At 43.0% G+C, this 62,142-nt stretch overlaps 1 protein-coding gene across 2 annotated transcripts; it reads left to right on the forward strand.

Annotated features, from left to right (window-relative positions):
• The first annotated feature begins 19,752 nt into the window (after nucleotides 1-19,752).
• On the forward strand, nucleotides 19,753-53,019 carry FHA2 (SMAD/FHA domain-containing protein). Of its 2 annotated transcripts, XM_086527333.1 has the most exons (4): nucleotides 19,754-20,001; nucleotides 20,137-20,903; nucleotides 21,006-21,160; nucleotides 52,753-53,019. In XM_086527333.1, the coding sequence occupies exons 2-4, from the start codon at nucleotides 20,165-20,167 to the stop codon at nucleotides 52,957-52,959; spliced, it is 1,101 nt and encodes a 366-aa protein (XP_086383459.1). In that variant the 5' UTR covers nucleotides 19,754-20,001; nucleotides 20,137-20,164; the 3' UTR covers nucleotides 52,960-53,019. The 2 variants fall into 2 exon arrangements, with proteins under 2 accessions (XP_086383461.1, XP_086383459.1); XM_086527335.1 differs by lacking the exon at nucleotides 52,753-53,019 and adding an exon at nucleotides 21,243-21,290 and having other exon boundaries at nucleotides 19,753-20,903.
• The last annotated feature ends 9,123 nt before the right edge of the window (nucleotides 53,020-62,142 follow it).

Here is a 62,142-nt window from a genome sequence, read left to right on the forward strand (position 1 = left end):
GCCACTGAAGCCAAAGACAAAGTACTCACCGAATGGCGAAGCTTGAAGCTCTCTCCCTACAAATCCATTCACAAATATGTAGACAAGTTTTGGGATTTACAACTAAAAGCCATTGTCTTCAAGAAGTTGGATTTTGGAGAGCAAAAGCAACAATTTTGTGCGGGCTTAACTGAAGAAATGGCGGAGTATGTCAACTCCCAAAGGCCACGCACCATATTGGCGATTATACATCATACTATGGTGGCCTCTTGAATCAATTTCCAAACGGGGGCTAAAAGAAATTCTAAGAACATGGAAAACAAGGGTTCCAATGAGCCTAAGGGGAAGGACAATGTCCAAAAGTCTCCTAAGGGCAACTCCAACAAAGCTAAAGAGAAGGGAGTTTATAAAGGCAAAAATAAACTCTCTCCTGAAGAGCTTGCCCGTTATCGCAAGGATAACCGTTGTTTCAAGTGCGGTGAGCAAGGGCATGCGTACCGCGCTTGTCCCCAAAAGAACACCCACCATGAACCTCCTAGGGCTACCTTGGTTGAAATCCAAGAGGAGGAAATTCACCACAAAGGATATCCTCTATGCCATGCTTGGGGAAAGGTAAGAGAACATGATGCTTTTATTCTCTTTGACCCTGGTTCTACTCACAATTTTATATCTATAGAGTTGGCCATCAAGCTAGGCATACAAGCCTACGAGATGGGAGATGTCCTACCCGCAGACGGTGCTTTCAAGGGGCAAGAAGCTTCGATCACTCCCTTAATCGGGAAATTGAGGTTCCATGTCCAAGCTATGTGAACAAAGAGGACTTCTTTATCTCTCCTCTCAAGCATGTGGATGTAATCCTAGGGGCACCATGGTTTGATCGCACGGCTGCCAATGTTAAATTCCCTGAAACGAGAATCTCCTTTAAGTTCAGGGAAAAAGATATATATATAGATGTTAATGAAATGGGTAACACTATACCCATTGTACATACAAAAGCTTTCAACAAGTCAATAAAGAGCTCTATTTCCGTGTACACGATTTTTGTTAAAGATTCTCAAAATGAACCTAATGTTTTAGCAAAAGAAAATATACACAATCAAAAGGAATTAGAGTTATCCAATTTTCTCAAGGGGTTTTAGGATGTCTCTATTGACGACATCCCTTGTGAGCTACCTCCTAAACGAGGTAATGATGACCATGCAATTGAACTTCTTCCAGGAAGTTCACCGCCTAACAAACCTCCTTATAGAGTTTCTCAAGCTCAACAAGAGGAGATTATGTGGCAAGTGCATGAGTTAGTCGAGAAGGGCATGGTTAGGCCTACCTCATCTCCATTTTGTTCTCTTGTGCTACTAGTACAAAAGAAAGACATCACATATCGTATGTGTGTTGACTATAGAGCATTAAATAGGATCACTATCAAGAATAGGTTTCCCGTTCCACGGGTAGAAGACCTATTTGAGAAGCTACAAGGGTCCCCTACTTCAGTAGGATTGACCTAAAAAGTGGCTATCATCAAATAAGGATAGTTGATCAAGACATTGTAAAGACCGCATTTCGCACTACGTTTGGTCTTTACGAATACATTGTCATGCCTTTTGGCTTGACCAATGCACCAGCCACATTCAAACACTTGATGGAGAAGCTATTCAGGCCTCACCGAACCTTTACTGGGGTGTTCTTTGATGATTATCATCATCTACTCTAATTCATTAGATGAACAGAAGCAACACTTGCAGGTAATATTTCAAGTTCTAAGAGAGAATAAACTTTATGTTAATCGAAAGAAAAGTGAATTTTTCTTACAACAGATTCAGTATTTAGGTCACATTATCTCTCAAGATGTCATCCAAATGGATCCATCAAAGTTAGAGGTAATAAAAGGATGGCCTAAACCAAGGAATCTTCGTGAATTAAGAAGCTTTATAGGTATGTACGCATACTATAGACGCTTCATAGAAAAGTTCTCACTAATAGCAGGACCATTACATGACCTAACAAAGAAAAACGTTAGGTACACATGGTCTGCCAAGGAGAACAATGCTTTCGAAAAGCTTAAAGAAAAGCTTATCTCTCAACCTGTGCTTACACTACCGGATCTCTCAAAGCCATTTGAGGTCCAATGTGATGCTTGTGGTGATTGCCTTGGAGCTGTTTTGCTTCAAGAAGGGCACGCCATAGGCTATGAAAGTCGAAGGCTCGACCCTGTTGAGCAAGCTCTAGGCATATATGAAAAGGAACTCCTCGTAGTTCAACATGCCTTAGACTCATGGAAGCACTATTTATTGGGGACTCCTTTCATTATGCGAAACGGATCACCAAAGTCTTAAGTAGTTCATGACGCAGACCAAGCTCTCCGACAAACAAATGAGGTGGGCAAACTTTCTTTCGCAATTTCATTTTCATATTGCTCACATTGTTGGCAAGCATAAGTAAGTAGCCGATGCACTCTCAAGACAGCCGAGAGTGAATGCGGTTTCCATAGCAACTCACAACGATCTATATTCTATGATAGATGAGTATGCTATTGATCCCGATTTAAGAGATGTGATTTCAGCCATTGCACTAGGGAAGAAAGAGGAACCATTTACTTTACAAGATGGTTATCTTCTCTATGTCAATAGACTATGTGTTACTAGCTCACTACGTGAGAAAGTAATGTATGAATCTCATGCTCCTCCTTATGCAGGGCATAGAGGGATTCAGTCTACCCTAAAGGGGATTGAAACATATTTCTATTGGCCTACCATGAAAGAAAACATACAAGAGTATGTTTCTAAATGTGTGGTATGCCAAAAGACGAAGTTTGATAGAGGGAAGAAACATGGATTGCTTCAACCTTTGCCAATCCTAATTCACCGTGGGAGAGCATATCCATGGATTTTATCTTTGGATTGCCTAAGTCTATCCATGGGAATACGGGAATATGGACGATAATAGAAGGTTCAGTAAACAAGCTCACTTTATACCTGTCAAAAAGACTATCAAAGCCCATCAAATGGCAACCCTTTTCATTTCACAAATCTTCAAGTACCATGGCTTGCCAATGTCCATAGTGTTGGATAGAGATCCTAGAATGACCAATAATTTTTGGAAGGGTCTCTTTGAGAATTTAGGAACAAGGCTAAATTTATCTTCGGCCTATCACCCGCAAACGGATGGCCAAAGTGAAATAGCTAACCTAACAATTCTCGATCTACTTAAAGCCTATGTAACGAAAGTAGATCAAAGATCCCAATGGGAGAAGTACTTACCCTTAGTGGAGTATGCCTACAATAACACTGTACATTCTTCCACGGGAAAAGCACCTTTTGAGGTAATTGAGGGAAGATCAAAAAGTCCCTTGCTACTTAAGGTACGCGGAAAGATCTTCGCTACAGATGAGTATAGCTGAGACCTACAAAAATCTTTCCAAAAGATTAAGGATGCTATCTCTATCTCACAGCAAAGGCAAAAGGCTGCTGCTACAAGCACAGAAGAGCCCAAGCCTTTAAAGAAAATGATTGGGTCTTACTCAAATTTCCCAAGGCTCGATTAAGGCACACGACGGGCAAGAATCCTACGGGACACCAAAAGTACTATGCTAAGTTCGCAAAAAGGTACTATGGTCCCTTCTAAATTCTTAGGCCAATCAATGAGATGGCCTATCAACTCAAGTTGCCCAACCATTGGCTCATACACAATGATTTCCATGTGAGCCTACTAAAGCCTTACAAAGGAGAGCCACCTCAAGAACCAACTATTGAATACCCACCGGAGATCGAGGACCAAGAAGAGGTTGCAGCCCATATCCTTTTGAAGATGCTAGATGGATGTAAGGCATACAATTAAAGGATAACCTAAACCTTGTCAATGCTTACAATGCTTCCTTAGAGTAAGCAAATGTATAAATGTTAAAAATGAACAAAGTTTTTGTCTTATAAGACTCTCTTTTTCTTTATTGTGCACAAAAATGAAGTAGTATGCATGCTTAGATCAAGTTTGCGGAGACGACGTCTCCCAAAGACCAAGTAGAGCTTGTCACTCTGCTATGGAAGATTGATAGGACTAATGTGCAGACATGCTTGCGGCAGCTTAGGCTCTCAAGCGCCAAATGGACTAGTCATCCATTCAGGAACGATGTCGTAGGGTAACATAGGGATCCTCTACCCGCTAGGAAAAAGGACTAATGAATATGCTTTATCTTCTCTATCCCATAGTCGAGGACGACTATGATTTCAAGAGAGAGGTAATGTCATAATAATCAATATCTAATTCTCCTAAATGATTTTCTCATGTTAAACTGATCATTTAATATGAGGAAGTGACAGGGGAGAAAAAGCTAGAATATTGGTTAAGCTAGCAGACCGGCCACAGTAGGGATCCAAAGGAGGGAAAATAGGGATCCAAAAGGGGGGCCATCTGTAAAAGAGCAATGTGCACCGATGGGCTTAAAAGACCCTAAGGTTCAGCCCATTAAGACTTCCAAAAATCTACGGTTCCAAAATTCAAAGGTTCTGTCCAAAGGTCAAAAGCCTAGGGAAATTGCTTTGTGTGTGTCCCAAAAAGTCTTCAACCATCCCTACATAGGAGGGGGCGAGCCCTAGAAGTAGGAGATGAGAGAGAAACTCTCTCTCTCTCTCCCACACACACACAAGCTCCCTTTACACAAAGGGAATGAGGGACACATGTCAGCTCCCTAGCCCAGATGCCCACAAGGTGTACTCCGTTCCTATTGGATGGCCTTGGAGGTGGACTAATAAGAATTAAGCTAGAGTTAATCTAGTTTAATTAATTTAAAAACACTTAATAAAAGAACCAATAAGAATAAATTTCTCTAGAAGACTATTGGACAGTCTCCCAAGGGGTCCAATGAGCATTCAACAGCCCAATAGCTAGCCTGATTCCTATTGGCCAGGAGGCAAAGGGGTCCAATGAGAGTTTAGTTGAATTAAGTAATTACCTAAAGCTCTCACAAAAGGGGAAAGGGGGACACGTGTTAGAAGACTATCACTTATGCTGCTTAATTTCCATTGGCTAGGCCTGGGAGGTCCAATGAGGTGTGAGGATGAGCAAATAGCAAGAGGGGTCGACCAAGAGAGAGAGGGGGCTGCTTTTTGCAAGGCATTATCACACACACACTCACACAATCTCAGGTGTGAAGCAAAGAAGATTCTCTCTCCTTCTCAAGCTTTAATGGAAAGCTTACCACCTACTCCAAGCTTGTGAGAAGGGAGGCCTACACCAACAACCCTTGGCTTTGTGATGCAAATCCAACCAAGAGCCAAGATTCAATGCATGCTCATCTCCTTTGCCATGCTAATTACTAAGCTAAGCTATGCTAATACGAGTGATTATGTGAGGAGATGTACATCTTTCTCGTAAGAATACTCCTTCTTCCTCTCAATTTACTCTCATACCCCGCTAACTCTCACCATCTTCGAAGGTGTGTGAGGTCTTGGATCTGAGATCAAGAGGGAATTGATGTTGCGTTTGATAAGCGTTTTTGCTTAGTGCATGAAGTTTCTTATCTTCATTGCACTAGCTAGTATTGAAGGAACACAAAGAATTGTATTGTAAAATGTCTCTCTTGATGGGAGAAACCATAATACAAAGCATTTGGAGGGGGGACCGGCTCCATGCAAATCCGGTCCTCAACTGTTGTCAATTGCTGAATTTCTCTCTCTTTTGAAGTATTGTTCATGCTATCTAACTAGGTGTTATACTTTTTGTTGCTCTCTCTACCCAAGCACTCTTGTTATTCTCATTAGGAAGCTATTCTAATGAAATGCTCACTATGTTCGTGCTATTTTCCGCTACACACAAATTACTAGACCATTAAATGTTACATGCTATGCTATATAAGACTTGCCGAATGCTGCTCACATGCATCGAGGTGTTCAATGAGCTAGAGCAAGCACGCGCCCCTTGTATGTCTGTTACCATATAAATGTGGTAGTGATGTGTGTGAACACACTAGGACTGCCGGGGCATTTTTTCCCTCTTTAGGAGGTTTTTTCCCCCGAGCATTCTATACGCCCATCACTCTAGGGCTATCTATCTTTCCATTGCACACTAAGTAACACACTCTCTATTGTGTGCCTTGAGCTTCCTTCGTCTTCTCCGAGCTGTGTGCGTTTCTCTGCAACCCTAATTCCAACAATTGGTATCAGAGCAGGTCACGTCCTCTCGGGCTTAGTCACCAGCTGCTCCAGCACACACCTGCTCACTTTCTCTGATTTCAGTGAGCTTTGGCGAGCGTTCGCAAGTCGACAAATATTTTGGGAAAGCTCAAAAAGCTTGGTCTGCTTAGAATTTTCATTTGGGCTCATTTCAGCCTCCGTTTCCACTACATGCAGTAATGCACATGCTATTTCGTCATTTTGTGCAGAATTTCTGTCAGGTGCCATTTTCTGCATAACAGGTGCCTTATAGTCTTCTACGGTTTGTGCTATGTAGCACAGGTTGTTCCCGCTCCGTTTCTCCTATTTTCGGGCAGTTTTCACATCAAGTGCAGCATTTACCATGGCTGACAACAATAACACAAATGTGTTCAAGCTGTTTGCTGTTGAGGACATGTTGGATGGGGACAACTACCCTATGTGGGCTTATATGATGCAACATGTTCTTGTGTCAAAGGGTGTCTGGAACATTCTGTGAAAGGAGACTGTGTTGCTGATGTTGATGCAGAATGGGCTTTTAGCGCAGAGTGCACTTACAATCCTGCTGTCCATGATGCATGCTTGTCAGTTGCTGCAGATTCACATGTGTGGTATTTTGACAGTGGTGCTACAAAGCACATTACCTCACATCGTGAATTGTTTACCTCTCTCGAGTATGTCCCTCATGGGAATTCAGTCACTTGTGCCAATAACGCCTCTTATCCAGTTCAGGGAGTTGGAAAGATTGTGCTCACTGCTGCTAATGGCAGTTCCTTCACACTTGTACGTGGGATCAAGAAGAATCTCTTGTCTGTATCCGCACTTGCTAGACTTGGACTTGTAGTCAAATTTGTGCATGACAGATGTACAGTTCATGATCTCAGTTTTGGTGATGAAATTGTTGCATCTGGGCTTTTGTGCCGTGGGCTGTATAAGCTCACTTTGTATGACAAGTGTGGACAAAATTTTACAAATGTTGTTGCAGATTCAAGGGCTATTTCAGATGCAAAACTTTGGCATGCACGTTTTGGTCATCTGAATTTTGCCAGTTTGCTGCGTTTGCAGAAATCTGATATGGTTGCTTCTTTGCCGCCTCTTGAAGCACCTGTCAAACATGTTTGTGAAGGCTGTATTTTGGGTAAGATGCAGCGTTCTAAATTTCCAAAGGATGGTTCAGTTCGGGCCACATGCAGGTTGCAGCTTGTGCATAGTGATGTTTGTGGGCCCATGCAAACTCCGTCCTTGGGCAATTACCTGTACTTCATGACTTTCATTGATGACTACTCCAGGCATGCATGGGTATTTCCAATTAAAGCGAAGTCCGAAGTTTTTATGTGCTTCAAACAATTTCTGGCTGTGGCTGAAAATGTCTCGAAATGTACTATGCGCACCCTCCGTTCCGATCGAGGGGGGGAGTATATGTTTCATGAATTTAATGCATTTCTGGTACAGTGCCTTATATGCCTAAGCAAAATGGTGTTTCTGAGAGGAAAAACGGGTCACTGACGGAAATGGCACGATGTATGGTCAAAAGTCAAGCTTTACCGCATTCTTTTTGGCTTGAGGCCATCATGTGTGCCACTTATGTACTTAACAAGTGTCCTACGAAAGCTTTGCAGTCTATTACTCCATATGAAGCATGGCATGATAGAAAACCTTCTACTGAGCACATGCGTGTTTTTGGCTGTTTGGCATATGCTTAGATGCCACAAGTGCAGCGTAGAAAATTGGATGATAAGGCTGTCAAATGTATTTTTGTTGGTTATAGTGCTGAAAGCAAAGGTTACAAGTTGTATCATCCGCAAACAAAACGTATTCTGGTTTCTCGGGATGTAGTGTTTGTGGAAGATTCTGTTCAGCCCTTGCTGTCATGTACTAGAGATAGGAATGTAAGCTCACAGGACATTTATGACACTTTGTTGCCTCTTTTCAGTGGTGGAAATACGAATGTAAGTTCCAATGAGGCAAATGTTCAGCCTATGGGGGTTTCTGAAAATGTTTTAGATCAGCCTATTACTGATGCAGATGTACATGATGTACTTGATGAGGAAAGGGCTGAAAATGAGCAGGCTAGAGGTATGCCAAAATGGTTGGTGCACACTTTGTGTGACAGTAAATTGGATGCACCTTTGTCTAGTCGTACTCGTTCAGGCTCTCGCCATGCATCTTATGCATCAGATTGTTATGCTTTGGCTGTGTCTAGCTTACATGATGTTGAGGAGCCTCTGACTTTTGATGAAGCACAGAATTCAGAAAATTGGATGGCTGCCATGCAATAGAATATGATGCACTTATAGAAAATGACACATGGACTTTATGTGATTTGCCTCCTGGCAAAAAGGCCATTGGTACGAACTGGGTTTACAAGTTGAAACGCAAGCCGGATGGTGAGATTTATCGCCATAAGACTCGACTTGTTGCAAAGGGTTATGAACAACAAAAAGGCATAGATTATGAAGAGACTTTTGCTCCCACTTGTCGTATGACTATTGTGCATTGGTAGCTCATTTTGGTTGGGATGTACATCAATCAGACATTGTTACTGCTTTCTTGAATGGTGACATATTTGAGGAAGTTTATGTAACGCAGCCTCACGGTTTTGTCATAAAAGGACAAGAGGACAAAGTGTGCAAATGTAACAAGGCTTTGTATGGGTTGAAGCAATCTCCTCGTGCTTGGTATGAGAAAGCTGACACTCATTTGGTCAAACAAGGCTTTCGTAACAGTCCAACAGAAAGCACATTGTATGTAAAGCGTGAGGGTGATGTATTTCTCATTGTGGTTCTTTATGTTGGTGATTTGCTGATCACTCGACCAAATGAGAGACATATTGCTGAATTTAAGGCTAATTTGAATGCTACTTTCAAGATGAAAGATTTGGGGCTGTTGCATCATTACTTGGGTATACAGTTTAAGCAGTGTGATGGTGGTTTGCCTTGTGTAAGAAACGTCACATAGAGACATTGCTATGTAAGTTTGGACTTGAGGATTGCAAACCTATTGCCACTCCCATGGAAACAGGTTTGAAGTTGAGTCTACATGATGTTGACGATCCTGCTGATGTCACTCTTTACCAAAGTGCTATTGGCTGCCTCATTTATGTATGCAATACGAAGCCGGATATTCAGTTTGCAGTCTCACAGGTCAGCAGATTTATGCATAGCCCAGGGTCTAAGCATTGGCAGGCTGTCAAGAGGATTTTCCGCTACCTTAGTGGCACTTTACATCTTGGCTTGTTTTATCCCAAGGGGGGATCATTGCCGCCAGACTTACATGCTTTTTTGGACTCAGATTGGGCTGGTTGTTTTGACATGCGAGTGTCCACAAGTGGTTTTTGTTTCATGCTTGGCAGTTCATGTATATCATGGTTGAGCAAGAAGCAACCTACTGTGGCCACTTCGAGTTGTGAGGCTGAGTACAGGGCAGTCTTCACAGCTACAGTTGAGTGTGTATGGCTCAGACGTCTTATGGCTAATTTGGGTGTTGGACAAGACACTGCCAACACTATCTACACTGACAGTCAGAGCGCATTGGCAGTTGCGAGGAACCCAGTTTTTCATGCTCGCACAAAGCACATTGAGGTGCATTACCACTATGTCAGGGAGAGGCTCTCAGCAGGAGAGATCAGCTTGGCTTATGTGCCAACACAGGACAACCTTGCAGATCTTTTCACAAAGGCATTGTCTCGTGAGAAGCTTGAAGCTTTCCGCAAAGCTTTGGGCTTACTCCCCTTTGTGGACTGATCCTGTCCTTAGGGCATGGCACTTCCCTTTACTCATGTGCCAGCTCTCGTTCACCGCATCACTCCAGGGGGGGATTTGTTACCATATACATGTGGTAGTGATGTGTGTGAACACACTAGGACCGCCGGGGCATTTTTTCCCTCTTTAGGAGGTTTTTTCCCCCGAGCATTGTATATACGCCCATCACTCTAGGGCTATCTATCTTTCCATTGCACACTAAGTAACACACTCTCTATTGTGTGCCTCGAGCTTCCTTCGTCTTCTCCAAGCAGTGTGCGTTTCTCTGCAACCCTAATTCCAACAATGTCATTCCTCGAGGGTAACAAAGGTTTGTGCTACGATCTTAGTGGCCAACCTTCCGAAGAAGTCCTCTATGGATTCTACACCATATGCATGTTTCTACCTTCACACAATATGCTGGCGTTCGAGGAAGCGTTCTATATAGGATTCTTCACTTGGCGAACGAAGATATTTGGATCGGCAACCTCACATCAAGGTTTGTAGGCTACTCAATGGTGGAGCTGGAAAACATGATAACTATGCAGTTTTTGCAAGTGCCAGATAAAGAAAGGAAGATTAGATACCAAAAGGCACTAAGTGCGCTTAAAGACCGCCTCGCCAGAGTCGCCAACCCGAAGACTAGTTCAGCCCATAAAGCTGTATCAAGGGACGACACAGGCGAGGAGGGGGGAAATGTTAGCAGCAAGCTAACACGAATACCATTTTTCGGAGTTCTCATTGTAAAACACTTATTATTTTGATAAATCGGGAATATTGTAACTCCTATTTTCTCGAATAAACTTTGTGGTTTACGAGCCGGGGCTACAAGCTTCCGATTGTATCAACCTGTCATTACCCATCTTTGGTAGAACTCCCAGATTATTAGTTTTAACCACCAAAAACCTTGGCTAAGGTATAAAAGCCAATTATTGTAAGTTATTGTTAAGTTTTTGGGTAATGAAATACACAACGTGAGCTAACAGCGCTCACTCCTCTCCTTCTCGCGCTTCCTACTCCCTCCCCGATTGTCACATTGCAGTCGCGTTTGTTGCATTGCAACCGCAGGTAAGAGCTCTACGCATTGACATAAACACATCACGATATTTTGTAGCTTTTTACATCGTCGACCCGCGGCTTAATTTCATAATAACTAGGAATTTATACTTTAAAATCAAAAACTAAGCATAGGCGGGGTATTGGGGCATCATTGCTAAGCATTTAGATACATTCTAGGTCGAAAACGACTAGGTCAAAAATCCATTGCTGTTAATAATTGCAATTTTGAAACTTGAACCTGAAGTGGGGTTTGAGACCATAAGCATGTGTGCTTAGGTCTTATAAACATTTCCTAGAAGTTTCGTTATGTTTGGATGTCATCTGATGCTATAACGTATGTGATTTGTTTGTCGATGAGCGATTGGCTTTTGGTGATTTCAGTCACTTGAGTGTAGCTTGAGTTAGATGCGAGTTGTTAGTTGTTTTCCGAGAGATTGACAACCTCTTGTAGCCTCTATGCACTAGTCGAGTCAGCTTCGTTCCATGGATTGACAATTTAATCGTGGTTCTCGCTAATACTGCAATAAGATAGGATGGTGAGGTTAGACATGCGTCACACATAAAGCACTTGGAATCACTTTGAAGCACTTGACCGACTCAGAATCACCCGTGAGCACATACGAGCACTCTGAAGCACTTGGGATCACTTATGCCCTCTTGAAAGCACTCATAAGTATTTTGAAGCAAGTCTTTGGAAGCACTTTAGAGCCCTTAGAAGCATTCATAAATACGAATATCCTTAAAGTAGTTGGTGGAACTCAAAAGCACTTACAAGCTCTTAGAGACACATGTAAACACTTAGAAACCTCTCAAGAACCATAAATCACTTACAAGCCCTAAGAGACATATGTAAACACCTACAAACATCTCTCAAGCACCATAGAGAAAGGTCAAGCACTTTAATGCACGGACAAGCATTAAAAAGCTCGATCAAAAACCATAAAGATTGGTAGAGTATTGTAATGCACTAACAAGCATTTGCGTTTGCTTGGAGGCAGTTGGAAGCACTCAAAGACTCAGAATCACTTGAAAGTACAACAAACTATAATGGACTAATATACACATGAAAGGAATTAAGTAATTGTAGACACCTTCGAGGTTGATAAAGCATTTGGAAGCGATTACAAGCACAAAGTAAAGCATTATGACACTCTCTCACATGTTTGGGGTGATATACTTGAGGCAAATTGAGTGCATGCACTGGATGTAGTCCATGTGCACTCTTGCCTATTCTCTTTCAAGCAACATCTTTTCTGTTTGGGGAGATGTGGGTTTCCACCGTCCAACAATGAAACACAATTTCCCTAACTTGGGTCATTATGATGCTTTCTCTATGCACTTGATGGTGACAAGTGTCTAAGGGAAATGATCCTTCCTCCGCATCATGATGAAGCAAAAATTTTACAGCAATGACATTTCTTCAGTGCAATCCTAAAGCCTTGGTAACATCTCTAGTGCTCATTTGATCATCACCACCACCCGCTCCATTTAGGCATGCCATGATAGTAGCCCGTTTCAAAAACAACTCACTATTTGAATGGGGTGTCTATGTTGAATGTTAGAGAAAATGACTCTCTCAACTATCCCCGACGTGTGTTCCAAAACTAAGAACATTGGATGAAGGAGGAGTTGTTGTAGAGTCCTCATTTGAAGAGGCTCAAAAAACCCATTTGTTTGTTTAGGCCAGCACTTAGCAACCGCCTTGCATATTTTATTTGCCTCTCGCTCATCAATGTCATCATCCTCACGCATTTGTGTCATCCTCTTCTCTTTAGACCCATTCCATCCTATACAAACCCGATTAGAGGACCTTCCTAGCCCTCTCCGATTAAAGACAAACAAGGGGGTGCCCAACTGACTGGCAAGCAGCCTGATATTATCCTAGAGCCAACTAGGCAGGCCCACAAACTCCACCTAGATAGGATGGATTCCCTCGCGGGACTCAACAGAGTCCAACATTGGCTCCCATGGTAGAACACAGACTGTTGTCCTGTTAAATGTGAGGGGACCCTTACCAAGGATCTTTGAAATGTCGGGTACCTCCTTGAATCTAACTGAGCAAAACCCTTTGGCAAGGTATGTTATATTTTCAATTGCACCTCCATGGCCAAGGATTTGCTGCCCTTGAATCCATTGCATCATCTCAAATCTATTCGAGATTCTTCCACTAAAGCCGAACACAAGCGTAAGCTGGGCTTGCATGGCTAGCTATTTTTTAATCAGAGTTGATGGAATCGAGACAGTGATGGCCTCCACAAACTCCACCTGCTGTGGCAGCGACTTCTCAAGAGCACAAAAGGCTCGATCCGCCAGCCCGTCTTCAACTACACCGTTGCTTTTTGCCTATGAGCAGGTTCTTTTGATACCATTCGAGCCGGTATCCAGCCGCTTGCTGAATTCCTTAAGCTCTTGTTCAAGCCTAGTCCTAACATTCTTCAGACTTTCATGACTTGTATCACCCGAAGTCCCAACACTTGCGACAACAACACCAACCTTAGACTCAGGACCCTTCAAAATGTTTGCAAAAGATGTTCCCGGTCTGAGAGTTGCAGAACCCGTTGCTACCTTGTTTTTATCTGCATAAATCTTGCCCTGAGTCTCCCCCGTCTTTAGGGTTTTCACCTCAAACTTTTAGTCTTTAGACTTTTGGTCAACCATGCTTCCCTTTCTTCAGCATAGCGGCCCTTTTCAGTCGAGTCCACCGGGGCCGGATCCCTTGTCGAAGCCCCACCCCCCATCGTGGCTCTGTTCGATGGTCGTGGTGTTGGCCCGACGCCCTCATCCATCAGGATACATTCTTCATTCAGCGGGAGTTTCCTAGCTGCGAGTAGGCGCAAGAATCTGATAATGTCCTCATCCATGGGGCACTTCCATGGTTAGCCCCACTAAATCCAAGCCCAAAGTGTGGTTATGAGGAAAGGGGCCCTAACAGCCCGAGGGAGCTGTCCCTCTAGTAGGGGGAGCAAGCCAACAAGAAAAAGCGTTGAAGATAATTAAGCCAAAAAAGATAAACATGCACATATTATGCACATAATAAGCGTAACACAAAAGCGCTTATTATCATATAATATGCGTGTTGAAGATATTGTCGAATGGCAAGGGGAAGGAGCAGGGGAGGCAGAAATTTCTCCACGGGACGATGGCTCTACCTGTTGAGATTTGTTGCAGTGCCTTCGCCCAACGCTACGAGCCTCTGCTGCTCCTTGTTCATGGCACGCAAGGGGCTGTGTTTCTTTGCAAAGGCAAAGCCACAGGTAGGCACATGGCTTGCAAGTCTGCCCTGCTATACAACCCAATGCCTCGCATTATAACTAATACTGGCCCGAAAGCAAGCTCGCCATTGAAGACCTACCATCCTCTCAAGGAAATCAATGTCTAGACCAGGTAAATCTAATAATAAAAAAACAAGGCCTGCCATAAAATGGAACTACTAAGTAAAATGCATAATTAGGGGCAAAGAAAGCTTGTATCTTCATTTATGTCGGCTTTGCATTTAAATATAAAATTAAGAGATTCTTTTGGCAAGCTCTTAGCTCATTTCTAGTGTGTGTTATGGAACTAATTGTTCATATAAACATTCATTAAGTCCTTGAATGCCCAATCTATATCTTCTTAGCAACATCCATCAAGTCTCGAAATCCCCATTGCCCAATCTAGGCTTCACTTAGATATTTCATTGCAATAAAAACTTTGAAGTTAATGTCCTCAAGCCAAAGCCAATTTGGAAAGGTTTGTTATGCAACAAGAGATTACCATTGGTTTGTGATTTTGTAGAAACTAAATTTGTGTAACTATAGAATTTTTTACCTTGTCTCTCAAGTGGGAAATCTCCTAATTGATGCATGAGCTCCCATCTTTCCACTTGGGATAGAACCTCTCGTGGTTTTCATTAACACTAAGGTTGTTGGTGGACCCCGGGTAGATTATGCTTCTAGTCATGACTCTACACATGGGGGGCTATGTTCATTTATGCATACAAAATCATTATAGGTAAACTCTCGGCTTCATCCGAATTATTAGGCTTGCCACTCCCATCATCCTTGTGTAGGGCTTGTTGTGATGCCATTCAAGGTCAATGGCCTTCATACTCTTAAAAGTTTGGTATACATTGCAGAGAACATAAGGACTACCATTATGGTACTTGCAATTTCCTCTATTGCAGTGTAACCACCTTGTTCAGTGGACAAAGGGCAAGGATATCAAAAAAGACACAGAAGGTAGTACCAACTGGAAAAAATAAGGCGAATCGCTTCACAAAACCCCTCTTTGCCCAATTAGACAACATTCTCTCTCTCTCTCTCTCTCTCTCTCTCTCTCTCTCTCTCTCTCTCTCAATTAAATAGCCACATAAAAAATAGTTGCTTCACTAGCAATGAAGGTTCAGAAAAAGGCAAGTTCACTTTATCCAAATTAAAATATGATTGCCTCAAATTTTAGCAAGTTTTAGAAATCACCAATTTGAGGATTTTTATCTGAAAAGTTCAAGTTTTTGTAAAGATTTCCTTCTCAAATATCTCATAAAGGGATTAAAAGGATCAAAATCCGGCTTGATAAAGTTATTTTGGTAAAATTATCAAAATACCCCTCTAATTTGTGGATATTTCCAAACCCCTCAAATTGCCAAAATAGCCTTGTTTCTTCAAGATTTTCTAATCTATATTCCTTTTTGACAATTGAGGTCCATTTTTGAGTGCTTAGCATGTAATTTGTCACAATTACCTCACAAAAAAGGGCAATTATGTTAAACATTAATGAAGTAAATTGTTTCCAAAGCCTACATAACCAACCCAAATTCTAGTTTTAGAATCTTGTTATGATAGAAAATCCATCTTCTTACGAAAAGCTACAAATTATTTCATCTTTGTAGAAATGTAATCTCAAAACCAAGGGTATTTTGGAAATTTTGCAAAATTTGAAGGGCATTTTGGGAACTTATGACAACACATCGGAAATTTGGGAATTCTAAAATTCTGAGGGGTATTTTGATAATTTTGCCAATTATTTATCAAAGCATTGGTGAATTCTTATATGAGACACGAAATAGCCGTCTATTCCCGGATGTGCATTGAAGGTCTCTACCCTATATTCAAAGTGTACTAGTACTTAATTGGTGGCAGGTACATGATTGCCGAGATTGCTCTGCATTTGTATCAAGGGTGATCAGGTCTCCAAGTTTCATGTCACAAAGATTTGGGTGAATTAAAGTCCTCATTGCGCTTGCTGTTTTCTTAGAAACTCTCATGTTCTGCCAACCGTGATGTGCTACCACCCCGAGTTTTTTGACAAAGGACACGAGAAGAGCCATGTAGAGTTTGAACCTCGATGTCGATTGCCTTTTAACCTTTGTCTTCACCTGAATGTGTTCAGGCTTGTTTAGCTTGTGGTAGTTATGAGAACCCCTGCCATCACATGTGAATACGAGAGGCATAAATTAATAGTTCCCCACAGAATGAGCGTTTGAGCTGCTAATGCGTTTCCATGCTCTTGGCCAATAGTAGGCTGAAAAACGAACATGTTCCTCACTTTGCAAAAGCAATGGGACTTCCAAGCTCTGAGATGTGTGTGTGTGTGTGTGTGTGTGTGTGTGTGAGAGAGAGAGAGAGAGAGAGAGAGAGAGAGAGAGAGAGAGAGAGAGAGAGAGAAGAGTGCATCAATACCTTTCAAATTTATTTGTTAGTCTTTGCGATGCATATTTTTTCTTATTTAGCAAATGAAACTGTATTTTTTTAAAACTAAGTTTTTCTTTTTCACTAGCAAAAAGTGGAGGCATTAATATGGCACCACTCCTTTGGGGCCAAATATATGAAACTTTCTAGAGACCATTTGCTTTCCTCATAATGCTACACCCTTATTTTAGAGCAGCTTCACTTCCAACAAAGAGCAACTTGGTTAGAAAACCGTTCCCATAAAATCTGAATGCACTAAACGTTTTATCATTAATAAAATATCATCAAAATTTGCCTTGCTCAGTCTAGTGTGAGTCTACTGTGCAAGCACACTATTTTATATGATGCTTGGAACCAAGTCAAGACTTAGCTATGACCATCATTGCAAGATCTCCCTGCTACCCTTAGAGAGCCACAAAGAATATATTTTTCAAAACAAAATCATAAGACCATACTACTATTTCGTATGTAACTAAATACAAAGATAATTTGCACAGAGCCACACCAAAAACTCAAGATAACAGAGCATCCAACCGAGGGCTGCAACAATATATGAACATATAACGATTTTTAACAGCAAATTCTCGATTAAGAGAATGAAAAATGTCAGGGTTACATACTTTCACCATTAAGAACATGCCAACAACAGTGTAACAAGGCATGTAGTGACACCTATGCATTTGTGTTGTCACCTAAACCAAGAAGGGGCGAGAGAAGGAGAGACAGAGAGAAAGAGGGAGATGTTGCCACGCATAGCCACCCTTGCACCGCTCCGAGTCCAGCACCTTGCATGCCCATTGCTTCCTGCTGCAACTAGTTCCCTCCATTCACCTTCATTGGATTTGCAACACAGGTGCTACTCAGTGTGGATGTTGCAGAGAGCAACAACTCATGCCAGCAAAACGTTGGAAACATGTAGTTAGGGGGTGATCAAAGACAGCTTTCAATCAATACAGCACGTGAGAACATCAAGGCCAGATCTGCCGTCCATGTTGCTCACCTATGATATGAACAGATGGACACACCACAAGCTCCGAGTAACATTCGTGTATTAATTGCTCATTGTTGAATCCAGTTCAAGCTACTAGAATTATGAATCGGAGAGATGGATGGAATTGGAGTGCCAAACCCTGCATGAAAGCAAATGGAACTGAGTTCTACACACACACACACACACACACACACACACACACACACACACACACACACACACACACATTGCCGACGAGCAATAACATCTTCACCTCCAAAAGTTGCCCTGTGTAGTATACACACATACACGCACCTTCTGTTGAAGGCCCGCAAATGCCGCTACGAGGACAAGCAATAACATCTTCACCTCCAAAACTTGCCCTGTGTAGTATACACACATACACGCACCTTCTGTTGAAGGCCCACAAATGCCGCTGCGAGGACTCCACCCTACACAAATAGAAGCTGTTGTATTAGACGCGCACAGCGTGAGACAACTTGTCACCTCCATCACACCACCCGGATCATGCATTGTTACCAAAAAGTAAATGATCTTCGTAGCGAAGAAAATTAAACCTGGGAAAACCCCATCAACCCATCAAAGGGCCATGCTCTAGCATATAGTTGGAGATGGTCTCCTTGCATTCCTCCAAATTGGAGAACTCACTGTAGTCCTGGAGAAGGACACCATAAGCTCATTATAACGAATGATAGCAATAAGCTCCTCCAAACAATTGATGTCTCTGCAAAACATAATCTTGGGCTGTGGCTAGCTTGTAATTTTTCACAGGAGCAAGTTGATGAGCCTGGCTAACATACCTTGTTAAACTGAAACCATTCGACATAGGGTCCACGGAAAATAGCCTCCACCTCGGACTTGCCAGAAGCCGCATAAGGTCCGTCGAGAAAGGTCTAAAGCTTAAAAGCTTCGCATCAGCTTCACAACTTTTGCAAATATACGAAGCTCCAACAAGTGCATGTTCCCACAACTAGGGAGCAACATATAATGCTCTTATCCAACTGAATCACACCCACACACAAGACGTCGTTCTGCAGCACATACAGATCTGCCAGCGATGTGGCTTGCAACACATTGAAATATGCCCCAAAACTCAAGCTCTCTGTTATTGTGTGGAGGTGCGCTAAGCTGACAAACACACACACACACACACATTCTCTCTCTCTCTCTCTCTCTCTCTCTCTCTCTCTCTCTCTCTCTCTCTCTCCCCCCTCGCGAGCCATGCATAACGAGCTACTCGTTCTTCTGCATCGCTGTAGTGCAGCAGGCCCGCCGGCTCCCATGGCCAGGAAGATCATTTGCGTGCCTCGATTAGGCTCATGAAGAGCCGTCGGACTCTCAAAGATCGTTTACTGGCTCCTTCAACATCGTCAGAAAGGAAACAAAAGGATGCACAAGAAAAGAGGAGCCAGCTGCCAGACTCTAATTTCGAGCATATTCAATAATCTAATCTTGTAAAAAATCTTACCTCAAGATCTTTTGAGAGAAACATGAGAATCGAGATTGTCACCCACTAGGCCTAGTGCCCACTACAATACTCACCAATCAAACATTTTCATTTTTCACTTTATTTGTTTAAAATACATATAAGATTTTTCGCTAACAACAACAAGAAAGGGAGAGAGTTTGGCCTCGCTGAGTGAGAGAGAAAGGATTAAAGGGAAGATCTCAAAAGATGCCTCAACTTTGTCTTTTCCCAAAATTCATATCTGACATACCACATTGGATTCTTTAGCAACCCCCAAAAATCTCAAAACTAAACCCACTTTTTCTTCATTAGAGGCAACCCAAAATCTTCAATATTTCAACACCATTATTAGAGTTACACACTCTTCATTTAAAATGAGTGCCCACTATCTTATTTCAACCAATGAGCAATTTTGGCCTATCAAAAAATGCTTTAAAATACAACTCAATTTTTTTCTATTTTGGTCAGCAAAATGAGAAGCCATCTCTATAGCCTTTGCCCTTCGGGCAGGCCAAACAGCAAAACTCACGATTGTGAGTGAATTAAGTTTATCATGCCAAAAAATCAATGATAAGACCAGGTAAATCTTAAAGGAAGGGGCTGCAATTTACCCTGGCGCAAGGGGCAATTTTAAATTTTAAATTTTAAAGCTTTAGTGTGAACAGGAAGGGGGAGGACTTATTTAATCTTGACGAGGGAGATCATTATGCAGACAATCGAAAGGACTTGAAATGAAGGCGGAAAGCTTTAATCTTTTGCGAGCTACAATTAATGATAGTCGCGTAATCTTAGCGACGAAAATGAGACCAGGCTTCAGTGCCTTTGTACTCTCCTCGATCAGACCGTACCTACAGAGTTGGCAACAGCACCATCCTTGGCTCCTAATTAGGGCTTGGCCAGGCGACTAAGCCTCTGATCTGCAGCAGATATAGACTTGAGGCGAGGCGCAAAGCACGCTGTAAGAACGCGTCAGTTACACACACACACACACACACACACACACACACACACACAGAGAGAGAGAGAGAGAGAGAGAGAGAGAGAGAGAGAGAGAGAGAGCTCTTCGATGAAGCATAGATACATCTTCTGACAGCAAAAGAGGCAGATTCATCAAGAGATCCATGGCAGGAGACTTAGAAGCAGGGTTTGCAAAGCTACAAGGCGAGGATTTTGAATATTACATGCAGACTTACTCCATTGTGCTGGGAAGAAATAGCAAGAAATCCTCTGTAGATGTAGATCTAGCTGGCCTTGGAGGTGGCATGAACATTTCCAGGCAGCATGCACGCATCTTCTATGACTTTGACATCAAGCGCTTTGCCCTTGAAGTGCTGGGCAAAAATGGGTGCCATGTTGAAGGCATCCTCTATCATCCAGGTACCTCTCCGGTCAAGCTGGACTCACAGTATCTTCTGCAAATTGGCGACAAGAAGTTTTACTTTTTGCTTCCCATTAGAAGTATTTTGAGGCATCCTTCAGTGACACCACCCTCAATGCATACATATGCATCCCCTATACCTTCACATACCCCGCTTGTCATGCCATCAATTGCACCCACCCCCATACCTCTTCCTATGAATGCGCCAGTTCCCTTGCCGATGCATCTCCCTCCAACAATTCCAGGCACGTCTTCACGCAAACGGTCATCATCAAAACCTCCCACAGTTGCACCTATGAGTGGATTGCCCTTGATCTTAAAAAGCGAGGATTTATTCCCACAACCAGTTGCCAAGAAGTCTAGAGGGCAGAAAAAGCATGACTCAATGGAGATGAAACCCTCTGCTTGGCTCTCTCATGATCCTATGCCACCATTCATGATGCCAAGTACACATGCCAGACAAAACATGATTTTTCATACAGGTAAATTTTTTTTTTGTCGTCTGCTTGCGAAGTCTGTAGATGTCTGGGGTTTTCTAAGAATATTTTGACATGCTGTTTGTGTCGCCATGCATTTTTCACCAGAACCAAAGGTGGAAGTACGTAGACCAGCAGATACTGCAGCAGAGGCATCACCTATGCAAGCTGAAGAAAAGGAGGTCGTGTCTGCTGTGGCAACCGTCCTTTCTGATCTATGTGGTCCAGGAGAGTGGATGCCTATGCCTGATTTACATTCAGAGGTCAGTTTTACTTCCAGAGAATCCAAATTCAGTGTGGTTGTTTGTTGTTTGAGGCTTGGTTACATTTTACATGCTTTTCCAGGTGTTAATACCTAGGAATCAGGATACTGGTTGATGTTTAATAACTCGAAAACACAAGGCTGCTAAGTATGCATAAGTGTTTGCGTTTTGTCCATGTACACTTGTAGTTAGCTACATGTTTGCTTGTATTCTACCTTCTTTGTCTAAGCATGTTTATTGTTAAGCTGAAGGTTCGTGACCCCAGTTCTACGCGTATACCACCTTTAGTTCTCAAGAAGAGCTCACCATAAGAGATTGTTCAGGCAAGGATCTCAATCGTTGACTATCAATTATAGCATGCCCCGATGCTTGAAAAATCTGAGCTTGAAATTCTAACCTTATGGTCTGCTATAATGGTCTTTCTTACTGGAATGAAACGGCTTGCTTAGTGAAATTTGAATCTGTAAAAAATGTCTGGATTGCAGCATTTCCTTGAATTTTTGGGAGTTGCATGATAAAGTCCATAGTATACTTTTCCCAGGGCAATCGCTTAGTGTAGGGATCGGAGTAGATTGGGTGTCTTATGATGGTTATTCAGTACTTATTGTCAGACTTAACACTCCCTCACCTTATTTTCAAGGTCAGCTTAAACAATTGGTAAAACAAAATCTCTTTCTAATGCTGGAGTCTGAGGTAGAATACCTCTATGACTTGCATATGAAGCGGCATGTGCTGTCAAAATGGCAGCAGAAAAGTGTCTTGGATGCTGAATGGACCAACAATTGGTGTAATGAAAGCTTTCTTTGAGTGTGGAGAGCCACTTGGACTCTTGACGCCACAATTTTGATTTGCCTACGGATCAGGCCTGAATAGACGGACCACCCCCTGATGGATCTTCTGCCAGGTAACACTGATAACCCAAGGAAATGAGGTCAAGAGAGCTTAGATCAATCGAGTGTGGGTATAGGTCACTCTTATGTCTGCAAGGCAGATAGGAAGTAGGTGTTACAAGTTTCATCTTTTGTTCGGAGGTGGCTACAGGATCTCTCAGGAGTAGATCAAGGGGTTTTGTGGTTGTGCTTCTCCGAATTTGAGGTAGAGGTACCTTTTTGGCGGTACAAGCTATGTATGTGCCCGCTTGGTAAGCTGGCATGAGGCGGGCGCTTTGTTCCTATGCATTCTCAAGGTCAGAGTCTCTATCTTCTGTAGTTTTCAGCCTCGTGTCATCTTTTGATGATGTGGCATTAATGTGCCACCGTGGCACAATAAATTGTAATGCCATGTGTGTATTTTTAGGTTGAGTCATCATTTTTAGAGGCTGCCCCCCATTTATGTGGGTCGTGGGGTTTTTTGTGAGTTAGGCAAGAGGGGTGAGTCCCTATATAGGGACCCCCTTCCCTCCCTCTTTGTACATTACTTGAGTTAGCAGATTGCCAGCGTGTTGGAATATCAAACACTCTTGCGCTTCGGGCCACCTCGGCCTACTCAGTACGAACTTCAAGAGATGGAACGTCGTGTCACTAGGAGATGCATTTTTCCTGTTGCCTTTTCTAAATATGTACTACATATTTTTATTTATTTTATTCTTACTTGTTTTCCGCGGAATCTTTGAAAAGGTGCAAGTGGACATTGCATGGCCACTGTGAAACGACTGCGGCCGAACGGGTTTCTCACATTGGGAGTCTAGGTTGGTCGATCTGGGATTGGTCGGGCCAGTTAGCACTGAATTTTGATGAGTATGGAAGCTTGTGTGCGCCAGATGGAATTTGGGCCACTCGGCAAGTCACTTATAACTTTATAAGCTAGTGGGAACTAGAGAATTAACTCAAAAGGGGCAAACTGTACACATGGCGGCTTCAAAATTTGCCACATCTAGCATGAAGAGGGGGCGCCCATTTTGAGAGGAGGCCGAGTTTTTCTCATTAAGTGAACTTACAGTGTGTGTGTGAGTAGTGGGAAGCTTGTCCAATGTCTTCTCCTTTGCTCTATGTAGCGTGACGATTTGCTCTCGTGCATCTGTCTCTCCCCTTTGTACATATCATAATGCCCCACTAGTTGGGCTATTCAGATGATCATGTACGGTTCTGTGGGTTTTATGCGCGTTTGCTAAGGCAAGAGCCTTCTGAACAGGAACCAGATTAACTAATTGCTAATCCCCCACAGGTACGCATAGCCCCATGGCGAAGGAATGCAAATTTGGAGAGTGTTCTCGCGTGAAAACTTCTCTAAATCATAGGGCAATTGACCCATTGCGGGTCTTGGGGAGTGTGTTGATGCGTTAGCTTCGTCCGAAACGACCCAAAACAGAGAAATACAGCTTGCTGTGTAAAATTAGGGTTTTGCTTCTAAAGTGAACCAGAACTTCACAAGAAGGATGGTTCATGGCGCATGTGTATCGAGTATCGCGCCTTGAATAAAAATACCATCAAGAAGAGGTTTCCCATACCGAGGATAGATGACATTCTTGATCGGCTTGAGGGAGCGTCATTGTTTACAAGGATAGACCTAAAGAGTGGGTACCACCAGATCCGCATCAAGCCAGAAGATGTCCATAAGACTGCGTTCAGGACAACATTTGGTCTCTATGAGTTTCTTGTCACGCCATTTGGTCTCACAAATGCTCTTACCACCTTCAATAGAATGATGGTCAGAATATTTAGACCACATAGAAACTTTGTGGGTACCTTCTTTGACGACATGATTGTCTACTCAAAGTTTGAAGAGGAGCTTAGGGATCATTTGACTGCAGTTTTCAATGAGTTACGCATGAACATGCTACTTATAATGCAAAAAAGAGTGAATTCTTTCTGGCAGAGATTCACTTCCTTGGGCACATTGTTTCAAAGGATGGGGTACGCATGGATCCTGCCAAAAGGGAAGCAATAAGGTCATGGCTAGACTTGAAGTCTGTACTTGACATTCGAAGCTTTCTAGGCTTATGTTCCTACTACAGGAGGTTCATCCGAAATTTTACTGAGATTGCTTCTCCACTCCATGCACTGCCAGGGAAAGCAGTCACTTTCAATGGATAGTCAAGGAAATTTTAGCCTTCAAACACTTGAAAGAAAAGTTGACTTCAGATCCGGTAATCATTTTGCCAGATCTTACGAAACCTTTTGTGGTTCAGTGTGATGCATGCGGCCACAGCCTTGGTGCAGTTCTAATGCAGAATGGCTGAGTAGTCGCATATGAGAGTAGAATTCTTTTGAAGACCGAAAGGAACTTGCAAGTTTATGAGAAAGAATTGTTGGGAGTAATTCACGCTCTCACCAATTGGAAACACTATCTGCTAGGGGCTGATTTTGTTGTCTAAACAGATCATCAAACCTTGCGATAATTTCTCACACAAACGAAGTTGTTTGAGAAACACATGCGATGGGCAAACATCTTGTCAATGTTCCATTTCCAGATTGTGCATGTGCAAGGGAAAAAGAACGTGGTGGTTGATGTGTTGTCACGAAAGCCCCAAATTTCAGTAGTGTCAATTCCGTACCATTGTGAACTAGACGAAATGAAGATACAATATGCTGAAGATTCAGATTTTTCAAGGATCTATGATTAGCTTGTTGATGGGCAACATCATGAGCACTATATGCTTAAGAATGACTTTCTCATGATGCATGGAAAGTTATGCGTTACTAAACAGTTACGGCCAAAGGTTTTGATGGAAAGTCATGCTCCACCTTATACTGGGCATCGTGGAATTGATGCGACAGTGAAAGGGGTTGAGGCATTCTTCTATTGGCCAGCTTTGCGTCAAGATGTTGACACATTTGTAAGATCATGCTTAGTATGCCAAAAAGTCAAATTTGACAGGCAAAAGCGATCGGGATTGTTGCAGCCATTGCCGATCCCTGATAGGCCATGGGAAAGCATAGCGATGGACTTTATCTTTGATCTTCCAAGAACGCAAACAAGCAATGATGGGTTTTGGACTATCATCTGTAGGTTCAGTAAAGAGGCCCATTTCATTCCCGTTAGGAAGAAGATAAAGCCATAACACACGGTCAAGATATTCATGAGCAATATCTCTAAGTATCATGAGATGCCTCAGTCAATTGTCAGTGACAAGGATCCACTTATGACGAGTCTTTTTTGCAAGGCATTGTTTGAGAACATGGGCACTACGCTAAAGTTCTCTTTTGTAATAGACTTGGACACTCCAAGTCAAGAATCAACCGCGACAGCACCAAATTACCACTTCAAAACAATTCACAGATCACAATAGATTTGCACTGCCTGGCGGAGTTCCGTGCCTAGAGATATTGGCCCCAAAGACTGGCGCCCCTTTCGGTATTTCTTTTTTGTATTAATCAATCATCAAAGTACAAGAGAGCGGTTAGGGTTTCACTCTCAGACTCTACGTCCAGATGCTCTGAGAAGTGAGACCCTCACCACTTATTTGAAGGTTACAAGGGATGCCCAAATGCAGAGCCCCAAAAGCTTGAAAGCAAAAGCAGATTCTCTCTCTCTCTCTCTCAATGAGAGCCAATAAAAAAGCAAGTTCTCTTTTTCTCTCTCTTTCTCCCAAATCATAGAAAAAAGCAGAGATTTGCGTCGCAAATTTCCCAAATTTTTTAAAATAATTTTTAATAACACCTCCACGATTTCCGGAAATTAGGGTTTTTGGCAAAAATTAGGATTTGAAGGAATTTTAGGGTTTCTGGCAGAAATTAGGGTTTTTGCTGTTCGCCATGTCATCACTTTGTGACATACCCCCCTCTTGAAAGCATTGTAATCGACCGCGATTACGCTTGCAAAACCGACAAAAGCCATAAACCGTCTTAGCAGACACTGATTGTTAGTACCTACGTACTAGGAACACACATCTAGCACATGTACAAAATCGACAGTCACATCACACGACATCACTAGACATCACAGGACATTCAATATTCATTCGGATCTTAGACCATGATTTATCGGCAATGTAGCTAGCAATCACATCTAGGTCCAATCGGGACCTCATCGATGTCCGATTGACTAACCCCTATTGTAACCATGTGTATTCGAGATCAATCAGACCAAAATGCTGCAGTCATTTCGTCTATCAGTTCTTGCACTCACAAGAAGTCAAGAACAAATCAGTATCATAATCAAGAATTCCATTTCATAAAGTCATCCAGCAAAATGCTGTCAGCTCTCAGTATCCCTGAAGCTTAAAGAGACATCAGTGACTTTAGTATCAAAATCAAGGCATCTGTTAACAAGGGAGCGGAGCGACTCCCCTCTTGTGCATCCCATTGCACCAGATCTCCGGCCAAGCTGAATTCTTGGAGTAGACTATGCTAAACCAAAACATCGAGGTAAAGTTTCACAATCCGAGGAGTATCTGCTAGGTCCTCCTCCTCCATCCACTTCACATCAAATGCAGGAAAGTTCTTGAACTTAACCAAGAACCCGCCTTCGGACTTTACCTTTCTTCGTATCGTTATGTGCCAAAATCTGTTCAGGAACAAGGACTTCCTCCTTTTCTTCCACTTCGGGTTGCTCATCAGGCTCCCCATCATAAGGTACATCACCCTTAACAGGGTTCAAGAGACTCACATGCAATGCATTATGAATCCTCCAAGTATCTGGCAGTTTCAATCGGAAGGAGACATCATTTATCTTGTCAGTGCTTTGGAAAAAGCCTCTCCTTTTCCTTTTTTCTTTCGTAGGCGTGCCTTCTCAAAACGTAAGAGCACCCAATCATCCTCCTTCAATTTCAAGTCGCGACGATGGCGATCCGCTTCCTTTTTCTGTCGTTCTTGAGACTCTGCAAAGTCTCGCGAACCTTGGCAAAAGCCGTATCCAAATCTCGCGAATGTTCATCCGCTTCAAATTTCTAATATTTCGTGCTCAGGAAGGATGGAACCTTCACAGCACTTTCAACAATCTCACATGGCGTCTTCCCCGTCGAAGAGTGTATCGTGTTATTGTAGGCAAATTCCACCAAAGGTAAGTTCTTTTCCCATTGAGTCTTCTGATCCGAGATACAAGACTTCGATAAATCTAAAATCACTGAATTGGCAATCTCAAATTGCCCGTCAGTTTGCAAGTGGAACGATGACGAGAACTGCAACTGCGTGCCAATGTTCTCCCAAATTGCCTTCCAAAACCAACTCATAAATCTGGGGTCTGTGTCGGAGAGAATCGTCTCAAACGTGCCATGTAATCGGAAAATCATCGTGATCATTCTGTGTTCTCGGGAGATCAAAAAAATGAAATCCATTTCAATATTTTCCCAGGGGCGGGTGGGTATGGGTAAAGGCTGTAACAATCCCTGTGCCTTATGCCTGTCAAACTTGACCTTTTGGCATACCAAGCAACTGCGCACAAACTCTTCCACATCCTTCTTGAGTCTCCGCCAAAAGAAATATCTCTATCCCTTTCATGGTGGTAGCAATGCCGCGGTGACCCGTAAAAGGTGGACAATGGCATTCAGTCATAACCTTTTCCCTCAACGGCTGTGTAACGCACAACATAGTCTTTTTCATCAAGTAGCCTTCCCGAAGAGAGTGTCCAGCTACTGTCTCCCCATCCCGTATCCGTGTGAAAATATCTGCAAAATTTGTATCTGTGGCACACTGATCGAGCATATCCTCGAAGCTCCTATGATGTATTGCGGAAATAGCCAGAACCAACGGTTTCCGAGACAAAGCATCTGCCACCACATTCTTCTGTCCCTGCACATGGACAATCTGGAAGTGGAACTGTGACAAGATGTTCGCCCACCGCATCTGCTTTTCCGAAAGCTGCTTCTGTGACAAGAAGTAGCGCAAACTCTGATGGTCTGTGAAGACAGTGAAATCCGCTCCGAGTAGGTAATGCCGCCACTGAGTAAGAGCATGGATAACGGCCAAAAGCTCTTTCTCATAAATCTGTGCTATCATCTCCGGCCTAGAGAACAAACGGCTCTCGTAAGCTACGACATGGCCTTCTTGCATCAAGACCGCGCCCAGACAACGACCACAAGCATCACAATATACTTCAAATGACTTTTGCAAGTCCGGCAAAGTCAAAATAGGTCCCGTAGTCAATTTCTCTTTCAATGTCCGAAAGGTAGTCACCTCTGTGGGTCCCCACGAGAAAGGTACTCCTTTCTGTGTCAAGATATGCAAAGGGGAAGCAACCTCTGCAAACTTTCGTATGAACCCCCTGTAGTACGAACACAGTCCCAAGAAGCTTCTAACTTCATGGACATTCCTCAAATCGGGCCAATCACGGATAGTCTCTATCTTGGCCGGGTCCATTTGCACTCCTGTTGTTGATACAATGTGTCCCAAAAAAGTGTATCTCTGGTAGGAAAAATTCACTTTTCTTTGCATTAATCACTAACGTGTGATCTCGTAATGCCTGAAAGATTTGAAGCAAATGATCTCTGTGTTCTGCCTCATTCTTGGAGAAAACAATGATGTCGTCAAAGAAAGTGTCAATAAATAGCTTGTACTCTCGAAAAATCCTGTCCATCATCCGGTTAAATGTCGCAGGAGCATTGGTTAAGCCAAAAGGCATCACCAAAAACTCAAATAACCCAAAAGTCATCCGAAAAGCTGTCTTGTAGACATCTCGTGGTGCTATCCTGATTTGATGATATCCACTCTTCAAGTCAATCCTGCTAAAGCACGAGGATCCTTGTAACTTGTCGAGTATATCATCGATCCTAAGAATCGAAAATCTGTTCTTGATGGTGATTTCGTTGAGAGTGCTATAATCGATGCACATTCTCCAAGATCCGTCTTTCTTCAAAAACCAACAACACTGGAGAGCAATATGGTGATGTACTAGGCTGGACAAGAACCTTTTCCAAGAGGTCTTTCACTGGGTTCATAATCTTTTCATTCTGTACTCGGCTCACACGATAAGGTGGCCGATTCGGTGGCGTGCTTCCAGATATCATATCAATGGTATGATCTTCAGGCCCTCTCAAAAGCAATCGGCATGAGCGTGGAGAAAAAAAATCTTGGCGTTCTTTTCTTCAGGTCAAAACATATTCAATCTTTATCCATCGTTCAGTTCTCCCAAAAGAAAGAGTAAGAAAACTGAAGTTCATCAAGTACAATCTCTAAGCCCTTCATTTATCAAAGTCGCTTTCTCGGCCCGGTAGTCAACCACGGCGTAGTTCTTGTGGTACCAGGGGATCCCGAGTAGAACGTCACTCGCGTGCCCTGAACACCCTTGTCATTGCAAACGAAGTTTGCCAATGCTTGGTGTAATGGCAACATCCCATCCGGGTGCCAGTCGAACTACCTCCGCCTGTGGCGTTAGTCTGTCGGGCGTAGTTCCAAATCGAGCCTCCAATTCCAAGTGAAAAGAAGTTGGCCTTGGCTCCTTCAAAAGGGCTTCCTGATCCTTCACTTTGCCCCAAAAGCGGCAAAGTTTGTACTTTCATTCATTACATTCGGCGCAGGTCCCACGCCATGTGGTACCAGTTCTGCTTTTCTATCTGCCTTTTCTGCCACATTCCTCAGCTGCTCTCGAACTCTCAGACCTGTCGTCGTCTTTATCATTCTGTTCTTTTTGTGCCTTTTTAGGGCACTTCGCGAGATATGTCCATGTTCCCCGCATCCAAAGCACTTCCCCTCTCTGATGAAGCGAGCTCTCTCCTCAGGAGTAAGCTTGGGTTGTGCATCCTTTTTCTCTGGGTTGCTCTTTTTCTTTCTACTTTCATTCCCAGAAGTCTGTTCGGCTCGTTGTGTCATGGCCTTATCTGTGGGGTAGGTCAAACTGCCAGAGTGAATGGCAAAGCCCCCCTTCGCATGACTCATCAACTCCTGAATAGAAGCTGACTTCTGTTCCAAGTAGTGATCTCGGATCTCTGTAGGTAGACCCAAGGTAAACCGCTCAATCTGTTCTCTGAACGAGATCTTCTTGAATGAAGAGGCGGGTAGAAAAGAGCTCCAAAATCTTTCACAATAAGCATTGATTGTGTCTTTCTTGGTCATCCGAAGATGGTTCCAAGCAGCTCGTATATCTTGTTCATATTCTTGCGTCAACCAAGAAGAAATAAAAAGCTTTTCAAATTTCAGCCATTTAACTGGCGCACTCTTGTTTAAAAGAAGCGTGGACCACCAAGTACGAGCATTCCCCTTAAGGTAAGAGGTAGCTCTCCGAATCTTGGAGTGCTCTGAATAGCGTCCTCCCGTGAAAGCGATGTCAAACTGCTGTATAAAAGACAAAGCCTTCGAAGCATCTGAGTATCCTGAAAAGTATCAAACTTTATCGAGTGGCCACCTTCCTTAAACTCTCGGACTTTCTTGCTTTCATCTTCGAGAAAGTCATACTGGTTGGCTTTGTAAAATTCTTCTTGTTCGCATAAAAGTTTCCATGATCAGAATCTGAGCTGTTTGTAGACAAGTCCACAGTAGAATTGTCAGTCTCTGGGCGAGATGTAGCCTTCTTTCCCTTTTTCTTGCCCTTTCCGAAGCTTTGTTTCTTGCTTCGCTTTTTGCTTTTTTTTTGTCTTCTTGGCTCGAGTCTGAAGAGCTAGAAGAACTGTCAGAAGAAGAAGAAGAAGAGCTGGGTAGGTCTTCAAACTTGACGCGCTTCTTCAATTTCTTTGCCTTGTCAAATGTCGACCGACAACCCAAAAATCCCGGGAAGTCCGTGCTTTTCTTTTGCTTTTTGCCGTGCTTTTTGGCTTTCTTTTGCGCGTCAAAAAGCTGAGCAATCCGTGCATCAACCACGTTCTCCAGTTCCTTCTCCGTATATTTCTTGGAGGCAGAAGGTTTCTTGAGAGCGGGTTTCGGGAGTGGTGTTGTGGTTCCTTGCCACTCCATCTGTACCTCTTCCAAAGAGGTCTGGTTCATATATTTTGCCATCTTCGGGTTCTTGGCAAAATTGAGCATAATCTTTGTTGCATCGCCAATCAATTGACGACGCTCCATCTCTCTTTGCTCCGCCTGAGTAGGCCGAGGCGGGCCATACTCTCTGTCTGAATCTTCGTTGTGATCCCAGCCCGCATCTCCAGATGCAGAGGGAGTCGACTGATCATTGCCTGAAGCCATAGGTGCCGCGGAAAAAAAAAATGGGGATCGGATTTCCCGTAGAAGAGAAATCAGCCGTGCTCTGATACCACTGTAACAGACTTGGACACTCCAAGTCAAGAATCAACCGCGACAGCACCAAATAACCACTTCAAAACAATTCACAGATCACAATAGATTTGCACTGGCCCGGCGGAGTTCCGTGCCTAGAGATATTGGCCCCAAAGACTGGCGCCCCTTTCGGTATTTCTTTTTTGTATTAATCAATCATCAAAGTACAAGAGAGCGGTTAGGGTTTCACTCTCAGACTCTGCGTCCAGATGCTCTGAGAAGTGAGACCCTCACCACTTATTTAAAGGTTACAAGGGATGCCCAAAAGCAGAGCCCCAAAAGCTTGAAAGCAAAAGCAGATTCTCTCTCTCTCTCTCTCTCAATGAGAGCCAATAAAAAAGCAACTTCTCTTTTTCTCTCTCTTTCTCCCAAATCATAGGAAAAAGCAGAGATTTGCGTCGCTAATTTTTTTTTTTTTTAAAAATAATTTTTAACAACACCTCCGCGATTTCCGGAAATTAGGGTTTTTGGCAAAAATTAGGGTTTGCAAGAATTTTAGGGTTTCTGGCAGAAACTAGGGTTTCTGTTGTCCGCCACGTCATCACTTTGTGACATCTTCTTCGTTTCATCCACAAACTGATGGACAGTCAAAAAAGGCAAATTCTATTGTCGTGGATCTACTCAAATGTTATGTGTCAGAGCACAAGGCAACTTGGGAACACCATCTCCATTGGTAAGGCACCATTTGAGATAGTGGAAGGAGGGAAGAAAGTCCCATCCATTTTGCAAACTAAGGATAAGATATTTGAGGTAGACAAGTATGTGCAAATTATGGACGAAACATACAGGAAGATAAAGATTGCTCTTGAGAAGACTCAGGCTAAGCAAAAGGAAGCTGCTGATCGTCGCCGTCGTGAACTTGTATTTTCACTTGGTGATTGGGTGCTTTTGCGCTTTGAAAAGGCCAGGTTAAGGAAGAGGAAAGGCAAGGAACATTTGTTTCCTAAGCTCAGTATGCGCTATTATGGTCCTTTTCGATTTCATAAAAGATCAATGATGTAGCTTACAGGTTGAAGCTACCAGAAGGTTGGAAAATATATAATGCTTTTCATGTCAGCCTTCTAAGGCCCTATGTTGGTGATGTGCCAGAGAATGTCTGATGAGGAACAACCCGAAGTGGAAGAATTGGATGAGAATCTTGTTCCTGAACAGATATTGGCACATAAGGAAAGGAAGGTTAGAGGAAAGGTTGCAAGACGCTCATCATTGAATGTTAAATGGATGGAAGAGTCGGAATTGGTTGATTCACCTCAACTATTGCAACTATATCTTGAAGCCTTTCAAATGGAACCCACAGTGATGATGTAGCTCTATGGCGCAATGTGAGAGCATGGTTCATGATGCTCAAAAGAGTAGTTACGCAATTGTATCTACTCTTTCCATACAGAATTTGGCTAGAGAAGTTTGTGCTTGAGAGTACACCAGAAGACTTCTACGCTTGATATATGTGTGGTAGCCAGGTTGGTGGGATTGTTTAATCGTCCAACGCTACATTTTCGGAAGCATGTATATCTTGGATTCCCATCATAGAGTATATGTGATATCAAGAGATATAAGCGTGTTTGCTTGTAGTATTTCAAGGGTGGGGTGTGTCACCAGGAGGTGTATTTTTCCTTGTTGCCTTCTCTAAATATGTACTACATATTTTTATTTAAGTTATTTTTACTTGTTCTCCCTAGAGCCTTTGAAAAGGTGCAAGTGGACATTGCATGGCCAGTGTGAAACGGCTGCGGCCGAACGGGTTTCTCACATTGGGAGTCTAGGTCGGTCAGCATGGTCAGGCCAGTTAGCACCTTATTCTATTGAGTATCGAAGCTTGTGTGTGCCAGTTGGAATCCGGGCCACTCGGCAAATCACTTATAACTTTATAAGTAAGTGGGAACTAGAGAATTAACTAAAAAGAGGCAAATTGAACACATGGCGGCTCCAGGTAGATTTGCCACATCCAACATGAAGAGGGGGCGCCCATTTTGAGAGGAGGCTGAGTTTTTCTCATTAAGTGAACTTACAGTGTGTGTGTGAGTAGTGGGTGCAGGTTTACAACTTTAATGGAAAGCTTGCCTTCTCCTTTGCTTTCTGTAGCGTGACGATTTGCTCTTGCAGATCTCTCTTCCCCCCTTTGCACATATCGTAATCCCCCACTAGTTGGGCTATTCAGTTGATCACGTACAGTTCTGTGGGTTTTCTGCGTTTGCTAAGGCAAGAGCCTTCTGAACAAGAACCGGATTAGCTAATTGCTAATCCCCCACATGTACGCACAGCCCCATCGCGAAGGAACGCAAATTTGGAGAGTTTTCACGCGTGAAAACTCCTCCAAATCACAAGGAAACTAGCCCATTGCGTGCGGGAGGTCTTGGGGAGCGTGTTGATGCGTTAGCTCCATCCGAAACGATCCAAAACAGAGAAATACAGCCTGCTGTGTAAAATTGCAGGTTTAGGGTTTTGCTCCTAAAGTGCACTTGAACCTCATAGAAGCTTCGGGGAAGCTAGAGTGTGGTTGTACAGGAGTTTGGGAACCTTTTAGAGGCTGTAACAATGAAAAACAGCGCTCTGTGTTTTCACAAAAAAGCTCCAGAATTGCATGGGAAGTCACCCTTGACTTGTACTTTTGGTCTATACAGGTTATACGGCCGTTATGTTGTCGAAATTGGGCCAAATTCTGAAATTACAGCCCTAGACAGGTTTCGACAGCTTGTAAAGTTGCTTGGGGATTTCCCATCTTAATCAAATAATGAAATACTGCAAGGGGCGCTAGTTTTTGGGGCCAACAGGGTGTCGGTCACCATTGCGTAGGGCATTCTAGCCGCTGGACGCAAGTGTTGAGTCTCTCTCTTTTCCATCAATACTCTTTGTGTAATCAATAGGTTGTAGATTTGGTACGGCCCTTTACTGTTTATTGGCTTGTTATACATCGACAGCAAGTTGACGAGTGCACAAAGCAGATGATTAAATTTGCAAAAGATCCTTAGTTTGCAAAATTTTTGTCTCAGCAATCCATCGCTGAAGTGCACACTCAGTGGCAGAAAGCCACCAAACTACCCATTAGACGGCAATCAAGAATCCTCCTTCTCTGAGGAAGTTTTACAGAACAAGAACTGCAAGAGGTGGTTCAGTGTCACAAGACGGGCACCACGTGCCAATAGAAAAGAACAGACTGAACAGACTTTTAGCACTTCAACGACAAATGAACTGAAAGAGAGAGACGACATGCGACACGGAGTGGCAGAATCCCATCCCAGAGAGTATTGGCCCCAAACCTTGGCGTCCCTTTCAGTATTTCTTTATATTGCATCAACACAGTACAAGCCGGTACTCTAGACTTTGCACCTTCTCCAAGCATGCTAGAGAATGAGCCCTAACCTCATATTTAATTGCCCTTGGCCTGAAAAGCAGTTACAGTGAAAAGCCTTCAAACCTCAAAAGCTTCTGGTCCAAAAGCAATGCCAAAAAGCTGCCATCGCGTTTTGCGGAATTCCGTACAACTGCCACGTCATGAGTTAGTGCAAAACGCGGAGCATCCGTATAGCTGCCACATCATCAGTTTTAGCGTGAGTTTGTGTGTGGGTCTTGCTTTATTTTACTTCCTTTATGTCATTGGGGGCCCATCGGACAGGGTCCCCATAAGTTTGTAGGACTTCTTCTGTTACTTGTTCTTCTTAGGGTTTAGGCCCCTCGGTTAGGATCTGCAAGTTGGCTCCATTCTTCAGGGCTTTGACACGTCAGCACTTTATGACATCCCCCCTTCTTGAAAGAAAGTAATCGTCCGCGATTACAGCATATCTGCATAACAACTCAAGTTAGCTGAAAAATTTCCGAGGGTCATTTCGAGGGACAATCAATTTGCTCTTTTTGTTAAGGAGTTAGCTTCTCCTTTCGGCTCTTTTGATCAAGGAGTTGGATTCTCCTTTCGGCTCTTTTGATCAAGGAGTTGGCTTCTCCTTTCGTCTAGAGTGGAATTGTTGATATGCTGGCATAGTAAAGTTAGCCATCATACCCAGACCGCATTGATCTTCCACGGATGTCTTGATGCACTAAAATTACATACCCAGGCAATCGCATCCAGTTAGGAATATTCAATAGTTGGCACATCACAATGCAACACAAATGCTTACATATGCATGTCACAAGAGACAACAAACAACGCCGCTCAACACCCCCCCGAGACAAGCGGTCTGCGGTATGAAGCTACTCAACGACTACCTCGTCACTCCCCCCGCAAATAACCTAAAAAGGCCCGGGCCATGAGCTCAGAGGACTGTACAACCAAACGCCCCCCAGACCGCAGTCTGTGTCGCTTGGAGGTTCAAGCATACAACCAAACGCTCCCCAGGCATCGGCTTGCGTCGCTCGGAGGTTTTCTACCATACAACGGAACGCTCCCCAGGCATCGGCCTGCGTCGTTCCGAGGTTCAAACAATACCAAAACAATATTTCTCACTTCTCCACCCATGAGTAAAATCACCAATCATTGAAACCACTATTTAAAACCAGGGTCAAAGAATTCAAATCGGCACCAAGAGAGGTTTAAAACAGATAGCATCCATTTCAAACAAATTTCAAACAATACTTTCTCAAACAATGTTCAAAAGTATCTAACTAGAAAACAACTAGAGAGGTCATTCAGGGCTTTGTTCGGACAACTGGCTTGCCCTTTTGCATCACGGTGATGGTTCGGTTCCGAACTTGGAGAGTTGCATCATTCTTGTCGTGTCAGGGCATGCCCAAGAGAACGTCGCAATTGCCAACTTCATAATGTGGAAATTGGCTTTTCCATGATAATCTTGTATAGTTACTGGAAGAGCACCAATGAGCGGTACCACTTTCTGAGTTTGCCCTGTGGCTAGCTCAGCTTCAATTTCTCCACCCTCTGCATCATAATCAAAGTGCATCTCCTTCAAGAATTTTGGATGGATGAAGTTCTCCATAGCTCCGGGGTCAAGAAAATAAGGGCTTTCAAGACTTTTCCATAAGCCTGCATAATTCATTAAAACTCTCGAGGTGTATACCATAAATATCGGGTACTAGTCCAATAACAGGTCTAGCCCTCTTGGCCGGAGGTGGCCCCGGGGATCTGTCTAACGTGGGAGCAGAAGGTTGCACTGAGGACGTCGAGGTTCGCTCAGGACATGTATTGAACGTATGCCCTGTTTGGAAACATTCGAAGCATCTGCCTTCTTGTAACAAGGCGTCTCGTTGATGTTGTGTCAGACGAGGTCGTTGAGGTTGGTTCACGGGATTCCCGAGAATTTGTTCGTTGTTGCCGGGAGTTCTGGTTAGTGGCGGGAGGTTCTTCTGTGGTAAACTCCAACCTTCCTTTCATGAGCTTGTAGCCGACCGCGGCATGGTCCATAAGCTCTTGCATGGTAGAGACTTGCTTGGAGAGAGAATATTCCTGCAATGGTGATGGTAGTCCAATGGTGTAGCGCTCGCACTGGTCCTCCAAGGAAATGAACTTAAAGAAGGACACCGGAAGGTACACGTCGAGAAACCTTTGGTTATAGTCGTCCATGGTTTCGGTGGCAAGCATTTTCAAGTTGCCCCACTCTGCCAAAATCCGGACTTCAAAGATCAAAGTCATGTAATTACGCGCAAAAACTGTCTTGAAAGCTTGCCAGTTCCTTGGAGCATGCGGTTGTGTCGCAATTGAACTCCACCATTGCATAGCATTATCTTTAAGAAATCCCGCTGCTCGAGAAATCTTGGATTCTTCTGTATAGTTCCCCAAAGCATAGATGTTGTCGAATTGCTGTAGGAATTGCAATCCTTTCTTGATATCTTTCACCTCGGAAAAAGTGAAAAATTTGGTTGTCGTGCCGCCGCCATCTTTGAAATCTTTGGGTTGGTTAGGCGCATATCCCGGGTATGGATAATAAGGGTATCCATATGGGCTCCAACCATTGTAGCCTGGTGGCGGCGGTGGTGGAGGTGGGGGCAATGGTGGGTGCATAGGCGGTTGCTCTGGATCAGGGTCAGATGGCTGCACCATGTTCCTGAAGACTTTCCCGATCAGAACAGACGACTGACAAGGTTGTCGGTTGGAAGCTCTCGTACTTTCTGATGCCGGAGGAGGTACCACCCAGGGCATCGGGGGGGGGGGGGGGGGGGGGGTAACATGTAGTTCAAAGATTGTTGAAAACTTTGCAGCATCGGAAGATTTTGCTGAGGATGCCGTGAAAGAATGTCGGGAAGCTCGTTGAGCAGAAACTGCAAATATTCTGTTAAATCCATGAATTCCAAGTCTTGGGTTCTTTATGGTTTAACCCTGTTAGACAGAACGATGAAGACGGGAGCGCGCTCGATGCGCGATGAAGTAAAAGGGTGGGAGTGCCTAGTAAGTCCGGGGTCGGGACCCGAAGATACTTCAAGTAAAAATTCCAATAGCTCTGTCTGCTCTTTTGTAGGACCGGTGTGCTTTCAGAAAAGCGCACGCCTGATGCTTTGATACCACTATCACAAGACGGGCACCACGTGCCAATAGAAAAGAACAGACTGAACAGGCTTTTAGCACTTCGATGACAACTGAACTGAAAGAGAGAGACGACACTCGACACGGAGTGACGGAATTCCACCCCAGAGAGTATTGGTCCCAAACCTTGGCGTCCCTTTTGGTATTTCTTTATATTGCATCAACACAGTACACGTCGGTACTCCAGACTCTGCACCTTCTCCAAGAAGCATGCCTGAGAATGAGCCCTAACTTCATATTTAAAGGCCCTTGGCTTGAAAAGCAGTTACAGTAAAAAGCCTTCAAAACTCAAAAGCTTCTGGTCCAAAAGCAATGCCAAAAAGCTGCCAGCGCTTTTTGCCACCTCAACAATCAGCGGAAAACGCGGAGCATCTGTACAGCTGCCACGTCATCAGTTTTTGCGTGAGTTTGTGTGGGTCCTGCTTTATTTTACTTCCTTTATGTCATTGGGGCCCCATCGGACGGGGTCCCCATAAGTTGGTAGGCTTCTTGTGTTACTTGTTCTTCTTAGGGTTTAGGCCCCTCGGCCAGGAACTACAAGTTGGCTCCATTCTTCAGGGCTTTGACACGTCAGCAGTTTGTGACATTCAGACTCAGATCAATCAGCTTTTGGATGCGAACAATCAATCCAAAAAGCAAGTGAAAAAGCACAAGAAGGAGACTCACTACCCTGGTTATTTGGGTAGTCAATCTTCTTTTTCATCTGCAAGAAAGCAGAAGAAGCGTGTATGCTTTGAAGGACTACCCAGTTCGTCTTCTTCCTCTTCTTCTGATAGTTCTTCCAGCTCTTCGGACTCGAGCGAGGAGGATAGAAAGAGCAAAAAGCGAAGCTAAAAGCAAAGCTTCGGAAAGGGCAAGAAAAAGGCAAAGAAACCCAGATTCCGCCCAGTTTCTGATAGCTCTACAGAGAAGTCATCCTCTGACAGTTCGGACTCCGATGACCATATGTTTTATGCAAAGAAGAAGCACTTTTACAGAGCCAGCCAATATGACTTCCTCTAAGAGAAAAGCAAGAAAGCTAAAGAATTCAAAGAAGGTGGACAATCGATAAAATTTGAATCCTTTTTTGGATTCCGAGATGCTCTGAGGGCTTTGGCCTTCATCCAACAGCTTGACATAGCCTTCTCTAGAGGCATTACTCAGAGCACTCAAAGATTAGGAGGGCTGCATCTTTTCTTAAAGGTGTCACGTGACACATCCCAACCCTATGTGTCCGTGGACAAGCTACACCACAGCAGGGTTCAGTCAGTCCGATCAAGTTAGATTAGCAGTGATTTGGCACTTTTGTGAGTCTATTCGTAGACCGTGCATGCCCAGTCACTTAGCATAGATGCATATCCTCCGGTTGCACACAACATGTCGGAATTCCCATCAGAATCCATTAGCATCAGTTAGGGGAATTTTCCAGTGCATTTAGCCTATTTTCCTATTTATTGGGATTTTCACTTATTATTTTTAAGTGACTTTTCAACAAAAGTAGGTAGGGCAATTTTGCTAAGTTTGTATATAAGCAAACTAGAGCTAGCACTATTTGGTAGAAGAGGCAGCAGGAGCACCTTGCTCAATAGGCAACTTCTCAGCAAGACCAACCCCCGCGACTACTCTGGCGTTTTCTCCACAGAAGACCTAGCGTTTTTGCATCAGATCAGCCTTGGTGATTCGACGTCATCACGACACAGTAGATCAGCCTAGCGTTTTTGCATTTGCAGAACCCCGGCGACAGAAGGACCAATTTCAGCCCCTGGCGTTTTTGGATTTCAGCAGCAAATTAAGACTAGCATTATTCACCTAAAGTGTAGCAGATTCAGCCCATAAAGACCATCAGTTTTCAGCCCTAAGAAACCTCATTTTTCAGTGAAGAAAACGCAGCCAAAACAGTCATTTTCAGCCACCGAAACAGTCCCGAAATTCAGCGATTAGAAGATCTCAGATTTCAGCCATCGTCGTCGTCGTCGTCATCACTGTCGTCATCATCGGCATAGACCAAGTTGCATAGTCCATTGCATACGCATTGTACACCTTTGTGCAATCAAAGTAGACCACTCTCGCCGATGAGAGTGGGGCCTTCGGACGAGGGTTTTACAAACCTCTCGGTGTCGTATCTCTTCTCTCTCCTTCTCTCAGTCTCATTCATTTGCACGCACAATCCACTCACTTTGTTCGTGATCACAGCACTCTACAAGACGGAAAGCTCTCTTTCCCTACAGAACTAAAAGGAACCTTGAGCAATAAAGATCACTAATCTTGAGAAAATACAACATTCATTCCGTTGCACCTAACATTGGTATCAGAGCTTTGGAAGTGTTCTGCATTACTCAAGGAAAGAACCACAAGAATTTTTTGCTTGTTGCAATCGCACGAACCCAAGTTTACTTGGGCGTGGCGATTCCTAATCGTGTTTTGTTGAAGAGTGACAGGAATCCCAAGAAAGAAGGGCTTGTCCAGCCTCCCCTTGTGTCTCTTTTCACTCATTGAGAGCGGACCGTGCACTTAGCGGCCGGCCAATCGACGTGAGGTGGGAAAAAGCAACCTTGGTGTGAGCGCAAGGCCGCCAAGCGGTGCGCGCGCAGAAAAGGGTAGAACTCGAGTGAAGAGAAGATCCTTCTCAACGCGATTTGCAAGCGAAAGAAAACCTCAAGAACCTCAAGAACCTCAAGAACCCAAGTTCCTCGTGAACGTAAGAACCCAAGACCCGCAAGAACCCAAGTTCCTCGTGGACTTAAGAACCCAAGACCCCAAGAACCCACAAGAACCACGATCGCAGAATGGTCATCACTCGAAGCGGAATTGATACTTCGCTTGGAGGTGATGAGCATGAGAGAGGCGACGAAGAATTTTCCCCACCAGGAGGTTTTTCTGACCCTTTCCCATCTACGACACCGATTGCATTAACTCCAATGGAGGAGTTGAAGCTGTTGTTTATGGAACAGACTTTACAATGCAAAGCAAGACATGCCGCAAGAATGGCAGCCATAGCGCGTGAGTACGAGCAAGCACGCTTGGAAGCCAAAGAACGACAAGCCAAATTTGATCGTGAATTCAAAGAAATGGAACGCAGACACGCAGAAGCCGAAGCAGAAAGACAAGCAGCGAACAAAGCAAGACAAGCAGAATTTGATCGCGAGATCAAAGCAAAAAGGGAAGAGCGCTTGCGACTCTTTTCTCCAGCTCAGGCACAGATGCACCAGAATTGGGAAAAGGCGACTCTCTCAGTCTCTTCTTCTCCAAAGCAGGACACACAGGATTTGCATGATTGTGTGAAGCATGATGATGTTTTGATTGACAATGATAAGCACAATGATTTGGATGACAAAGATGAGCATGATGATTTGGATGTCAATGACAAGCATGATGATTTGCATGATCGGGATGTGATTTCTCACGAGCATGATGATTTGCATGATCAAGATGTGATTTCTCACAAGCATGATGAGTTGCATGAAGATGAGGTTATTGTTCACAAGGATGATTTGTTAGTTGATGCTTTTTCTAGCGAAGCTAACCTCGTTGCAGATTCGATCAATCACCAAGAATCGATCTTGGCTTTCGAGTCGAGGTCCACAAATCCCCCACAAGAAGATTTGCTAGATCCCGAAGAACCGATCTTGGCTCTCGAGCCTTGGTCAAAAGAACCCTCACAGGAAGTATTATGTGTTCGCATGATTGATACGCACGCATTGTTCGAATGTTTCATTCGTGATCGTTTCCTGTATTTTAGTCAGCATCGTTATGTGATCCCTTTTCCTAGGCATGACATATTGTATACTGAGCACGTTTCTCTCATGGATGAGCACGAATGTATGCGGATTGTTCATAAAAAGCTGAAAGGTATGTATGTCAGGAAGTCATATTCCATGTCTCTTCCTTGGCATGACACAGTTTCCGAAAGAGCACATGATAGTGTGAGCACCAAGCGTGGGCATTTCCATTGTGAATTGCCACAGTTGATTGATTTCGATCAAACAGAAAAGATTCAAGCGCATTGTTTGCATGTGTTTGATGAACGGGTTGTCAACCCATCTATTTGTTCATCTACATTGCATACACAGTCTTTAGAGAAGACACGATTTTTTTCCTTCACTTTACATGGAATGGGTATGTTCATGGTTTTGTGTTGGAGATTGTGTCAGGAATTTTCAGCCATGGAGATTCTTGAAGACGGAAGAAGCAGGACTCTAGACGAAGTTGAAGCAAGAAAGGAAATTTAGAAGACTGTGTCGCTGTCGGCGCGGCCCAAAGAAGCAAGCGTTGCAGACCTTTATGAAGTTCAAGTATCGCACGACCCACACCTTAGAATCAGTTAGGGGAATTTTCCAGTGCATTTAGCCTATTTTCCTATGTATTGGGATTTTCACTTATTATTTTTAAGTGACTTTCCAACAAGAGTAGGTAGGGCAATTTTGCTAAGTTTGTATATAAGCAAACTAGAGCTAGCACTATTTGGCAGAAGAGGCAGTAGGAGCACCTTGCTCAACAGGCAACTTCTCAGCAAGACCAACCCCCGCGACTACTCTGGCGTTTTCTCCACAGAAGACCTAGCGTTTTTGCATCAGATCAGCCTTGGTGATTTGTGCACAGCAGATCAGCCCCGACGTCATCACGACACAGCAGATCAGCCTAGCGTTTTTGCATTTGCAGAACCCCGGCGACAGAAGGACCAATTTCAGCCCCTTGCGTTTTTGGATTTCAACAGCAAATTAAGACCGGCATTATTCACCTAAAGTGTAGCAGATTCAGCCCGTAAAGACCATCAGTTTTTAGCCCTAAGAAACCTCATTTTTCAGCGAAGAAAACGCAGCCAAAACAGTCATTTTCAGCCACCGAAAGAGTCCCGAAATTCAGCGATTAGAAGATCTCAGATTTCAGCCATCGTCGTCGTCATCGTTGTCGTCGTCACCGTTGTCGTCATCGGCATAGACCAAGTTGCATAGTCCATTGCATACGCATTGTGCACCTTTGTGCAATCAAAGTAGACCACTCTCGCCGACGAGAGTGGGGCCTTCGGAGGAGGGTTTCACAAACCTCTCGGTGTCGTATCTCTTCTCTCTCCTCTCCTTCTCTCAGTCTCATTCATTTGCACGCACAATCCACTCACTTTGTTCGTGATCACAACACTCTACAAGATGGAAATCTCTCTTTCCCTACAGAACTAAAAGGAACCTTGAGCAATAAAGATCACTAATCTTGAGAAAATACAACATTCATTCCGCTGCACCTAACAAAAGGAAATGCTCGAACATGGTGGCCCACTCTTCTTCTAAGGAAAGAAGCTCCAGTCAAGTGGTTGAAATTCAAAAGGCTCTTTATTTCTTCTTGGCTGACCCGGGAGTATAAACGGGATATATAAACCGCTTGGAACCATCTTCGGATGACCAAGGGAGATTCTTTGGACACTTATTGTGAGAGATTTTGGAACTCTTTTCTACAAATATCTTTATTTAAAAAGGTCTTTTCTAAGGAACAGATTGAGCGGTTTTGCTGTGGACTCCCTACAGAGATCCGAGACTACTGTCTTGAACAAAAGTCAAATTCTATCCAAGAATTAATGGGTCATGCGAACGGGGTTTCTCGATATATTCGGGAAATTTGACTTACCTCATTGATGAGATTCTTACTCAGAGAACCTGACATACCTCCCAACAATGAAAGTAGAAAGAAAAAGAGTTCCCAAGAAAAGAAGGATAAAGATACACGACCCTGGCTGACTCTTCGAGAGAGGGACAAATATATCAGAGAGGGGAAGTGTTTTGGTTGCGGGGAGCAAGGTCGCGTTTGCGCAAAGTGCCCCAAAAAGGCACAGCAAGAACAAACTAAAGACAGGGTTCACAAGATGGGCACCACGTGCCAATAGAAAAGAAGAGACTGAACAGACTTTTGGCACTTCATTAACAACTGAACTGAAAAGAGAGAGAGAGACAACACGCTACACAGAGTGGTGGAATTCCACCCCAGAGAGTATTGGCCCCAAACCTTGGCGCCCCTTTCGGTATTTCTTTATATTGCATCAACTCAGGCACTTCAGACTCTGCACCTTCTCCAGGAAGCATGCCAGAGAATGAGCCCTAGCCTCATATTTAAAGGCCCTTGGCCTGAAAAGCAGTTACAATAAAAAGCCTTTAAAACTTAAAAGCTTCTGGTCCAAAAAGCAATGCCAAAAGTTGCTAGCGTAATTTACGGAAATCCGTACAGCTTGCCACATCATCAGCCAGCGCAAAACGCAGAAATCTCCCTTCCGCCCTTAGGGTTAGGGTTAGGGTTTGCAGGTTTTAGGGTTAGGTTTTCAGAATTAGGGTTTGCAGGTTTTAGTGTTAGGGTTTCCAGAATTAGGGTTTGCAGGTTTTAGGGTTAGGGTTTCTAGAATTAGGGTTTGTAGGTTTTAGGGTTAAGGTTTCAGAATTATGGTTTGCAGGTTTAAGCTTAGGGTTTCCAGAATTAGGGTTTCAGCAGTTAGGGTTTTTGGCAGAAATTAGGGTTAGGGTTTTTACTCTCGGGCAGCCACGTGATCACTTTGTGACAATTTAGGCCCCTCGGCCACATTTGTAAGTTGGCTCCATTCTTTCGGCTTTGACACGTCAGCAGTTTGTTACAACAGGCTAGAGAGTTCGAGAGCAGCAGAGGAACGTGGCAGTAAAGGCAAGATGAAAGCAGGAGTGTACCAGATTGCATGGGTACTGACCTAAGCTTGATTGATGAAAGTACAGAACTTTGCCGAGCTTGGGGCAAAGTGTGAGATCAAGAAGCCCTGATTTTCTTCGATGGAGGAGCCAAGGCCAACTTCATTTCACCTGAATTGGCGGCGTGGCTTGAGATTACACCTGATAGGATGGGACCACCAGCAGAGTCAGTTCTAGCGTCACCCGGACGGCGGGACATAGCCATTACACCCGTCATTGGTAAACTTCGGTTGCATTGTCATGGGTATTTAGGGCACGAGGACTTCTACATCATGCCTTTGGAAGGCTGTGACGTCCTCTTAGGAGTCCCTTGGTACCATAAGAAGAACGCCGTGGTTGACTATCGGGCAAAGAAAGCAACCTTGACGAATGAAAAGGGCCGAAAAATTATACTTGATGTAAAACTGAAGGGCGAGTCCGTCCCTATTGTATCGGCTTCGGCCATTTCCAAATTAATGAAATGGAGTCTCTTTGTTTACTCGATCTATTTGAAAGCGTTAAATGATGAACGCAGAACGAACATGTCTGAGCTTGACACAGAACGCCAAGATTTTCTCCACGCACATGCTGATTGTTTCTCTGAGGGCCTGCCAGGCGAGTTGGACCCATCTCGTCCTGAGGATCACACCATTGATCTGATTCCTGGAAGCACACCATCGAACCGGCCACCTTACCGTGCTAGTCGAGCCTAGAATGAAGAGATCATGAACCAAGTGAAAGACCTCCTGGAAAAGGGTCTTATCCAGCCGAGTACTTCACCCTATTGCTCTCCGGTGTTGTTGGTATTAAAGAAAGAGAGATCTTGGAGAATGTGCATTGATTACAGAGCTCTCAATAAAATCACTATTAAGAACAGATTTTTGATTCCAAGGATCAATGATATTCTTGACAGACTTCAGGGATCCTCTTGTTTCAGCAGGATTGCTTTCAAAAGCGGATATCATCAGATCCGAATCGCTCCGGGAGATGTCTACAAGATAGCCTTTTGGACAAGTTTTGGTTTATATGAATTTTTGGTGATGCCTTTTGGCTTTACCAATGCTCCAACGACTTTCAACCGAATGATGGATAGGATTTTCGGAGAGTATAGATCATTTGTCGGCACTTTCTTAAATGACATTATAGTCTTCTTCAAGGATGAAGCAAAACATAGACACCAATCGCTACAGGTCTTTCAGGAATTGTGGGATCACAAGTTAGTTATCAATGCAAAAAAGAGTGAATTTTTCTTGCCAGAGTAACACTTTTTCGGACATATCGTCTCAGCAGCAGGGGTACAGATGGACCCGGCCAAGATTGACACTATACGTGATTGGCCAACTTTGAAGAATGTTCATGAAGTTAGAAGCTTCTTGGGCTTGTGTTCGTACTATCGGTGGTTCATTCGAAAGTTTGTAGAGGTAGCTTCCCCTTTGCACATTCTGACACAAAAAGGAGTCCCTTTCTCGTGGGGACCGACAAAGGTGACTACCTTTTAGACACTGAAAGAAAAATTGACTATTGGACCAGGTTTGCCTTTGCCGGATTTGCAAAAGTCATTTGAAGTATATTGTGATGCTTGTGGTCGTAGTCTGGGAGCGGTCTTAATGCAAGAAGGCCATGTCATTGCCTATGAGAGCTGATTGTTTTCAAGGCTGGAATTGACAACACGGATTTATGAGAAAGAGCTTTTGGCAGTAATCCATGCTCGTACTCAGTGGCGACATTATCTACCCGGAGCCGATTTCACGGTCTTCACTGATCATTAGAGTTTACGCTACTTTCTGTCACAGAAGCAGCTTTCGGAAAAGCAGATACGGTTGGCTTACACCTTGTCACAGTTTCACTTCCAGATTGTCCATGTTCAGGGACAAAAAAACTCGGTGGCAGATGCATTGTCTTGGAAGCGGTTAGTCTTGGCTATTTCCGTGATTCATCATAGAAGCTTCGAGGACATGGTTGATCAGTGCGCCACAAATCCGGATTTTTCCAATGTATTCACTCGAATACAAAATGGGGAGGTAGTAGCGGGATACTCCATACTGGATGGCTACTTGATGAAGAAAACGATGTTGTGCGTCACACAGCCGTTGAGGAAAAAGGTTCTGATTGAGTGCCATTGTCCATCTTTTACGGATCATTGCGGCATCGACACCACCTTGAAAGGTGTGGAGCGTTACTTCTTTTGGCGGAGACACAAGAAAGATGTGGACGACTTCGTACGTAGTTGTTTAGTATGCCAGAAGGTCAAGTTTGACAGGCATAAGGCACTGGGATTGTTACAGCCTTTACCCATTCCCACCCGCCCTTGGAAAAGTATTGCAATGGATTTCATTTTTGATCTCCCGAAGACATAGAGTGGGCATGATGGCATTTGGACTGTCATCGACAGATTTAGTAAGCAAGCTCACTTCATTCCAGTGAAGAAAACAGTCAAGCCGGATCATTTAGCGAGACTGTTCATTGCACATATTTTTAGACTACATGGCATGCTTGAGACAATAGTCTCCGATAGAGATCCCCAATTCACGAGTTTGTTTTGGAGGGCTTTTTGGGAGAACATTGGCACATGGTTGCAGTTCTCATCATCATTCCACCCGCAGACAGATGGACAATCTAAGATTGCAAATTCAGTTGTATTGGATTTTTTGAAGTCTTACATTTCTGATCAGAAGACTCAATGGGATTTTTTTTTGCCCTTGGTGGAATTTGCCTACAATAACATGGTCCACTCTTCGACGGGGAAGGCGCCATTTGAGATCATTGAAGGGGCTCCGAAGGTTCCACCCTTTCTTAGCACTAAAGATAAGATTTTTGAAGCTGACCAATATACGAGGGACTTGGACACTGCATTTGCCAAGGTCCGGGAGGCTTTAGCGAAATCTCAAGAACGACATAAAAAGGCAACAGATCGACATCGACGAGATTTGATATTAAAGGAAGACGATTGGGTGCTCTTATGTTTTGAGAAGGCACGCCTAAGAAAGAAAAAGGGAAAGGAGCGGCTTTTTCCAAAGCGTAGCATGAGGTATTATGGCCCTTTACAGATAAAAGAAAAGATAAACGATGTCTCCTTTAGATTCAAGCTGCTCGATACTTGGAAGATTCACAATGCATTTCATGTGAGTCTATTGAAGCCTTTTAAAGGTGACGTGCTCGATGATGGGAGCCTGATGAGCAACCCGAAGTGGAGGAAAGCGAGGAGATACTCGTTCCAAAACAGATTTTGACACATTAGGACAGAAAGATAAAAGATAAAGCGATTAGGCGGTTCTTGTTAAATTCAAGAACTATCCTACTTTGGATGCGAAGTGGATGGAGGAGGACCTAGCAGATACTCCTCAGATTTTGGAACTTTATCTTAAAGCATTCGGTTTAGCATAGTCTACTCCGATAGAACCCCGATTTGAGAGAGGGTGAATCTAGTGCAGCACAAGAGGGGAGTCACTCCGCTCCTTTATCAACGGATTACCCGAATTTTTGAATAGAGTCACTAATGTCCCCTTTGGGTTTCAGGGATACTAATGGGTTGAGTAGTATTCTGCTGTATGACTTTATAACAGGAATTCCCGAAAATTAAAATGATTGATTTGTACTTGACTTGTTTGAGTGCAGGAATTGAAAGATGAAATGACTGCAGCATTTCAGTCTCATAAATCTCTATAGACATGATTGCAATAAGGATTAGTTAATCGGGCATCCGTGAGGTCCGGGCTGGATCTAGATGCGATTACTAAATACGTTGCTGATGGTCATGGTCTGAGATTTGAAATGAATTTGTATCTGATTTGTCATGTGATGTCAAGTGATGTCCTATGATGTCCGGTGATGTGACTGTCGTTTTGTACAAGTGCTAGATGTGTCGCCTCTAGTGCGTCGGTACTAACAATGAGTGTCTACTAAGACAATTTATGGCCTCTATCTGTTTTGCAGGCGTAATCGAGGGCTATTACAATTCTTTCAAGAGGGGGGTATGTCACAAACTGGTGACGTGGCAGACCCTCGGATACACACACACACACACCCCCCCCTGCGGGAAATGCGCCGAGAGGTTGACGTGGCAATGTGTACGGAAAGCCGCAAATGCGTTGATTGCTGACGTGGCAGTGTACGGATTGTACAAACCCGCAAAACGTGCTGACAGGCTGACGTGGCTGCATCGTATGGAATTCCATGTTTTTCCCTGACTGTATGGATTTTCGCTTTTTACGGAGCTGTACGGAATTCACACACCTACTTGGCATTTCTAATTAACCCCTTAGCAGCTACAGATGTGGTTTTTCCCTGACTGTATGGATTTCCGCTTTTTACGGAGCTGTACGGAATTCACAGACATTAATAACCCCTTAGAAGATGTTCGAGTATAGACCCAAGGAAATTGCTACAGATGTGGCCGCACTGGACACACTTTCTGAGAGTATACTAGAAATACTGTCACAAACGGGAGCGCATAACAATATAAAATACATTCGGATAAATAGGATTTATCACTTACTACTGAAGCCAGAGGATATAGAGAGAAATAAATAGAGAGAGAGATAGAGAGTGAGAAGATCGACACAGTACTGGGGACCAGAAGATGGGCTGGTCCCTCCCCGTAATAGTATCTTTATTACTGAGGAGAAGTCTATACAAGCACTTGAACCGAACGTATTACCACGTTCGTTTTAGAATAAGACTTGATGGTTCCCGGAAGCCTCAACTTCTGATTCCTAGGGCAAAACCCTATTCCAAGGAACTTCAGTTCCTTATTCCAATTCCTCGAGAATCAAGGTTCTCGCCTCTGGATCTCACCTACCAGACTCAGGGCATGGCATCCTTGCAACTCTTTTCCAACTCTCTTTCCAGAGTCCTCTTCCCGTAGAACAACTCTGCTTTCCTGGACACGAAGTCCTTACTTGGGAATCCCAACTTCCGGATTGCAACTTGAGAGACTACCTCTCTCCGATCCATGGATCTACTTCCCAAACTCGGGTACGAAACCCTTGGGCTGATCTGGCTCTAGTTCCTCAGAGCGCTTTTCTCCTGCAGAGGCTCATGCCTTCCTCTGCTCCTACTCCCTCACGAAGAGGAAGTACACCTGCAATCAAATACTCAAAAATCATAACATGAAAATCGTTACCTTCAAAGTCTCGACGCTCGAAACACAACTCGGTTCTCGAAAAAGAAATTCCCCAGAAGTGATCTCTACATAGAAAATCCTCTCTTCCAATCCTCCACACAAAAGAGGTGTGTTCTCGGGTTCCTTCTCATAAATCAGCCCCATCTACGACGTTTATGGGCTGAAAACAGAGAAAAACAGCAACTTGTCGCGATGGAAACACGCTTCGTAGGCACTTCTTCGCGAGGGAACTCGCGCACTGGGTCTTGGCAACATCTGGTACACTTGGGGCAGCCATGGGCATCACCGGCAACATCTTCTTTATGGCTGAAATCTGCAGCAGCATCTCCTCCTTGCAAAGATTGGTCCTCCCCTCGAGTGAGAGCATGTGGTGCTTTTATAGCTCCTAGCCACGGGCACGAATAGCTGCTCGCGTAGAGATCGCGGCAGTTCTCTTTTTTTTTTTCAATTTTTTTTTTTCTGTTCTGCCAGAAAAAGAGAGAGAAAACGCTGGCTGATCTGTTGCCTTATTTATCAGATGGCTGCCCACTTCTTAAGTGGGCGGCCGGCGTATTTTAAAAATAGTCTGAACCTGCCCAAAAACTCAATAAAACCTTGTAAGGTAAAAACAATGCTTTCACAGCCACTTCCCAGGCGTCCCTGGATGCAATCACATGCACAGTTGCAATGCAAACATAGACTTCCCGCGGGAAAGCAGATGCTTTCCCGAAAAGCAATCCCGCTTTCTCAAAAAGCATCTGTTTTTCCTCAAAGTTTCCTCTGAACCCATCTTCATTCAAGTGCTTGCTTTTTCCTTGTGCACAATTCTAATACAGTTCGGAATTTCCTCCCGACTATGGATATTCCCTTTCCGATGCACCCGTCACCCACCTTGTGACGCATCAGGAATTCCCATCACCTAGTCCTTTCCTACCGAACTTACGGTACAATCTCCTTCACGATGCTCTATGTCACCCATCCTATGACGCATCAGAGATGTCCGTTCCCGGATGGTCGGATATTGCTTTCCTATGCTCCCTATCACCCATCCGATGTGACGCATCAGAAGTACCCGTTCCTGGTGGCCTTACAGATATTCCCGTTCTCAGTGTTCTCGTCATTACTTTAAATGACACACTAGGAATACTCTGTACTCGGATGTCTCCAGTGAGAAAAACCCTCTCACTTAAAATTCCAATAATTCATTTAGAATTATTTTTCCTTGGTGTTCCAAGCGAGAAAACCCTCTCACTTATAAATCCAATAATTCATTTAGAATTATTTTTCTGTCAGATAAAGCCAATTTGGCAACAAATACCCACCCTACCCCACCCGAGAATATTCCGTCAAGCGCCTTAGCACCAATGAAAATTCCAACAACAAGAGGCCTCGAGCTTCTAGCAGATTTATTTCAGATCTGGTAGGAGACCCTATACACGATCCATTAAGGGAACCTTGCAGAGCATGGGGATTGGTTCGCGACAAGAACACCCTCATCTTCTTTGATCCTAGGTCTGCTAAAAACTTTATTTCTACTGATCATGCTCCCAAATTGGGAATCGATGAACACGTGAAGGGAAACTCTATCGAAGCTCATATGGTGAATGGCACGTTTTGCTGCATAGACTTCAGAGCATACGGAAGACGAGATTGAGAGAATGCAACAACAAGGAGAAGAGGAGATAGCAAGAGCAAAGAGAAGAGGAGAGGCTGTGACGAGAGTAAGAACGACAAGAAGCTCTTAGAGTGCAACTAGAAGAAGAGCAAAGGTTGGAGGAAGAATGGAGGAACAACAAAGCTGAGGAAAGAAGACTGAGAGAAGAAGAGTACTTTGCGGCTTTGGTGATGAAAGAAAACAAAGATTTCTACTTGCTCAAGGCTACAACCAAGAGCAAATTGATACAATAATTGCAAACATGCTAGCAGTATTTTAAAGCAGCTCGTGTTGCTGCAACCAGGGTGAGAGGATGTGAGTGGGAAGCCCTACTACTTAACTTGTGGGCTCTCTCAGAGTCCATGTTCAGGGCTTTGTGAATCCTGTCGATATCTACATAATGGATTTAGTCAGTTGTGATATTTTGCTATGGATGCCTTGGTTTGATAAGTATGATGTGCTCCTTCGCTCTCGAGGTAGAGAGATCCTTCTTACCCATAAGAACAAACACCTTAAACTTGATGTAAAGGTAAAGGGAGAATCTGTCCCTATTGTATCCGCTTGTTCAATTAAGAAATTAATAAAAAAGCCTTTTTTTGCATACATGATCCATGTAAATCCCAATTCTCGGCATGAGTCTGAGCAGGATCCTGTGGGCGACATCATGATAGAGGTCAGAGCGGTCAGAGGCAGCAGCAGCAGAGTGATCAACAGACAGAGAGACAGGTAGGTAGACAAGGTCAGGTACAACCTGTCCTTGTGTACAGATGGGTTGTGGGACAGAGTTTTCATCCGTGTTACGACCAATTGTTATTTTGTTAATACTTTCTATCTTTTGTGGTGTGCATTCCCTATCAACTACCTTATTCTTGTCCTATTTAATGCTTCTTTTACTGCTAGACTTCATTTTGGCTGAGTCTGCCCTGCATCTCTTTATGGCTAGAAACTCAGTACGCAGATCTTTGTATTAATGTGTGTACGCGCGCCCACATATCGTGGTGTGGATGTTTGGGAGCATATATTATTAGTACCTAGTTCTACACTCACTATTGGGCACTGAGATGGTGGTGGGGATGTCGAAGTATTTAGTCAATACTATACATGATGACTCTATACCTTAACACTTTCCTTCAAAGGTGAATCTGGGCCTTATCCTGGAATCTGGATTCATCTAGATACGTACCTTCTACTACTAAGGTATTAGGACCCCATCTTTATTTATGTGCTTGTACTACTACCTCTTTCTTGTATCCTGTGTTGTCCATGGAATGTTTCCTTTGCAATGGTCTAGCACTGGATCCTGTGGTGTAGTTACTCATAAAATAGGGGGAATGGGAATGACGACCAGCATGTGGCTCTTTTTGCTTCTATGATTAATCTCCTGGCACGTGGTATTTGCCTCGGGGATGTCTTACATTGTGAATTATCATCTTTGACTAGATAAGATGCTACAAAAACTCGTCTCTATGAACCATGTTGTGTGCAGCTGGTTTTTATATCTGCTGGAGCTTTTTTCCACAAAACTAAGATCTCTGTTTGATATTTGAGATTGAGCCGTTTAAATTCTTGTTTGGGTGCTTTATAAATGGCTTGGGTATGTTTACCAAGTTTTGATCATACATTTCGGTTCATTGTACAGCTTTTCGAGCATTACGGTGGCATATGGCCTCCACAACGAGTGCGGAGGTTTCTAACTGCAGATGATGTGGATGGTGACAACAAGGCTAGACCTTGGGCTGGCCTTCTTGCTCTGCTTAGAAAGTATCCAGAACATTTTGTGATTACTACAAGAACGAAAGGAAGAATCACTTCTGAATTTGTATCCCTGGTGTCTCTTCTTTCATAGGGTTATTTCACAGGACTCCATATTTAAGGTAAAAATTCTTACCTTTTTCTTTTTGGCACATTCTGTCTCGTCTTCCCTGAGTGGAGAGATGGGGGGGGGGGAGCAAGTTTAGGCAAGAAAGGTGTATTGCTGAGTTTACTGAAGAAGAGTAGACATTTTGTCCTGCTGGATGCTCTACTTATGGGGGAGCGCATTTTTAATAGGTCATTCAAAGTTTTCTTAATGTATACCATGTGACCAGTCTTTTTGCATAGAGGAGTTTCACAGGTTTTGTGATTGTGTGTGTGGGTTGTCCAAATGCTATTGAAATTCGGAAAGCGGAAAGGCTTTGTACCCCTATATAAGAATGCTACATGTGCAAAAGATGCTATATTCTCACATTTTTCTATTGGTTTTGTTCCTTTCTTTTACAAGCCTCTCCATTCTTCACTAGACACTTTCCATTTTTACCTTAGTTTTCGTCTTTTCCTAATGTTTCTTGAAATGGTTTCCTCACTCTCTATAATTTTGTTTAGACATTAGGAGACATAAATGAAACCCCTTTAAAAACATTAAATTGAGATGCAAATTTGAAGGGTGATGAAATTTATTTTATAGTTGATTGGCATGGGCAATGCAAATGGAGTAGTATTAAAAAGCTCAGACTTTGGTTAGTTTGAGAAATGTAGGTGATTACCACCATGTTTGCTTTGGAAGTCGAATGTAAAGCATGCGAACAATATTTAGGTTTGCTTATTCTAGTTCAACCGCATGACTAAGGCCAGGAGGGATACTCAGCCCGAGATCATGGAATGATGTGGCCCGCCTGCTCATCAAGACGAAGAACAAGAGGTGTGGCTTATGTGCTCGATAGTCCAAGATCATCGATTGATATGGGCTGTTTGCTTTATCAAGAAGAACAAAAGGTGGGGTTGTGTGATCCCCATGATTTGAACCCTCAACCTCACCCCTTGCTGTAATTCAACAGTACTTGCTTACTCTAGGACCACCGCATGACAAAGTATGACCCCTCATTTTAAGAGAGAGCCACAATCCAAGATCATGGATTAATGGGGGTCGTCCAAGAAGGAAAAAAGGTGGGACTTGACCCAATAGTTCAAGGCTTGTTGTTATGCTATTACGTGCTTGTTGATTCACGTATGTAGTTTTCATAGAGGTCCTATTGAGTTATGTAGACCACATGATGGTAGTTCATGTGGTGATCACATCTATTTAATCCGTGGTCAAATGGAGCTAATCCAATCCCAACAGTGTGTTGTTATTGAGACCATTGATCCCTCCTTAGAGGAAAGTACCACAACGACTGGGACGCCCTGCCATGCACGTCGTACGTGTGGCTCCTAGCCATTGGCCTTGCCAATCATGACTCCCAGCCATGCCTTACCTTCATAGGACCTTGGAGAAGACAAAAAAATCTCACTCACTTATAAAAGCGAGGTGATAGAGAATTCATAGACTCCATAGAGACAGAGACCTCGATTCTTTGATCTAAGGCGTTTGAACTAATCAAACCAACGTTCATAGACCTCGATAGGAATCCATTGCAGTTAGCTTGCTTATCTAGCAGACTTTGAAACTTGACATGTTCAAGCATTGCTTGGGATAGCTCGCAAAAAATGAAGTGAATGCTCATAGCATAACGGAAATATTGGGTAGAAAGTTTTAACCATCGAACAAAAACAATAAATACTATACTAGTGTCAATGTACCTACTACTGGCAACGTTGGTATTATATTCGTTTCATTATGAGATTCCTCTAGATTCCATTGCTCCCAGGCTTTTCAACCTTCGAATTCGGAACTCTCTCTCTCTCTCTCTCTCTCTCTCTCTCTCTCTCTCTCTCTCTCTCTCTCTCTCTAAAAGGTATACTTAGGATTCGAACATGCACGACCTGCAGAAGACACGAAAAGCGGCTCTCCTAGCCAACCCACCACTCCAATTTAGCTGCAACGGAACGTCGCACACACATAGAAAAAAATTCCAAATGCCCCCACAACAGCCAGCTCATCTGTCCTTGACGACTCTATCGCGATTGCGCCCTCTGCAGGTTCGTGTGTCCCTCATTGCTCTGCCTCGATTGCGGCCTCACAATCTTGCCTCGTGTGTCAATCATCCGTTGCGTCGCTTGGCATCAATTGAGATTCCGTTTTTTAACGGAATTAACACCAGTTGGTACCCCCTACTCGAAGATGATCTTACTAATGATTTAGTCGTTGAAAGCAATCTTAAGATGATTAGTTATTGAAAAAAGAGACTTGCTATAAACATGGAACCATAGTAGGACATGAACATATATCATGCTTAGGTTCAATAAATGAAACATTTTTATCCAAACATTAAATAGCCCTTGCTATATGCAAAATAGGTAATGCACGTGGTTGCAACTTGAGATTCTTCCAACGCAACCGGTTCATGAGATTGTCGTGCTTGTGAAAACAACTTGGTCTCATAAATAAGTATAATCATATGAACAAGCATTTCTTGATATTTGCTAATTTTGGCCACTTAAATTCTTTCAGATATCTTGTGATGTAAATTGGTTCTCTCAAATGGAAATTGATCAACACCATGGGATTTCTTGTGACACATAATTAATAATGGGCGTCAATGTTCTCCACATGTGGGAATATGTCTCATATAGTGATATGAGAGTGTAGGTATCCATATTTAGGAGGACATGTGTGGAGGTATTTTAACAAATTGTACGATAAGAGTGAGAGGTACCCTCGTGAAAACTAGTCCCACTCATAAGCTCCCTTCCATGTTCACCCTTGTGACTAACGACATGCTGCCTCGTGAAAATTAGTCCCACACCATGAACATCATAAGCTCCCTTCCATGTTGTCCACCCTTGTGACTAACGACGTGCTGTAAGAGAAATGATCACTACCCTTGCAGGCATGTGACTTCCTTTGTACTTTAACCCTTACAATACATTATTTTCTTGATCCAACATGGCTACTAAGGTCTCGTATCAATATAAAGCAAAAAATTGCTAACTGTTTGGAAGGAATGCTAGGAGAGCATGCACCATCGTATACTTTTTTTTCTTGGGTTGCTAACCAAGTAGCTATGCATGATCGTGCCACTTACGTAAATATCTTATTTGTTGAAGCCTTCACATAGAAATCATCACTTTATTGTAGAGATGATTTACCTATACTAGTGTCAATGTACCTATTGGCAACGTTGGTATTATATTCGTTTCATTATGAGATTCCTCTAGATTCCATTGCTCCCAAGCTTTTCAACCTTCGAATTCGGAACTCTCTCTCTCTCTCTCTCTCTCTCTCTCTCTCTCTCTCTAAAAGGTATACTCATAGAAAAAAATTCCAAATGCCCCCACAACAGCTAGCTCATCTGTCCTTGACTCCTCTACCGCGATTGCGCCCTGTGCAGGTTCGTGTGTCCCTCACTTTGCTCTGCCTCGATTGTGGCCTCACAATCTTGCCTCGTGTGTCAATCATCCGCTGCGTTGTTTGGCATCAATTGAGATTCCGCTTTTTTACGGATATAACGCCAGTTGGTACCCCCTACTTCGTGTCTCACTAATCAAGTCCATCTTAAGTAGAAATACAAGGTTTACTTGCAAGTTAAAGAATCCAGAAAAACCTTTGAGATTGGGTTCCGGGCTCATAAATCAAAGTGTCTTCTTTTCATTACATAATTTATGTGAAAACTTGGTAACCAAAGTGAAAATAGTCAATAGCCTTGTTGAAGACAAAGTAAGAAATTGGCAATAGCATGTTTTAATTTATTATTGTACTTGTCTATAAAAATTGGCGTCCCATTCCACAATAAGAGCTCTAAACAAGTAATACTAAAACAAAATCACATATGCAATTAATTAGTCCATAAATTTTCACTGTCCTATACCATAAACTATTGATTTGAGTGAACTGCAAAACCATGATGGGAATCAAACTATGGGAATCCAAAATTATCTTGCAAGATATTAGACATGTGAAACAATCTCACTTAAAGCCATTAGACCATCATTCAATGCTATGCTATCAAATTGTGATCATATGGGTAGAAGAAAAAATACCCGTGGAATTTGAATTTGACATCATGTGTCACGATTTGGAAGCTTTCTTCCCCATAAAAAGTGGTGTCTTCCACACCAACGAGCGGTGCTTAATTTATCACACTCACTTCATGTTGACGTCTTGCAGACATAAAAAAAAAGAGAACCTTTGTAACCTTGGTTGTAAACAAGCTTTGAGGTACTCTTTGCCCAATCTAAAAAGAGAAAGCATTGCCATAAATGTGATGTAAAACAAAGTTCCCTTGGCTACCAATAGACCCCAACCTCATTGCAAAGGAAATTGTCATGACAAAATGGGCATATACTCCTGAGTCATTTTCATCAAGTATGGTGAAACTGAATTCATAGATATAACTTGCATCAAATTGTCTCTTTTGGGGGGTAGGAGCCCCAAATGCCCATCCTTGATGGTCATCAAGATGAGACCACATACTATGAGTACAAAGGTCTCTTGAAAATTGGCATGCATGTCCATTGTAAAAACCCATGCTTAAAAAGTCAATTTTCAACTATTAAAAAAAGGAAAAATTGATGCAGCAATTGAACGCTACCCCCACCTTTCGAGTAGATTCATCTATGAATGTTAGGAAACTATTGCCCCATAGAGATGTATGCGGCATAGGTCCACATAGATCACTATGTACAAGGTCTAGGGGATTCCCTAACTCTCAATTCAATGGAAAAGTAGTAACATGAGTTTGTTTTCCATAAATGCATGCTCACACAAGCTAAAATTAGAATAGTTTAAGACAGGTAAGTAGCCCAAATGCTGAAGTTGTTTCATTCTTTTCTGATTCATATGACTAAGCCGGCTGTGTCACAACTCAGTAGAAAGAATCTCATCAACATACATAGAATTCTCTTTCATAGAAGCTAAACCATACAAAGAGTACAATGAGCTAGAATTTTGGTTCTTCAATATAACCAAATTTTCCTTGCGAATCAACGAGGAACCATTGCTAAAAATTGTAATATAGCCCAAATCATCAAGCTGACTAGCTGATACTAGGCTCTTAGTCAACTTCCACACATGTCTGACACCTCAAAGCAAAAACTCATTGCCATTGTGCTTACATAAATTCACATCTCCAATGCCACAAATGTAATTTGACCAAACAAGGCATAGGAGCATAACTAGAGACCATTCCCTATGGAGAGGGAGAATTCTAGAGTTTTGGGCTACTTATGGGGGTTGAGCTCTACTCCCTCTCGCTATTAATACACACACACACACACACACACACACACACACACACACACACACACACACACACACACACACACACACACACACACACACACAGAGAGAGAGAGAGAGAGAGAGAGAGAGAGAGAGAGAGAGAGAGAGAGAGAGAGAGAGAGAGCAGTGGCGATCAATTCCTCTACTTTCAACCGACTGCCTTTGCATTGGGCTTGCTATCCATCATGACAGAGAGAAAGAGAAAATGAAAGCTTCATTAACTATGCTATATAGCCTTTCTCCTCTCTCCTCTTTGCATGAAAAAACACAACTTGATTGGCGTTGCTACACGACCAACAGGGAGGGGTTCCCAGCTGAGCATAATGCTGTTGAAAAAATGGGTGCTCTAGCCTAGACAGCATGATGTGAGCTTGGTTATGAAGGGTGAATCCTCAAGCTCACCATGGTGTTAGGGCTAGGGCTTGAGAAATTAGGATTAAGTTATGAGAGAGACTAGATGTAGTATAGGCACAAAGTACTAAATTGATTCAACTCATCAAAACGGATCATACAAGGGGTTGCTTTAGTAGAGAGGCTACAATGCTATCATTAGTGATTTCGCGTGTGCATTAATTGCACATGCATTTTCTCATTATCTTAGACTCACTTGGGTCATGGTGTCCTTAATAAATGTATGACACACATATCATGTGTCCATGGCTAGGGTTATTTCCCAACAATCCTCCCATTAAACCTAGTCATGGTGTACATAGAATTATGATTTATCTAGGGTGTGATACAATGATACATCTAGGATGTTCAATATGATTAATCTCTCTAGGTTCACAAGGCGATCACTCATTGCTTAGGTTCAACCATACTTGACTGAACACTTAAACATTCATTTGATTGTGCCTGTATCTTCAAAGTTGATTGATCTTCCTCATGTTGTTGTCATGGAGTCTTGGTTCTTTGTTGTTCTCTTATTCTTGATCTTCATGGTATCCTTCATGTTGATGTAGACTCTTTATCTTCATAGTTGGTGGACCTTCTTCTTCTTCTTCTTCTTCGTCATGGTCATAGCTTGACTTGTCCCTTGTAATCACCGGATTTTCCCCCTTGAGCTTGACCTAGGTGGTAGCTCGTAGCAGAATCACCTTGAAGTGTGTGCACTCACCTTGAAGTGAGTGCTCATGTTGTGATAGGCTGTAAGGTGTGAGCTTTGTCCTAGAGTCCTAAAGTGTGAGTCAAGGAGAGAAGAGTGGAATTATCCCACATGCAGTGGTGCAAGGCTGTAGAGCTACTTAAAGCTCATTTCATGAATGAATAAACAAAAGTCTATTTTGCATTACATCTCCCTTGTTTATGGTGAGCTTGTGATGGCTTATCAAATACTCAAGACCATGTTTTTATGAGTCCAAGCTAATCGATCTTGGAATCTATTTTGCTTGAGTGATAATCTAGCCAACACACACCCACTTGACTGCACGATGTTTATCTTTCATCCACCCTAGCTAACACGATCCAAATCCCATCAAGTGGTATCAGAGCATCGGGTATGCTAGCTAGGTTTTCTATTATGCATTTGCATGCTTGTACAATTAGCATCCCTTAATCATCCTTAGTGGATACCATGTTTCATCCTTAGTGGATAAAGAACATTCATTGTATCATCCTAGTCCAAACCTCAAGGGGAGGATTGTAAGGTGTGAGCTTTGTCCTAGAGCCCTAAAGTGTGAGTCAGGGAGAGAAGAGTGGGATTATCTCACATGCAATGGTGCAAGGCTGTAGAGCTACTTAAAGCTTGTTTCATGAATGAATAAACACAAGTCTATTTTGCATTACATCTCCCTTGTTTATGGTGATCTTGTGATGGCTTAGCAAATACTGAAGACTATGTTTATGAGTGTAAGCTAATCGATCTTGGAACCTAATTTGCTTGAGTGATAATCTAGCCAACACACACTCACTTGAGTAAACGATGTTTATCTTTCATCCACTCTAGCTAGAACAATCCAAGTCCCATCATATGAATTATCATACATAATGGAATTTAGGGGTTTGGTGCTCTTCACGTGTGTGTAGTATCCTTGAGAAAGGTCTTACCTTGATCTTGCAAGGCAATGTCTAGTTCTCTACGGCACACAATTGCAATATCGTCTCCAAATAGGAGAGCATACATATAATGTGATATAAGACACAGGACGCTCAAAGACGGTAAAGCCATCAATGCCCAATTGTGAAATGGTGGCTTCCAAAGATGAGTTGCAATAAGAAGATGTAGCTCATATGCAAAAGCTTCTTCAATAGCCTCCTTTGATTATGGGTCACAACACCTTTGACGTTCCTGAAAGATAGATTAAAAGAAAAAGCTTGATGGCATAAAGTCTCACCTCATAAGGGAATGATTACCAGATTGATGGCATGAAGGAGACAATGGATGGAATTTGTGTGTGTGCGAGCCCACGTTTCTTTGTACATGTGTGAGCAACACCTAATTCCAATCGCATGTTGAGAAAGGTATAGGCACATTTATTTTTTCATGGTGGGGCTCGCTATCATTAGGCTAATATGTCCATCTTTGGATATTGTTGACCCCCAAAATGAGATGCCACATTAAATGAGTCAAGACCCAAGAAATGGAGCTCAACTATCTCTCCCTTTGAATGACCTAATAATTCCAGAAGCTTGCATAATTTGTGCAAGGCAAAACAAAAACTATTTATGTTTAAAAGGATAATGCAACCTAATTAAATATGCAAGGGAGATGACGCCTAGGATCAATGAGTTGAGCCACAAAAGGGAAATATAGCCGGAGGAGCAATATCCAATACTGAAGGCTCATCAAAAGAATTTTGTGATTTCAAACTTTCACTACATTTGAGTTGGATAGGATTGCTTGTCAATGTTTTCCATAAGAGTGTAGCATTTGAGCATGCTCACAAAGGGCACTCAATTTAAAGGATGAAGTTACATACATCTATTTGTAACATGGAATGGCTGATTGTCCTTGCCTTTATATTTAAAAAAAGCATGGAATCATAGGAGTCCCCAAAATAAGCCTTCACAAACATGCTTAGAAGGTGCTTCAAGAGGTGGCAAAGAAGCAACCATATCACCACAACTGCATTTGCACAATGCTACCCAGACTTGTCATACAAATGGAGCTTATACAACTCATGACACAAAGTGCTAGAAAATAAAATTTTCACTAGAATTGAGATCATGAATTATACATCTATCATCCACAAATTTGACAACAAGTCTGAGTCTTGCAAGTGCAGATATAGACAAAAGGTTCATTTCTATTGCTGGTACATAAAGTGCATCAACAAGTGTTAGCACAATCTTTCCAACTCCCTTGATCAAATAAGAGGCATTGTTGGCACAATTGACCATACATTTGTGATGAGGGCCAACCTAGAGAGAGGTCAAGTCACAATGCAAAGTAATGTTCTTTATAGGACCACTATCAAAGTACCAAACATGTGACTTTGCACAACAGACTACACAACAACTACAATAATGCATCATGGTTAGAAGGATTATTCGTACTCTTCACTGAATACACATTTTGCATAATCATCATATTTTGGCTATAGGGGAGTATATGTCCAAGTTTTTCCATTGTGCAACCCAGTACCAATGAGATGTGATCAAATGCCAATGAAACTTTTCAAGGGTATGGGTTATGGTGCATCTCCATTCCATGCAAAGTTTTATGACCATATGATTTTTTTTTTGTCAATCCAAGGTTGCACAATTGCCATTTTTTATTTATAGGGCCTATTTGGGAGACCCTATGGCAAAAATATGGCTATTAGGTAACCCTCAACCACCGACACAAGATGGTTGTTGATGCCCCATAAACTTTGCACGAGTAGGGAATATAGTGCTTGCCTCACCTTGGAAAAGTTTCATGGCCATCTAAAAGGATCTTGCCAATCCAAGAAA

Source organism: Adiantum capillus-veneris, chromosome 13 (genome assembly GCF_014529385.1).
Source record: "Adiantum capillus-veneris isolate H3 chromosome 13, ASM1452938v2, whole genome shotgun sequence".
Taxonomy (NCBI): Eukaryota; Viridiplantae; Streptophyta; class Polypodiopsida; order Polypodiales; family Pteridaceae; genus Adiantum; species Adiantum capillus-veneris.

Excerpts from the sequence above, each read along its gene's own strand:
- FHA2 (XM_086527333.1), top strand. The coding sequence starts at position 20,165 with ATGGCAGGAGACTTAGAAGCAGGGTTTGCAAAGCTACAAGGCGAGGAT. Across the intron at positions 20,904-21,005 it reads AAACATGATTTTTCATACAG|AACCAAAGGTGGAAGTACGT; the intron begins GTAAATTTTTTT and ends ATTTTTCACCAG. Across the intron at positions 21,161-52,752 it reads TGCCTGATTTACATTCAGAG|CTTTTCGAGCATTACGGTGG; the intron begins GTCAGTTTTACT and ends TTCATTGTACAG.